This window comes from Brassica napus, chromosome C9 (genome assembly GCF_020379485.1).
Source record: "Brassica napus cultivar Da-Ae chromosome C9, Da-Ae, whole genome shotgun sequence".
Lineage (NCBI taxonomy): Eukaryota > Viridiplantae > Streptophyta > Magnoliopsida > Brassicales > Brassicaceae > Brassica > Brassica napus.
The window spans coordinates 41,604,745-41,676,833 of NC_063452.1; the positions used below are offsets into that span (position 1 = coordinate 41,604,745).

The following is a 72,089-nucleotide window of genomic DNA, read 5'->3' on the forward strand; positions in this document are numbered from 1 at the left end:
ATATGTAATCTTATATATACACCCGACCGCTCACTCTTTCTTTCCTCTCTACTTCCTCTCTACTTCCTCTCCATTTCGTAGCAATGGTAAGCCTGATTCCTCTCTAATTTGGTTAGTTTAGGATAGATTAGGTGGTTCGTATAGGGAATTTAGATAGGTTTGCGGATTTTATGTTATTTAGTGTTGATTAGGTGGATAATGTTGGAAAATATATTGTTGATGTTAATTTCAAAAATTTCATTTTTTTTTCCAGGTTCGAAAAGGAAGACTTACTGCCCATTATAGAGAGATCTTCGGTGAGCCGGGTAGTCGTTTAGACCCGGCCTCTTCTTCCGCTCCCAGTTCTTCGGGCCAGGAGACTGTCCCCGAGACTCAGTACACTCAGAGAGTCTCTGGGTCTACTTCTTCTAGTGCACCATCGGCTCCTCATGTGCCTCCTCCGATGCCTCCTCCTGTGCCTCCTCCGATGGCACCTCCGATGGTCGCTGATATTCATCCTGATCTGATGGTGCCTCCGAGTGCTCCTTACTCGCAGTACACGGTAGAGGACATTCTCAGTCTGCCAGGCAGAGAAGGTTTACCAGTCATCGACCCAGACCGACCGGACGGAACGTTGTGGTATGTTGCATTAATTTTTTTAATTCGTTTAAATATCTTTTATAACATTAAAAAATAATTTAAATTTTAAATTTGTATTTTCCAGGTGGGGGGTTGACGGATGTCTTGCATCGGACGTAACCGACACGATCAAGGGTTACTTCTCCATGCCACATCCAAACTGGAGTAAGACGCCTCACTACGTCAGAAAGACGTGGTTCAAAATTTACGCTGTAAGTTTCTATTAATTAATTATATATATTTTAATTTTTTCATGATTTATATATATACTTTCTAAAAAACTAATTGTTAATTTATTTTTTCCAACAGCAAAAATATAATTGGGCTTTGGGGATCACTGAGAGGGTGAGGAAGAAGTTTAACGCGAAAGCGAAAGTTCGCTTGTTGGACACGGTCTCCAACTGGAAGGGTGACTGGATCGTGAAGGGGTATGAGCGTGGCAAACCCGCTGAGCTCACCACGGACGTGTGGGATGGCCTCATCCGTTATTGGCGCCTTCCTGATTCGATTAGAATCGCCCAGGCTTGCTCTAACTCCCGTAACACGGTCGATGAGCACGGGAACGGGCCGATGCTTCACACTACGGGCCAAAAACCCCACGCCGGTGTCCGTTTGGAAATGGTAATTAAATATTTTATTAAATAATTTTTTAATAATTATATTAATTTATTCTAACTTTCTTAACTGTTTTTTAGGCCAAAGAGACGGGACATCTCCCGTCTCTTATGGAACTTTACGAGAGGACCCACAAGAACAAGGCGGGCGTATTTGTAGATGGCAAGTCCGAGCAAATCTACAACGACGTAGTTGCTCGGGTTGAAGACCGCCAGACTCAGCTGACCCAGCAGTCTACCGACGGATTACCCGTCACCTTATCCACACTTGAAGTGGATAAGATTTACGAGGAGGTAAATTTTCAAAAAAATTAATTTTTAATTATTCATTTAATTTAACTTTAAATATTTACTTACAATATTTATTTTTTGTTTTTAAGGTTGTCCCTAAAAAAAAGGGACGGACGTTGGGTATTGGTTCCGTCAATGATGTTCCGAGAGCGACATCGTCTTATGGTCAGCGACGGGATGATGAGGTCACGGAGCTGCGTAGAGAGTCCGCTCAGCTGCGTAACGAGTTGACCGCGACAAAATCTCGTATGGGTGGAGTCGAGGGCTTCTTGGACGTTATTGCGGCCACAAATCCGGAATGGGAGTCCATGTTGAGGAACATGCGACAACAACATCCCATTCATGGCGAGTCATCCGACGACGTACATAACGAGGCGGATGTTTCGAGGAGGAGTGATGAATTCTACCGGGCGATGAACGACCCTTAGTTTTTTTTTTGTTGTTGTATTATATAAATTCAAAACTTATTTATTTATAAAATATTTTCATATGAATTTATTTTTATTTTGAATTTTAATTTATTATTAAATTAAATAATTTTAATTATTTTTTAATTATATTTTAAAATTCTGTAAAATAATAAAAACGAAGTAAATTCGTAGCTAAAGTACGACCTCTTTACGTGGAAATCTTACGAGGAAATGTCGAGAAACTGTTTACGAGTATTTTACGAGGAATTATTTACGAGGAAATAACGAGGAAATGTTTACGACTATTTTACGAGGAACTCATTTCGTGGTTGTTACGTGTATTTTGCGAGGAAAATCTTTCAAGGTATTTACGTGTAGATTACGAGGAACTGTTTTCGAGTTATTTACGAGGAATAGTAGCGACGTCCTTACGAGGAATTGTAGCGACGTCTTTACGACGAATCGTTCTACTTCGTCTTTACGACGAAATATATTCCTCGCTAAGTTACGACGAATTAGCGAGGAAATATGTGTTACGACGGACGTGTAACGAGCAAACGCGTTTCCTCGCTAATTCGTCGTAAAGCCTCTTTTACGACGAAATAACGAGGAAAACCGCCCTCGTTAAGATTATGTTTTCTTGTAGTGGATCGCCCAGATCAATGAACACTGGTCAAGACGAGGAACCACTTCCTTCCACCGAAACCAGAGGAGGTGACGGAACTCCGCCGACGACGAAGATGAACCAGGGAAGAACCAATCTTCACAGGGGCTCGAACCGAAGAGCCAAAACTGGTGGATCTACAATTCGGAGAAAGAACATCGACGCCTACAATCGATCATACATCTTCGACTATCTTGCATGAAAGGATCCGACATCTTTAAAGATACAGATAAGCTTGAAGATGCAAAAACCAAATCAATTGGGAAGGATAATCATCGGAGGTTCAGAGTGAGAGGCAGTCGGACAACGAAGAACTGAATCGTAGATCGAGCGGTGCCGGCGAGAACGATTCCAGAAAGACATCGTCTCCCGGAGACAAAAGCCGGCGCTATGAAAGCCGTCGCTTCCCGGAGGCAGAGCCGTACAGTCATCGGAGGAACTGATCAACCGCCGGAGACAAGAACCGGACGGAAGTACCGAAACTGGCAAACAAAAAAGACTGACTCTCACTCCCACAAATCAAACTCTAAACCTTCTGAAAGATAAAGTTTTGATAAGAAAATTAGAAGATTGGAGAGAAAATTCTCTCACTAGGGAAGGAGAGAGAGCCTCTTTTTTTTGTGTGGTGGATGCCGAAGTCAAACAATTAGTTTCAACTATTTTTATTTAATTTAATTGTACACATCAATTAAAATAAATACATTTCAAATAAATCAACGTAACTGGTATGTCACATAACCTCATAAATATAAACGCATGAAAAAATGTAATAGTGATATCAAAAACAAAATAGTGTTATCCTTTGTGGTTTGTGTTTTAAAGACTGACAATATGAATTGTAGAATTTGCAAAAGGTGCCGGTTATATATAAAAACGAATATAGAAAATAACTTGACAACATTTCTATTGGGTTCGATTAGAGAGACTACCATTTAACATAAAATATATAAGAATATAAAAACTACGATTACATTTTGTGTCAAATATCATATGTATTTACTACAAAACAAACTAAACAATTTGTGTTTAAAGCAAGAGAATTCGATTCTTACTTTAAAAATAAACTAGATCTCGACCCGCCCAACCGCGCAGATTTTTTTTTTCATTTATTTTTATATAAATATTTTGTTTTCAATTCTAAATTGGTATATATTTCAATTTTTAAAACATAATCAGTTTACAATATATTTTTTCATTGAATAGATTGTTTCAAACTTTCACATGTAGTTGTATCTTCTTCTATATATATATTTTCGGATTATTATTTCATTATTAAAATCGTAAATATATATATAAAGATTAGTAAAATATTGTTTTATTGTCATATTCAAAGATATTGTATCATTTCACAAATTTAGAAAGTTTTTAAAAAATTAAAATTTTCGCTTCATAGATTTATATTATCGAGTAAATAATTAAACATTTAGTTTTTTTTTTAATTTTTAAAATAAACTATATAGTTTAAAATTTGTTTTCATTGGTTTAAGTTAGTAAAGATTAATCATTGTTAGATAATATGATTTTTGTTATTTAAAAAAAAGTCTTTATAATTTTAAAAGTTAACATCGATAAATATTTTAATATTTAACATATGGAGGTATAGTATTTCAACATTAAATTATATCTATTTAATTTATACTATCTATAAATCTAATGAATCATCTATTGTTTAAATCCAACTATTGATAGCCCAATAAAAATTTCTAGTAGACCCAAAATTTAAATGATAAGATTATAGATTAAATGTAATATGACTTTCTATGAATAGGTCCATTTTTTAAAAAAATCACACATGAAACAAGGTTGTGACTTCTGTTTTAATATATAAGATTATAATTTTTAAAATTATAACCAATCAACTTAGCAACAATAATATACATAAATTAAGTCTCCCGGTGGAACTTAAAGTCAACAATCCTGAATTTTAAAAAATCCCTTCTTCTCAAACAACCCAAAAATGATAAAATCTAATACACACAACTGACATATAGTTAAAAATCAAATATTGTTATCTTTTTATTACAGAATAATCGTTATTAAAAATATAATGCAACTATTAAAATCAAAGTTTACATTATAAATTAGTTAATATGAAATATATTTTACTGTAAACTTTTTTTCGTACGTTTTTGTGATCATTTGCATTTTGTTAAAAATATTTAATCAGAAATCACACCATTTCAATGGACATTTAATCCTTTTTGGAATAGTAAAATATAAGCAAGAATAGACATAAATCAATAATTTACAGTATAATATAAGCACAAATAAATAATATATATAGTATAGTTTTAACCTAACAAAGCATTTGACTAATTGTCACTTATATATATATCAAGTTTTATAATAGAAATTTACTCTAGCTATTCTAATTATTTTTTATTTACAGTTCCGCCCGTTGTGCGGGCCGGTCCTAGTATTATTAATAAAGTTGTTAAATTAAGTTAAAAATAGAAAGATAATTAATGTAATAACTTGTTAAAAAAAATATTAGTTCTATTTGTACTTTAGTTTTAATAATATAGTTTATGTAATTATAATTTATTAAAATATTTATATTTTTTTGTTTAGTAAACTCTTTGGAGTTTTTAATGATAATTTTGCTCTTAGGAAGAGATTCTTTGGTGTACTAAAGACAAGGACATCTTCCATTCATCCTTCGTGGGGCTTTCTTCAGTTTTGTTTGTAAAATAATGTGACATCTTTTCTATACATTGTTAGATGATGACAACCTCCAAACATTTGTCGACGTTTAATTTACTTAATGACGCGTGTCTCACATCTTTTTCAATTTCTCAGATGATGACTTTTCACTACCAACTCCTATTGGTGGAACATTTTAAATGGTGAAACAAAATAATACTCAGATTTTGGAATTGACAAGAGAGCAACATCACACTAATCACTTAAAACAATTAAAAAATGCAAAAAGTCAACTCCCGTGATCAGCTGAATTCATGTATAGAGGATACGCTTCGGCGTTTTTATTTCATGCCGAAATACCTATCTAAATCTGATTCGAAAAAACCAAAATTGGATTCCAATTGTTATACAAAAATATCTGAACGGAACTTATGAGTTTAGTACTTTGCGGTTTTGGTATAACCTGAACCGAAATCCGAACTAGGATTCGAAGATATCCAAAATTAGTTTAAATATGTTAATGTTTTTATATATGTTAAGATAATTTAGATATTTTATAGTATTCTAAAGATTTTGGTAGTGTGTTTTATTTTTTATTTTATATAATTTTTAGTTAGTTTTGATAGTTTAACTATTTTTTAATTAGTTTTGTGAATAATTTATATAATTTGAATTTTCGTCAAATTTTCAGGTTTAAAAATAAAAATTTGGATGATTACAGACATTGGTTACAATCCGATCCGAATCCGGAAGAAACTGAACCGAACTCGACCCAATAATAATTAGTAAAATCCAAATGAGACTTATGAACATAATACCGAAAATCCGAAAATCCGAATCAACCAAACAGAAACCGAAGGACCCCCGAACATCCAGGCCTAATAGAGGCTAAAAAGGTTTTAATCAAGTTATTAGGCTAGAAATGTTTTAATCAAGGGAAAATTTGGAAAAATACATGTAAATAGGATTGTATTGTGAAAACTATACCATTTATTATTCTTTTTGAAATCTATACTTAATTATCTGTGAAATGACTAAATTAACCTAATTAGCAATTTTACACTAACTTTAATATTCAAACTGAAACTAATATTTAAACTGGAATTATTGTTTATGAAAATAAAAAAGTAGATACATTTCATAAATGAATGATATTTAATAATAAATAAATTACTTATATCTATCTATCTCTTCCTCAATCGAGAGAAGTTTAGTAGTTCTTTTTCTCTTAGCATCTATCGACTCCGGTTGATTTGCAGTGGACATGTTTATCTATTTTTTTTTTTTTGAAAAATGGCTTGTTTATCTATTTTGTTATTAGGTAAAATTTCCATGGTCATCACTTTTAGTTTTCTCAGGATTCAATAGTTTGATTCCGCTTAGTGTTTTTCTTAGGTAGAAGTCACATGCTCATCTTCTCTATTCTACCTTTTTAATATATGTAAATTTCATATCTTTCTTTTCCCTTGCCACTCAGCTGTTCAAGGGAATGTTGCATACGGGTGTGGTGTATCATATCCGATCAGTTGAAAAGAAAATGTAAATTCATATCTCTACTCGCTAAAAGAAAACTCTCAAAGCAGAACGATCTTCCTATTTTTTTTTTGGTGTAAACGATCTTCCTATTTATCCGGAACATCCGCCAATACCTTGTTAGAAAGCAAGGAAAATGGAACCCTCTTCCTAGAAAAAGCAAGTGATGAACAAAAAACAAACATGCTCATCTTTACATTTTTTACCAAAAAAACAAACAAACATGTCCATCACAAGTTTAACCAAAATATTGAATAAAAGAAACAAGTCTTTGAGATCGCAAGGGAAGGTTCGCCATCAGCAGTTGCCTTGACTTTGGTCCAAAAGCATGAGGAATCTTCGAAAGAGAAAACAAAAGCAAAAATTGATCAAGTAAATAATTCAGTAGAAAGTAATTAGCCCTCCTCAGTTCGTGGTGTCACATTATTTAGGAATGGTTAAAATTCTACGTAGAAAGATGCCAACAGAAATCTTATATATAACTGATTTCGCTTGAAATCAATTTTCAAATAATTCAAAAGTTACTTAATTATAAACTTAAGTATGCTTAATCATTATTAGTTTTATCTCAAATAAATTAATATAATAAGAATCTTAATGATTTCAGATTTCATTTTTATTTATTAATTGTGGGTCAAAATTGTCTCATCACATATATTTAAGTTTAGTTTTCAAATTTATTCAAAGACAGTGGTGTATTCTCTAAATTTCAAAACCTAAATAGTGTATTTTGCAAAACAAGTTATTTGAAACGTTATATTTTAATGTTGAAAAATAATGAAAAGAAAACCCAAGAGAATAAAATAATTTTTTTTTTTTTTGAACAACAAAAAAATAAAAAAAAGAAAAGGTTTTGTGATGAGTCTGCCGTGGGTTGGAAAACAAATAGAGTACACAACACACAGAAAGTGCCTAAAAGAGAAGTCAGAAACGTAACACCAAAAGTGAGAAAGAGAACAAATTCTCTCTTTCCCTTTTTCATCTTTTAGTTTAATCTTTCCCGCTCTCTCTATTTCTTCCTCACATCACGTCTTCCTTCCCGATTCATTCTCCGCCGCGTTAACCACCAGGTCTCTTTCTCTCTTCCCGTCTCCATCCATTAATCTGTTTTGCTTCTTCTGTGCATGATCTCTGATGTTTTGACTGTTCCTCAAACTTGATTTGCTGGGTTTTATAATCCAACTGATTTCTCTGTTGCTGTCTGAATAAGTTGCGGTCTTGAATTTCCTAAAGTTATAGCCTTTTTGTATATTCGGACCAACCCTTGTCTGCAAAGTCTTCGACTTTCCAGTCTGTAAGATTCTTTAATTAACGCTAAATATATTATCTCTTCATCCTTTTAGCTCTCTTGTTTTGGCTCTGAACAAATTTGCTGAATCTAATTCAAAGCTGTTAGTTTTAAGAAGTCTTGCTTTTGTGCCCTGATGTGGATTCTCTTGTTTTCTCAAAGTTTATGGCCCTGTTTGCTTTTTGTTTGTGCAGTATACAAGAGGCTGGAGCTGGGGAAGAAGAAAAGGATTGTCTATGGAGGCAGACGGCGTAAAAGGTTTGGCATGCCAGAAGACTATGGATGGGAATGCGAGTAATGGGACTGGTGTGGAGAAGACTGTACCTTCTTGTTGCCTCAAGGCCATGTCTTGCTTACCAGAGGAAGATGCTAAGTGCCACTCCACTGTTGTCTCTGGATGGTTCTCTGAACCTCCTCACCCTCGCTCTTCTGGTCTCTTTACTTTGTTCTTTTCTTCTCCATTTTTTCACAACAACATGTCTTATTTTTGGACTTATTATTATTTTTTTTTTTGGTATTTTGGATGCAGGCAAAAGAGACAAAGCAGTGTATTTCAATAACCCTATGTGGCCAGGTAGGTCACTGACCTCTTAGTAGACTTGTTCCTTTTCAGTATCTTTTGCTACCTTAAGATTGTCTTTGTTTGAGGTTTTTGATGTGTTTATTATATGCCTAGGAATGGTTGTACATGTGACTTATGCAGTTATGCTGTTGTTTTGTATTGATTGTAGGAGAAGCACACTCACTAAAAGTTGAGAAAGTTCTATTCAAAGACAAGTCAGACTATCAGGAAGTCCTAGTGTTTGAGGTTTGAGCTAGATTTTCTCGTTCTTATCATCTTCGGAATTCGTCAGTTTCGAACTGTGCTGATTTGTTTATGCTTTAGGATAAGTTAACCTCATATTTGTTCTTGCAGTCAGCTACCTATGGGAAAGTGCTTGTTCTAGATGGTATTCTACAGCTGACTGAAAAAGATGAATTTGCATATCAGGAGATGATAGCCCATCTACCTCTATGCTCCACACCTTCACCTAAAAATGTAATTTCTCTCACCTTCAAAGTTTTTTAGCCTTTGCTTGCCTATATCTCGTGTCCTCTTGCAAGTAATTGAATTAAAAGTATGTACAGTTTGTGATGATTACTCCTTTTTTTTGATGAACCTGATGGGACACAATGTGCTTGCCTGTTTTAGTTCACGTTTGATCTCATGAGATTGATCATTTCGCCAATGCTGATCATCCCCGTACATTAAACATTTATTCAGCTCTCAATTTTTTTAAGGGTTGTATGAATATTTGCAGGTCCTGGTTGTTGGTGGAGGTGATGGTGGTGTTCTCAGGGAGATTTCTCGCCATAGTTCTGTTGAGGTTATCGACATCTGTGAGATTGACAAGATGGTTATAGATGTAAGTATATGGTCTTCCTTTGCCTATCTTAAATATGATCACTTTTAGCTTTGTGCTCTATCTCAGACAACATTTGATTGCTTTGGTCTTGTAGGTGTCTAAGAAATTCTTCCCTGAGTTAGCGGTTGGATTTGAGGATCCTCGTGTTCAACTTCACATTGGTGATGGTAACTAAGCATCCTTCTACTTACTCCCAGTTTTAAAACCTATTTGAACTTTTGTAATGAATCACATCGGTGTCTATCTGATTGCTTCTGGCAGCTGTTGAGTTCCTCCGCAACTCCCCTGAAGGGAAGTATGATGCCATTATTGTGGATTCTTCAGATCCTGTTGGTATGATTCTCTCTGGATATCTAAGTAGCAGCTGATGAGTTCTACCTCTCTCTCACGCTTTTTGGCTTCTATACAATATACATAGGTCCTGCTCAGGCGCTTGTTGAGAAGCCTTTCTTTGAAACGTTAGCTAGAGCGTTGAAGCCTGGAGGAGTTCTTTGCAACATGGCGGAAAGCATGTGGCTCCACACTCATCTCATTGAAGACATGATCTCGGTTTGCCGCCAAACATTCAAAACCGTTCAGTATGCGTGGAGCAGCGTCCCAACATATCCTAGGTAACTTGTAGTTTTCTTCTAATCACGTTTTGTGGCCTCACTAAAAAATAATGTATAATCTTTATTGCAGCGGCGTGATTGGTTTCATCTTGTGCTCTACCGATGGTCCGGCTGTTGACTTCAAGAACCCTATCAACCCCATTGAGAAACTAGACGGTGCCATGACTTATAAGCGAGAAATGAAGTTTTATAACTCTGATGTAAGTTTCTCAATGACTTCTCCATAGATTTACTTGTACAATAATCTTAATCTGTCTTTTCTTAACAAAACAGATGCACAGAGCAGCTTTCGCTTTGCCCACATTCCTTAGAAGAGAAGTGGCTTCACTTCTGTCTTCTTCTTCTTGACTTTTCTATTGCCTTGTCAGTTTTATTATATCCAATCATATATAAAACCTCTGTAACAGAGAGAATAATAACATCATATGGAGGCTTTGTATCTCTAAGCTCACTCCTTTTAATATATTATATTAAAGACTTCTATTTTTATATATCGGCACTATACGCATATAATCATCACTATTGAAATCCGGTTCAGCTGGTTTCTGAAGTAGTAGCATAGGTGGCATTCGTTCCAGCATCCTCGGTTTACGCACCGAACCGCTCCTTCGTATAGTCCGCAAGATGTTTGCAGCAAACCGTGACGCGTACATCGTAGCACCAAAGCTCGGTGAGCTTCCACAAGCTTCTTTAGCCAAAGCGTCCTGCAACCGGTTCTCTTCTTGTCTAAGAGTCTCCTCTAGTCTCTTCTTCACGCATCTTCTCCAAAAGGCTTGTATGAAGCAAGCAGCCCAAGTCCTCCATTGCTGCGAGTAGAATCTGAAAGTATGTCTCAGCTGTTTGCTGTGGAGACGTCTGAACTGAGAAGCCACGAATTTGAGGTTGTCTGCTTTGAGTGCGAAGGCTTCGACTTCCACGAGAGCTTGAACGGTTCTTGTCGAGATTGGGAGGTTTGTGGATGTGTGTGGGTCTAAAGCCCAGGTTAGAAGCTCCTCTCCGCAGAAATCACCAGCTCCGAGATGCTCGGAGTTGAAGAAACCGGTTCTTCCACCGTTTGTTGTCATTGTTAGAAGCTTCCCACGCATTATGAAGAGCATTTCATCTACAGGATCTCCTTCTCTGACGATGTAGCTTTCCTCTGTGTACAGCACAGGTTGCAGACGGTCACACAGAGCATCAAGAAGCTGCTCGTCCATTTGCTCAAACATAGGGACCTGGATAAAGACATCATGATACTTTTAAGAGTGAGTTTAAAGAGAGGAGATGAGTTTAGTTTTTTTTTTGTATTACACGCATGACAAGGGCGAGACAGAGATGGCGTTTAATGTCGCGTCTAAGATCTTTAGGGAGGTTACGAAGAAGATTCTCTTCATTAACGCCTCTGGTCTCTTGCCATTTGTACTGCTCGTATCGTCGGATTCTTTTCCTTAGATTGTCGGGGAGCAAACGGTGCGACATCCATTGTTCAGCGTCTCTTCTCTTGACTCTCATCTCCTCCAGCCTTGTGGTTGTTGATTGCAGATACGTCTAGTTTACAACAATAACCAATCATTTCGCAAACACTATATATGGGACAGTTTGATGGTGGAGAGAAGAAGCTAACCTGCATGTTCCCGATCAAGAACGAGAAGAGAACCAGTCCGGAGATAGAAATGAAGACCGCGAAACAGTTCTCCCATATGTATGTACTTGTTTTAAGGTTTTGTCCCAGCGAACTGAATCAAGAAACACACCAGAAAGAAGGAAGATGCAAGAAACAGTTAGTAGTGTTGTGTTCTTTTGTACATGATCGAAGATTTGTGGCTTTATTGAATGTAATCTCTCAATACCTGAGGTTTTGGAGACCCCACCAGAAACAGTAAAAGAACTTCAGAGGGAAATCATGAGACTCCACCACACCGGACTGAAGTGCGCCAAGGAATATCCCAAACTCGAAACGTGTTGCGTTACATTCCAGAACCGGACAAGACGCATTGAGAAAAGTGTTGTCTCCAAAAGTGGGAGGCTCCCTACAATACAACGAATCTATTTCGCAGATCCTCCTGTCTCTCTCGCAAGCTTGCTTCCAGCACACGGTTTTGCGCTCGATAGAGAACAAATACCAGAAAGCACCAAACACCTGCGCATTCACCCGTTTTGATTTAAAAGATCATAGAAAGAAAACGGTTAGGAAGGAAGTGGACTCACATGACTAGCAAGCATGTAGAGGAAGAGGTTAAAAGCAGCTCCTGCCCAAGCTGTCTCTGTAAGTATGCCTGAGGTTCTAGTCACTTGCTTATAGAGCGGATAGATTCTCATAAACCTCGGTATGTATTGGAAGAAGACTATGAACTTCAACATATTCTTCGTGTGCAAAGTCTTGGGCTCTCTCATACTCGGAATGATTATCGAAATCACCATCTGAGAACATAACAATCACTCAGCGCCTAATGGGTTGGAGATGGATACAAATAAAAAACAAATCATCAAATCTCATTTACCTGAGGAAGAGGAAGCACGGCAAGAATGTCGACGATGAAATGAGAGGACAAGTAACGTTTAGCGATCTCGCGCCTGTTCTCAACAAGAACACCTCTCCCAAAGACACGAGAAGAAGGAGCGATGAAGCCCGTACGGAACTGGAAAACCATGTGAATGGCGTAGAAGATGTCGGTGATGGAGCGCAATACGCTTGCGGTTGTCTGCATTTTCTTGTCGACATCAAGACAGTTCTTGGCCTTGTCGAGGACAGGTACGTAGAAGAACAAAGGGTCGACGGAGACAGCGACGATACAAGCTAAAACGAAGATCTTGTTCCACTTCTGAAGGAAAGATCCTTGTGGGTCAAGTATCTCGTGAGTGGAATCAATCCCTTTCGAAACCGTTTCTTTCAAAGAGTAAGACCTCCTGAACATTTTGATCCTTAAGAAGCATCCGTGTAACTTGTCTGAGATTGAGCTTATTGCCCTCCGGAATAAACCATCTGGAACCTCGGTTCTCTCGGAGTATTCCACGTCGGAAGCCTTGTCGGATTTCCAGTCGTGAAACCTGAACCAACAAGTGTGAACAAAACCAATTGAAAGAAAGTAAGATCCAGGACTTAAAGAGTTTGAGGAGACACTGACCTAACGGACTTATCTGGTCGAAAATTCATTGTTGGAGAGTTTGTTGATGCACAACTTGGTGTGAGGAAAATGCAAAACCCTGATTCCACAAGAAGAAAGAGTGAGTGAAGTGAGCCTAAACTTCATGTTTTTGTGTAATGAAGAACAAGTAGTGGAAAGTATTTTAACAGTTCAACAGACTATTTTTCTTTGAGTAGAAATCGGACCGAACTCGGACATGCGTTTTGGGTTTCGAGGAATCCAGTAGATTCGAAGAGAGTTCGAGGAATTGAAAAAAAAATAAAATCACTTTCTAAACCCGCCTGCCAAAAGAAGAAAAGACAAATCTTTGTTTTGTTTTTCCGAGAAAGAAAAGATGGAACAAGAAGAAGATACTGACTGATGATGAAACTTGAAAGCGAAGCCTTTTTATGGGAAGAAAGAGGGACTTTGTTACTAATCTCTTCTTTATACCTTTGCAACTCCTTCCGTTCTTTTTTCGTGGAAAATAGTTTCTCAGCTACACCATGCTTACTCTAATATGATGGAAACCATCCAATATATAAAAATGTGTCAACAACTACACAAAATTTATTTATGTTAATACATGCCACATATACGAAGTAAATGGTTATATAGTGACAACATCACAATTGATTTTAAGCTAAGTTAATGGGGCCAATTTGCAATATATGAAAATTGATTCTGCCCTCTCTCAAATCGATTTTCTGTTGTTATTAACCCCAGTTTCGAAAATTGGAGATCCAAACAAAACATTTAAATCCACAATTGGGTCGGATAAAGTTAATTTCACTAAGCATTGTGATTCCCAAAATGCTTCATCTTCATCCTGCAACTGAATCTCCAAAATTCACACTATCGCACACAAATTATTCCAGTGACATTTCTTTAAACCCTATTATACATTTTCCCTACTCGCCACATCTATTTTAAGGAAAGAAAACAAAATTAGGTTGCTGGGTTTGTAATCTTTCTCAATTTTTTTCACCTTGTCTGTTTCTCTCTCTATGTGTGTTAGAAATCCTTAAATCGATTTTGCTTTACAAACCCTAACAATGTCGTTGTCTGTTTTGAAATCGATTTTCTGTTGTTATGAAACCTAATTTCAAAAATTGGAGATCCAAACAAGAGACTTAAATCTACAATTGGGTCGGATAAAGGAGTTGGGTCGGGTCGGGTCAGATTTAGTAAATCAGAATTAACTTTCAGATATTACAGATTAACCCCATTAACTTAGTTTAAAATCAATTAAACCCAATTGTGATGTTGCCACCGTATAATCATTTACTTCATACATGTGACATGTATTAACATAAACTTCGTGTATTTGTTACCACATTCTTATACATTAGATGATTTCCACCATATTAGCTTAAACTTCACGTAGGTGAGAAACTTTTTTTCTTTTTTTTTTGTCACAAAGCAACTCCTTCCATTCTTTTTATAGATTTGGGACCAACTATGAGCGACTCATGAGTAACTCTGACTATTAAAATAATTGAGTAACACTGAATTTTAGTACAAAAAATCATTTTTAATTGAGGAATTTGGTAAAATAGAACAGAAAACAGGTCCACTCTCCTTATGTGGTTATGCCATAAGACCAGATATAAACTGTCCTTCTTCTTCAGGTTACTCGGCTCGACGAGATATTTTGAGGTTTGTTGTAAGACTTGTTTTGTTTTTGCATATGTTTCTCTGTTTGATTTTTATTCTTCCGATATTAACAAAGTTTCATAGGTTTCAATATTAGTTTGTGTGAAGGATTTAGGTTTCAGCTCGATTTCTGTCTAGTTTGAATGATTTAGGTTTGTAGTCCTTGTCGATTTTCCAATTTATGTTTTTGTGGTCATAGATTAAATAGTTGTTTCACTCTTATACATTTTTTTGTTTAAAAACATTGTAACATGTCTGTGTTGTAATGGTGGCTTAGAATTATATTATTATTTACGTTGTCAATAGGTATGGCGATGAATAAACTGCTGAAATAGTTATTTGAAGAGGGAACTGAAACTAAAGTTTAAGAAACCAGCAACAGTTGCCGAGTAAGCATCTTGAAGTTATTAAAGGGGGTCATTCCAAAAGAGTACAAGGATGTCATGAATGATCTGATCTTTGCTAAGATCATGGTGATTAATGAAATCAATCTTCGATTCTTGGGGAGACTGATTCACAGCTTTGTCTGCAAGCAGCTTATAACCGCAAAGACTCATGAGTTATTGTTAGTGTTTTCTAGGAGGCCTCTTTGTTTCTCGATGCAAGAATTCTATGATGTGATTGGATTGAAATATAAATAAGAAGGCGACATGGAGATTGACAAATGGGTAGACGATAAGGGGTTTTGGAATAAGTTGCTTAAGAGAAGAGGAAAATAAGCCTTAAGACAATCAAAAAGGAGCATCTTAAAACTTGTCATAACTGGTCTCATGTTAACATGCTCAGATATGTTTGTTTGTGTATCATTGCAGGCTTGATAATTGCAAAGGATGAGAATTTGTGAATTCCACACAAATACATCAAGTTATTGATGGATTTCGAGAAGATGAGGATGTATCTGCGGGGTCTTCATGCGTTTGATGAGCTTGTGATTTCCTTAATATCCTATATAGGAGTTCTATATTAATCTTCTTTCACTTCTCTTGAAAAGCTCAGGAAAATAAGTTCTAGCATCTACTAGAATGAGTTTGGAAAGCTCAGAAAACAGTTCTAGCATCTACTATAAAGAAAACATTGGTAAGCCATCTCACACTGATGGTCCTTCAAATGCTGCCAAGACAAGGGCATAGAAAAGTGTAAACAAGAAATATAACTCTTAGTCATGAACCCCAACTTTGAGCAACGCTTTTGGTTAATGTAATAAATTGTATGTGTGGTTGATCTCCCTTTTTTTGTTAATGTATTTGTGGTTTATCATTACGAAATGGATAATGTATAATGATGTGTAATTTAACACTGTTTTTGTTTTGTAATATTGATCATGATGATCTTTCAACGTAATGTATTTGCTGTTGTAATATTTATTTTAATGTGTTTATGTTATGTTTTGCGTTTTATAAGCAGGATAAAGACATGTCTGAATTGTTTGGTAGTTTACATGACGTAAACTTTGAACATAGTTGTATAGTTAGGACCAAGAGTTCTTATAGATTACCATGGGCCCAGTTACGATACACAACCAAAGTTGTATGATGGCTTAAACGAGAATGGTTAACCTCAGTCTCGTAAAGGCGAATTATATTCCTCCTTGTTCAGATCAATGTTGATATTGTTGTAACTATCTCCATGGATATGTAAAATAGTCACACACAACCTAGTTAAAACATTGTTCCGTACATAGGTAAGAAAGTTTATAATTTGTCGATCAATTTTGATGATAATAAGGGGACAATCAATTTGTATTGATCAACTCTGTAGGTAAGTAACTGAACTCAAGGTTGACAAACGTTTGATCAATTCTGAAATCTCCCAAAACCATATTCTTAGGTCTTCAATGCTACTTGTCGATTCCAAAACCAATAATTCACTTCCATTTTCTTCATCAACAGTAAATATCTATCATTTAAGGGGATCATATAGTGGACGAATTTGTTAAAAGATTAGAGCACACACCAGTATATTTATGTTCTTTTAAAGTGAAAAACTATACTTTATTATAATGAATCTAAATGTTTACCGTGTATCTCCTCCGATTGTATTTCAAAGATCAGCTTTGACATAGTCTGTACCACTGGGACTCTCATTAAGAAAGTCTGATGAGCCCTATCTCAATCCTCAAAATCACTCTCCTAATTTCATATTGTTAAAACTAGCTGAGTTTCATAATTGCATTGAAAAGTATGCATTTTAATTAGCCTCTTTGTTTTGTCTCAGAGTTGTAAATTATACATAGCGGAGGAATTTATTAAAAATTAGAGCACTCACCAATATATTTATGTTTTTTAAGTGAAAACTATATTTTATTAAAATGAATCTAAATGTTTACATAGTCTGTACCACTGGGACTCTCATTAAGAAAGTCTGATCTGAATCCACATAATCATTCTCCGAACTTCATATTGTAAACACTAGCTGTGTCTCATAATTGCATTGAAAAGTATGCATTTTAATTAGTCTTTTATCCATTCAGTGTTCGGAAGTGTTCTGGGCAATCCTCTAGGCGTTTCTTAAGCGTTATTCGTTTCAAAACTATTTGGATTTTCCTAAAATTTGCCAAATTAATCAGGTGATTACATGTTTGGAATAGATGCAAAATTTATACCGATATTGGTAAGTTAGGCAATCCAAAGAGTTCTGATACATTTTTTACCGAAAGTAAGAGTCTATGCCTAATTTCTTTGATACACTACTTGTATAACATATCAGATTGTTAATAAGGTACTACAGTTCAATACTTAACCTAATCTACCCAAGGCCACCAAATATCTTTTCTTCCTTAGTCTTGAGATCAAGCAATGTCTTTAGTCCAATGAGTTTGATCATTTCATGAATACACAAATGACACATAAGAAACATGTTTGTTAAGTGAGAGAGGTCATTTCGTCTCATTTCATCTCACTTATATAGCTACATCATAGCAATCACATCAAGACCGTAAATTTAACTAGTCAATCATGATTATCAACAGTCGCTTCCCCAACTTAACCATTCATACTCAATGAACCATCTCAAGATCCAGTCAATGCCTTATCATGCAATAAGTGAATTACTTGACTTAATCCAAGAGTACATTGAATAACGATAACTAAGCAAGCATTTTATAGTAGTTCCTATCATCCAAAGACTACGTGAATTAAAGAAAGAATGTGATTCTAAACGTATATCCACTGTCACACATTCACCTTAGTCTTTCGGAGTTGGTTTGATATGGTTTTTTATGCATGACATCTCTTTGCCTCATTTCCGTTAGATCTCTCACACAGTCCAAAATTTCTTCAGTGGAATCACCCAATGGTCGGCTGGACTTAACTCAGTCACAATCAAGTAAGCAAAAACTTGGATTTTTCTCAACAAGCGAAGATTTATCTCTTCCAAGTTCTCTCCGTTCTTTTGTAGGATTTTCATGGTATAATGAATAAACAAAACAAATAGACAATTAAATGAAGCAGTTGAGCTATTTCATTCCACAAATATGTTCAGAAACCGTTCCCACACGTTTTTAATTAAGCCAGAAAGCAAAAATAGTCACCCTACGCTATTTTTCTTTTGCTGTGCGACTTTGCCCTCTTGAGCGTATAATTGTTCGGTCCAAAATTACTTAGGTGAAAATGAGCTCATATTAACTGTCTAAGCGGAAAAGCTCAACTGCCATATTTGAATCTGACAATACTTATCTGAATCAGACCACTGTTATCTGAATCGAATCATCATTGTTGAGTTGACAAGCTCAACCTTCATGTCTAAACCCGACAACACTTGTTTGAATCCAACCATTGCTATTCGTCAATTTCAAATTGTCTTAATAACTGCCATAACTTTCCCATAATTCACAAACTAAACTAAATAGCTGATCTTAGAGTAAAACCGACAGTCTAAGCTTTTTCTGGCTCAAAAACAGAATGATCATAGTTTTACTCAAAATCATTGGTTCATTTAGTCTGATGCTTACATACATTCATCTATATCATTTTGTACTTACGCTTAGTGTATCCAACATTGGCCATCTCTTTTCAGCATCATTCAACAACGGAATTTCAAATATGATTACTTTTTTACAATTTCACTCCAGTCACTACCTGATCGACTCGTCCGAACTATCTAGGTCAAAAGACTCAAAACTGTCACTGAACCATCACAGCTCAATACACAAAACTTTATTTTCTTTTTTTGTTGATTCGAGATATCATACGGGCTGAACCCAACCGACTAATCTCCGGACAGATACCTGTCCATGAGCACCTAACAGATCCCGTTGTTCGCAAGGGGAGTTAGATACCCATGTCGCCTGACCACAGATATGGGTAATCTGAGTGTGAGGTTTCGAATCCGGATCCCTTAGGAATTTTCCGAACCGCCTTCGCCACCCAACCACACCCGCGTAGTTTATCCGCAGAACATTGAATGTTATACAATTCCTCAACAGTCTGGGCGTTTTGTCTATCTAATTTAAATTTTGTCTTTTTAACTTGATTCATATCTACCCTTTCAACTTGCCCTTTTAAAAATCATTTTCTCATGAACGGTTCGAATAAAACAGCCGCATTTAATATATATTGTGTACATTTATATCACGAAAGACTTGGATTATAGAATTAGGTAACCTTAATTGAAAAGAAACCGATATCTTCCAAACATTAGATCATACTTTTCAAACTTAGTCCTAACATCTTTAATTTCTTAGTGACATGTTTTTTTTTCCGTTAGGGAAACACATCACCCCTCCCTTTTGCTGTCATTAAACACGCAAGACTTAATTAGTATATGCAAACAAAACATAATCAGATTTGTATATTAAACTTCTGTAGTTAATGGTTGTTGTCTCACATGAATGATTATAATCCTTCATATTATAATTGATGCATTTGTAAGCTACTTTGAACGTAAATAAAAATAGATTCTAAAATGAAAAAATATCGCTGCTAGTTTGCAAAAAAAAAAAGAAAGAAATATTGCTGCTACCACTATCATTATTAAAATCAATACTCTTTTCGTATAGAACTATACATTTAAACGAAAGCCCTTTCTCAAAAAAAAAAAAACTATACATTTAAACGATTTGAACACAATAAAATGAACAAAGGTTGTGGACTTTTAGTGTAGCAACAATCTCATATTAAAATATTTAGTTGTCAGAAAATTTAAAACATTGCGACTGAAATTGGAATCGCTTATTTGTGTATTGGCCATCAGGCCATGAAGCATCGAAAGGCTGATACAGTCTCATCCATGGCTGTGTTTGGTTGGTTTGACGACTGTATAATGATATGTGTGTTGAGGTACATGATTTACATATCTCTCTCTTCTCCTTGAGGCCGCTACTTGGTTTGTTAGAGGAAGAATAATATTCTTCTGCAGCTTGTAATTATCTTACAGCTCCAATCATTGACTTACAAGCATGCATTGATCAAATTAGAGATACAGTAAAAACTCTATAACATAATAAGATAATAAATTTTAACAACTTTGAGGTGAATACATAATCCTATTAAATCATAACATAATCATTTTATGTTATGTGTAGTACTCTATACGTTTCTTAAAGATATATATTTTGGTGTTTTCACACATATTAAAAAAAACACATTAATCATACATTGTTTTTAAAAATTATCAAATTTCAATGTTTTTTAACCAATAATTTTTCAATAAATTCAATTAATTTTATTGAAATTTGCAATTTTTGTACAGGAAACACAAAAATATATATTTGTGAAAAAAAATATTTTTCTAAATTTTCTATCTTAATATATCTTAATGAAACGGAGGGAGTATATCACATTGGTTTAACTTTGGACTAGAGAAATTTATAATCTATCAAAGATTATTAGTTCATCGATTATTAATTTATAGAGCTTTTATTCTAAGTGTATCCATGAAACCTGATTTCACGATCTAATAAAAAGTCGGATAATCCTAAAATGAAAACTTACGACTTGGTTTCATTAATGAAAATTGGTTTACAACATTTCTCAGAAGCTTGGCAAGCTTTCTGGCCCCAGATAAAACTCCTTGCCTTCATGGACTTACTTTGAGTTCGAGTTCTATAATGGTTCTTTGACGGTTTTGTATAGCGAGGTGGTGAATGCTATTACCAAGGCCGTCTCAGACTCTATAGTGACTCTGTTCAAAAAAAAAACAAGATCCTTTATAATAATCCAAAATAATTTATGTTTTTCTGACAAAATATTATTGTAATATATAATAAATACACCAATCTAATTTGAGTGGAAGAAACATCTTTTGGTTTTATAATTAAAAACTTATGAAAAACACCTTTTTGGGACTATGAATTTTTCAGTTTCTTTCTTTTTTTTGATTTTTTTTTATCCACAATCATGAGTTATAATCTATAAAAAAACACTAATATAACACTAGAACCTGGATAGCGATTAGAAAAAAATTGTGGACTCTTAGTTTGATTAAACAAGAAGTTGGAGACTCCTCAGTTTTCTTTTCGGTAGAAGCTTAGACTAGTGTTTCTTCTTTGTGTTTACTATTTGTTTGTAAAAAATGCTGAAAATTTATATATTTCTCTGTTTATTTACAATCACTAATTAATAATAGTTTCCCAAATATAATCAAATTAGAATATTAACTTTCTAAATTTACATTGAATATTAAATCAAACATAGACATCTATTTTTTACTTTCCAAAATATATAATTTATATAAATGTTAATTTCTTCCTGACTTATTGCATTTTTCTTGGTTATGTAAACAAAATCAAATTTGTTATTTATATTTATTGGTTGATAAATACGAAAATTAAATTAAATATAGCTATCTGATTTTTAATAAATATATGACTTTAAATTTATAACTATTACTAAAATAAAAAAAAATTATGGTCCCTGTTCGACCGTTCCACTTGCACATGCTAAAAGACGGCCCTGCTATCACTGGATTTGCCTTGTCAAAAACATGGAGGGTAGGTGGAGTCTTGGCAATGTCTTGGGCCTTTGGAAACTGAATGCTGAAGCAATTTGTTGTTGCTGAACCCGAGATACAAGTAACGCCTTCTCACGCCAGCATAATACTCTCCCCTTGAGGGTCTTATGTTGTTATCTTATCCTATAGTACATCCTTGAAGTGTTGAGATTTTGTGACACAAACTGTTTATTTTGCAGGATCAAAAGATAGATCACGAGGTAGAGTTTCTTGTGATTGCAGCTGACGGTTTATGGGATGTGGTACCAAATGAGGATGCAGTTTCCCTACCTCAGAGCGAGGAGGAGCCTGAGGCAGTTGCCCGCAAGTTAACATTTACTGCCTCCACTCGTGGCAGTGCAGACAGCATCACGTGCATTGTTGTTAAGTTCCGTCAACCCGAACCCAAATCAAACCACAATGCTGAAACGGGAACCGAATCAAGCCCCAAAGCTGAAACGGAACTGATTCTGGATGCTACACCCGATCAGAAATAAGAAACCGGAAACAGAACCAGAGACCAAGGATGAGAAAGCGGGTGAGTAGGTAGGCAGCCAAGGGGAGAGGAAGATGCATGTTGGGCCAAAATGAGGCATGTGCAGACAAATAGATAAATGTAACAAAATTTAGTAGTGTGTTTTCTGGCTACTCTTAACTTTGTGTTATGGCTTTTGTGTTGCATATGACATGCCTGGCTTTGAGGACGAAGACTCATTGACCTGTCCCTCAATTTTTGTTTATTAATTTAGCTTTATTTTTTTTGTTGGTGCTTCTCACCCTGAAAATGGAACAAGACACCATTAGTTATGCTCCTCTCACTTGTTTTTATATTAATCATCCAATAAACAATGCTTTGTTACTCCTTCCCGTATCCTTTTGTTTTCCTAGGCCGTCTCTGCTTTTGGTGTTGGTATGTATTACATTGTTGTGGTGAAGACAAAAACAACTGGTGGTTAAAAACTTAAAACAAAGGCGTAAAAGCATTTTAGAGATTTTCCTTGTAGAATAAAGCAGATGAATTTGACAATATGGCAATATAAAAGCTCCAAGATTTGTAGCCATTGTGATGTTCGGATGAAGACAATCAAATGCTAATAAGAGAGGAAAGGTGCTTTGCTTTCTATGCCAGATGATAAGTCTCCATCATCCATATGGGTAATATTTTGAGATTATCAATGCAGTTTCTTGGAAAAATGATTTTTGTAGAAGGGTATAAACTCCATAGTAGTACTCACGCCAAAAATGTGAAAGAGATGATGAATAACTACTAACTTGTTTCTTGTTGTAGTATGATTTATAAAGTGATATCCAAATCTTTGCAGACAGGCTGAAAGAAATCCTTCCAAAGTTCAATTTGAACGGACCAATCGGCTTTTATAAATGATATGTTACTGATCAAGAATAGGTTGCTTGCAATGGATCTAGTCAAAGTCGAATAAGATAATGAAATTTTCTCTACTTTCTTCCTATCTCTTCTTATTTTATTTTTATGTAACTCATTATCACTATCTCAGTCACATGATTCAAAATGAGTTGATCGAGATGCCTGGGAATGAGATCAAACAAATGATCTTAAAGAATAATCGATAAGCAAAATATTGTTCAATTATTCTTGACACCACTCAAGATATCAGCCACAGAGAAAAAAATTTCCATGATTATCCGATGTGTGGATATTTCTGAAACTCCTCCAAAGATTAATTTTTTTTTGTTGACATTCTTGGAAGTTAAACACAAAACATGAGAAGGACTTTTTGATACCCTTCAAGATGCATTGCATAGTTTTGGACTGACTATAGATGACATCCGAGCGCAAGGTTATGATAATGGATCAAACATGAAAGGGAAAACTAAAGGAGTATAAAAGAGGTTCCTTGAAATTAATCTCAGGGGTGTCTACACACCATGTGGTTATCATAAACCAAATCTTGTTCTTTCTCGTATCGCTTAGTCATCAATGATAGTAATATCATTTCTTGGAATTATTCAGCGCATCTATTCTTTTTTTTTTTACTTTTTCTATGAAGAACCAGTTTACAGAAAGATTAATGAGAATGGTGTTACAATAAAACCATTATCATAAACTCGTTGAAAAAGCCACATCAAAAGTGCTAAACCAATACGATTTCAGGCTCCACAAATACCAAAAGGCTTTGTTTTACTTGGCTGTAAACAATGCAAATCCAGGAACACTAAGTGAAGCTCAAATTACCCTAGAGCTAGCTAGGCTTTACTCTCTCAAATAAGAGATTCAATTGTAGTAGTTAGGGATTGAATCCACAAAGAGCGTGGGCACACAATAGATCAGATAGAATGTTAGATTAAGCTAGGCAAGAACGTATTAAGCAATAAATATATTAAAACAGTAAATCAAATAGATGTGGGTGTAAACAAATAAGACAAAAGCTAGACTTTCAGGTTAATATAGGTATTCCAAATTATGATATGAATACTAAGAACATATGATAATCAATCCTAGAACTCGAATGCAAATATAAGATCTCCAGATCTACTGTGAGTCTAAATGTTTGAATATATACCATACTTTCATATGTAGTACGGAACGAGTGTCGATCGATACACCTATAGGATGTCGATTGATACACTTCCAAACATGATTTAATGATCGGATCGGTAAGTTCACTAATCGACAATAGACCAGCGTGTCACTGCGCCTAATGATAGCTAAACATGATTATATTCAGGTATGAGCCTATTTTCGCAGTTGTCAACTCCTAAGATCAAGATTCTAGTTAGCTACTCTAGAATGCAGGAAATAAGATCTAATTCTGTGAAGGATGTTAATTAATCACCTTAGCAATTCTAAATCAATAATTCATCATTACCATAGAGATGAAGACATAATCAAAGAAAGAATATAAATCATATAAATCAATAGAAAAACGAATGGAGTTCCAAGAGAACTCTGAAAGAGTTCATCTCTTCTCTCCTAAATAGGGATTATGGATATGACTTTTTGATATCCTACCGACCCAACCCGAACCCGAATTAAACCCGTCCAAAATATACACTAAACTAAAAACCCCGAAAAAACCCGGTATCATTAGGGTAATCCGTGAAAAACCCTAGAACTTTAGGATTACCCGTGGGTAACCCGCGAAAACCCAGCTCTGTTTTTTTTTAAAAAATTTATGCTTTTTTAATTAAAACTTTTTAGTTTTAAATTTATAATATAACCCGAATCTTTTTTTTGGTCTTTTTTTAACACTGTTTTATTGAAACTAATTTGGAACATACAACATCATAGAATAATATGACAAATAATGAGAAACTAATGGTTTTCCACACCAGAAAATAGAAAAGATAAACATAATTGATGATACATTAGCAATACCAAACTAGTCTTGTTTCGAAAGTAATGTGAATTAGGTCTTCCCGTTCCAGCAATAGCAGACGACCTTCAATGAAATTACGACAATAATTCTCATAGTTTAGATTCATCTTCTTCTTCAGTTGCCTTGATCAATTTTGTCCCGAGTTAGCATCAGTTAAGCTACCATTGAACAAACTTGAACTACAAAGTACAAATCAGGTAGATAGTTGGGATTGACGATTCACGTCTCCAAACCAACACGGCAAAAACACAGACCACACAAAAGGGACAATAGAACCATAATCAGATCCAAAACGAAGCAAGATCCGTTTTTGGAAGAAGTTTCCACTCCAATATCGCTCACTTCAAAAGCACCGCAGAAAGATACATAAATAATAGAAACATAGGTATCCAACCATAGCAATGGACGCTAGAGAATAAACACTGAAACAAAGTTCTCAGTATCCCTACAACCATCCGCTCTGTTGGACCTCTCACCACCAAGCAGATCAAATTATATCTGTGACGAAGACCAATACAAACAAATAATTAAAAGGTACAAGTGGGAGGCCGGTATCAGTGCTAGAAAAACCACCGACTGGCCTGAGATCTAAATTTGTCAATTGTTTAATCAATTTATCATAATCTTCTTTTTTTTGTCAACAAACTTTTTTTGGTCTAAAAATTTTTTTTTTCTAAAGTTTTAATGGTTTACTAGATTTGGACCCGCGCTTTGAAAGCGTGGGATTATTTTTGCCATAAATTTTTGTTTCTGTTCGGTTAAATTTCGTTTCTGGTTTTAGGTTTTTAGGTTAAATACATCAAAATCGTTCGATTATGTATGGATTTGACCTCAGATTCTTTGACCTGGTTAGTTTTGGATATTTGTACGTTGAGTCGTTTCTCGGTTTAGTTCCAATTAAGTTTTAATTTGTCATGTTCTACAGATATAGAAATCGATCTGATATATATGTTCATTGTTTCGTCTTTACTTTTATATTTTATGTTTGGTTATGTTTTAGTTTGGTTATCGGTTTTCGATTTATATGTCGTAGATTAAATTTTTTTTTTAGAAACTTATCTTGCATTTGACTCATAACTGATTACAGATATTTTGAATGATAAATTTTGTTAAAAAATTTATTAATTTAATTTTTTAATTTTTTAAATAAGTAAAGATATTTCTACATGTGTTTTTAATTTGGACAATAAAGTAAATGTAAATTATAAAAATTGTTTACAATTACAAAAAAAACTTCCAATTTATTACATTTAATTTTGGTCTCCATGATTCTATTTATTTTACTAAGGAAAGTAAAATTTGTTTCCAATTATAAAAGTGGTTTCAAAAAAAAAGTCCAACATTAATTCATGTTGGGCTTATAATTCATGTAAGTTGAGCTTATAAATCATCTTGAAATATTATCAATATTGGTTAAACCCAAAACACGTTAATACCAAAAGACAAAAGGTAAGCTGTCTTTTTGACATTCCACAATTATTTTCTTTTGAAAAAAACGTTCATCCCTATATCAAAATCTTTAAACGCAGATCTGATGAAACTTGCTCCATCAACACAGATCGTTAAAGGTATATCTCCAATAATCAATTTTTTGTTGATAAATATATTATAGGCTCATCGAAACAGCTACTTATGATCTAAGAATCTAGTTTTTCTTATCTACTTTGCATGTCGAATCCTGATGAATGATCTGCTTCATCCGAGGTTGACTCTGTCTGAAAAGTCATATCTCAATACAAAACAAAGATCTGGAGCTAAAGGGTCCGGAAACATCAATCTCTTCAGGTCAATAGCCTTATTAGTAAGTTTGTTCAGCCAGTCTACTTAAACAATAAAAAAAATCAAAATCTTAAGTATTTTAAATTTTCAGAATATGTTTCATGTCATCAGATGTGTTAAGACGTTGAAACCTTGTGGATCAAAGACCACGAGTAACATGCTCACACATCACCTGAAACTTCTTGTTGTAACGATAAGTCTTCAAGTTTTCTCACATCTTTTAAAGTTGTATGCTTTAATATATTTCCGTTCATATTTATATTTTGGTATCTGATCTCTTTTTGATTTTACTGACAACGGTTTGAAAATTTGTATCTATACATACTTGAGGACACAATGTTTCGTACCTTCTATGATCTATTATTTAATCAGACATGTCGATTGAATATATTAGTGTATGTATTCAAGTGTTTGATTATTGGATGTTGGAATCTTTACTAAATTGCAATATATTTATGTTTAAGATCAATAACAATTAGTTTTCATTTGTTTTGGCTACATGTGTGATTAAAAAATGATATGTGAACTTCATGATTGGTTTGTTGTGATTGCTAACACTCATTAATTGTCTCTTTGTTTGTTTATTTTAATATTCCTGTGATTGTATTGAATATTGATATCTACATTTAAGACTTCTGTCATGTACTGTTATTGTTTAGTTTATTAGATTAAGATAATTAGAAACTATAAAAGGATCTTCAGTCTTAAATCTTCTAAGTGATATATTGTTTGTTATTCAGTATATGGCTCTCACCTCTTTTCAATATAGTTTGATTATTGTTCGATGAACTTTTCTTCCCTGATTTGTTTCAGGAGTATATTTTAATTCCTTGTTTCAAGTTTCAAAATAAAATGATTATTTAATTAGAACACACATCCAATGGAATGTTTTAATAGACCAAACATGATTAACCAACATCTAAAACATTGTGTTGCGAGAACACTTATTAGAAAAAGATAAAATGATAAAAAATCTCCATAACATAATAACTCCAGACACATATTCTCCTGCTTTAGTATTCTTTTTTATGCTCAGCTCGTCATTGATCATCTTCTCAACCTTGATTCTTTTCACAGGGCGAACCTTCGAAGTTGATGTGGTGTCCGGATGGTCTACAATGTCATCACATGATCGCTTAGAAGGAGTTGTCATCTAGAGCTTTCATCACTTTGAGTTAAAAGAGACCCCTAGATAATAGATAAATACAGAAAATATTTTAATCACATATTTGAAAATCTTAAAATATGAAGAAGTAAAAAATAAGAGTACGTCATGGTCAAAACTATTAAAATACCTCAGATCCTAAGATTGCTATGGTTCCCTTTCTAGACATAGTTTCATATTGGGAATCAACCATGAGAGTGTTGTAAACTGACCAGACTTTTAGGACCTTAAACTTGGTATCACCACCTTTTAGGCTGTAATACAAAATTTAAAAGTCTTCCCATCAATCTCCTTAATACACTCATGCAACAACTCAAGATCTTCAACTTATATGAAATTTTCAATAGAATGAAAAATGTACTTGGTTAAAAAATTAAGAATCATATTTAAGAGTAAATATGTGACCGTTTAGATAAATACCTCATCGAAAGAGCCATTAAGATTTTTTCTGCTTTTACTCCTATAATGGAGTTACAACCCAATCAAGAAGAATAAATTTTGCTTCAGCTGTATCATCATTAGCCATCAAATGAAGCTTAAACCTAATATTAAGGTCACATAAAGCATAAAATAAGCATAAGCATACACACATATATTGAAACATCTCCAAAACATATAAGTATGTAAATATTACCTTGGTGAAACATTTATCACATTCTTTCTGCACTTCTCACAACCAAGTTGTTTTCCATGCCTAATCTCATCAAGGTACACCAGTTTTTTCTTAGAAGACATTATATGAGAATTGTTTTGTAATCTGCGTGTTTGAACTGAGGATAATATGCTGTATATATAGGAAATAAAGGGCTGTGGGTTTAAGATATTCCAAATCAATACTGTTAGATTATATAAGGCGTGATTTTAGTAAAATCAATAATCTTGTTTTGATTGGTTGTTATTTATATTTTGAAATTATATACAATAAAAATTCGACATGGTAGTTATGCTTTGGTATATTCTTTACTGTTGTCTAAGGAACCTCCGAAATTATCCTTTGCTTGCAGATCGGTACAAACGATTTAGTATATTGGATAATGTAGTAGGTTCTTCCGGAAATCAAGTTTTTTTGCCAAGTTTTGATTTAGCGTATTAATTTTTTGGTATTTGATTTGAGAAAGTTTGGGAAATAAATAACTTGATACCCTGTATTTGAATTCTGCAACATATAATTTTTTCTGGTGCAACCGTTTGTAAGCAAGAAATTCTGTTTGGATGTGATGAATGTTAAAAAAAGTATGATATTAACAGATATGTATTGTTTTAATTTTGAAGTTTTCAGAATCCAATAAAGTTCAAGCTTGGATTTGCTGGAACATCATTCTCAATATACAAAGAGATGGTACATCATATCTATAAGAAAAGAAAACCAGTGTTGATGCAATCGAAGTTTGTTTAAATTGTAGATTGACCACTCTCTGTTAACACCATCTTAAGTGTTACTTTGTTATTTAATGATACGTTATATTACATTAGGAAGGAATAAAGAATTACGTAGCTGTAATATAGGCGTTGCAGTTTGAATAAAAGAAACAGCAAAAATATTGATTTTAATTAAAAGCATATGTTTAAATATAGCCAGTGGCATTTTATTGTAATTACTTTGAAAAGTAGAGGGCACCTCAGAAAGGTCCTTTAGTTTTAATAGTATTGATTCAATAAAATTCAACTATATCAAATAGATAATGACGTTGTAAAATTCTGTTTGTAAATGTTTGTTTTGATATGAGTTATATGAGTAGCTGAGTACCCAGGAAACGTACTTTGATTCAATATAATATAGTAGGAGAGGTCCGCGCTACGCGCGGAATTTAATATATCGGTTTTAATGAAATATATAATTTTGTGTAAATTTTTTTTCATGTTCAGTTAGTTGTAAGTGTGATTATGTTAAGAAAATGAGATTGAGTTTTTAATTAACAGAATTCTTTTTTTTTTTAATGTCAGAGTATCTAATACTGTAGAAAATAAAATTTTAACTTTCAGGTAATCTTAATCACTAAAACTATATTTTGTAGTTGTTTAGGACAATGTCATTGCTACTATTAGTACTTGTTGTTTTTTTTTATATTTATGTTATATTTGAGAATTTATTTTTGCTTCATATTATGTCAGTAATTTGCTAGAGATAAACTAAATCAAATCTAAAACACACCAAATAAACGGAGGAATAATATGCTTTGATAATTATATATTGAGTATTTTCACTCCCTACCCACATAATTTACCATATTTAGTGATCTACCTAAATACACGGTTGACCACTGTCTTTGCCTTAAAGTTGTGCTCACTCCATCACCACTATTTCCCTCAAAGTTTGACTGTGGTAGGCAGATTCTTAATACCTAATTTCTTTTAGTATTTTGAGCAAATTTACTCTTATATATTTATACTTACATAAAATTTTAAACTGGCTATAGAATATTATGCACAAACAGAACGTATATGACAATATATTATTATGAACAAAAATATTATAAATCAGCAAAATACATATTAAACTAACAATAGCAAAATACATATTAAACTAACTATTATTTTAAAATTATTTTATTATGCTATAGTACATGTTAGTTAATAGAATAACTATATATACTTTTCGATATTTGTATTAAAATTCTTTGTAAATCTAAATATGAATATATTAACATCTCAAATTGATAGTAAAAGAAGACCTTTCTTATAAATTATTTCATCTAATCTGTAAATATTAAAATTAAGAATATATCTATAAAATAGTGATAATAATATTTCTGAAGTTCAAAACATAACTTTTAAAAAATTAAGTAAAATAATTAATGTACACAAATATAAATATTTTTATAAAACTAAAATTATCTAATTTGTGGATATGAATATAATTTCTATCTAAATATTTTTTTGAGGATAATATTGCACTCCAAACTAAACTCGGTTAATATGAATTGCACTCGCATCCAAAATGTGCAATTTTCCTATAGATTTGTTTTAGTTTCAAAATCATAATAATCCCCGTATAATACACTACATCTATTTATTATTATTATTTTTCTTTCCCTCAAACTAAAAACTAAAACATATTATAAGCACATTTTTTTCCTTTTCAGTCTAATCCACTATTACAATATGTAATAGAAATCGAGTACTATTTTGTATATGTAAACATACGTGTTTAATATATATGCCTAAACATCCTATACAATCAATACTAACAAACATATAATCTCTGAATAAGAATACTTTTCAATGATAAAAAAAACAACTTTTGGATGTTTTAAAGATACATAAGCAGAACGAACCCGATGTCAGGCGGCGTCGATAATGTTAGATGCGCTCGTGACTAAGCAAGGATGACGACGTCTTCTGTTACTCCACTATCTGCCTGCAAGTCCAGCCTTTCCTCTGTTTTATCTCTTGACCATAACTAAAAGTTGTTTTAAAAAGATCTTAGAGTATTGTTAGGATATTTAGTGGCTGCGATGGATCTCTCTATATACATATAAGCGATTATTGATGTGCATTAAAGTGTCAGTTACATACTACTTGTATGGATGGAAATGCGAAGAGATATATTCATTTAACAAAGTGATGTGTTTTGAATGCAGGGACACGTGGCGCGACGACAGCCTTCGACTTTCTGACGTGGCATCCTAAGTGGATGGTCTAGGAGTGAAGAAAACTCTTCTTTATATATACAGATAACGCAATTGCAATTGCTTTCGAAAAAAGGTAATTGCAATAAATTTTTAAAATTAATTTCAAAACTCGAATTCATACATTAATCATACTTCTCGCGCCATTTCACGGTTTAAATTGGTTTCGATTTATTCCAATTTCAATTAGCGCTCATTTTCAATTTTGGTTCGTTAATATTCAGTTTACCAGAAAAAACCCCTTTTCTTTCAATATAACATAATATAAAGTAGAAATGTGTATGTGTCATTTTCGGTGTTCATTAAAAGCATTTTGATGTCGAGTAAAGGCCTGACTGGTTCAAACACAGCGGTTGCGGTTGCGGGTGATTGCGGTTTCTAACGGTTTTAAGAGATTTGTACGACTGGTTATACAGTTAGAAATTGGTGCGTTTACAGGATATTTATGACTGGTTAACTACCAAATACATCAACGGTTAAATAACAAATTAATAATATTTACATTTTATATAATTATAAAATATAAAAAACTATTATATTATTATAAATATAAAAATTATATTTAGAAAGTTATAGTTTAAATTTTTTAAAAGTATAGAAAATATTTTTATTTTTAAAATTTATAATATTAATTAAAATATAATAGATATATTTTAGTATTTTTATAATTCCAATTAAAAAATTTTATTGAATATTTTTGTTTTTGTATTTATATTGTTTTTAAAAAAAAAGAAAAAAAATTATGAGGTTTAGAGAGGTTTGAAACGGTTTAGAGCAGTTTGAGTGATTGTTGCAAAATGCCAACAACTACTACCAACCGCAAAAAAACTGCGTCTGCGGGTGGTAGCAGAGAAACCAGTCATACCCAAACTCTCATGTTATTGCTGATAACAAGCTCGAATTATGAAATCTAGTTTCTCACTAGTGGAGTGGAGCTCTTCACAACGTCGTCGTTTTGTCATAGCAATTTTTTTTTAAAAACCTATAGCCTTTTGATTAAAATAAACTATAGGGTGTTTGACTAAAAAAAATCCATAGGACACCCGAATCCCGATAGGGTAAACCCGATCGGGTAATTTACAAACCACGACCTGCCTAAAATAAACCCGCGAATTTGAAACCTAAACATACGGGGTTTGGACTTAAAATTTAATAGGTTTAGGATACCATATGAGTTTTTACCCACTATTAACATCCCTACTCCCAAACTAAGAGAAATCAATAGAATAAAGCTTAGGTAGCATAGCTATCAACAATATCTTAGAAAACTATAAAACTAGGTATCAAATTGTCCATGGGCATTATGGTAATTTGTGGTGACGTTTAGGCCCAAATCGGTCATAAAATACACTCGGCTCATCTTCTCGCAAAAGTGTTGTTTGACACCAAGATATTTGTGGGTTGACCGACACTCCTTCATATCTTCGACAGCTTCATCTCGTGAGTCAGGCGTACAACTCTTCAGAAAAACATGCATAACTTTAGATCTAACCATCAGATGGACCTCAAACCGGTGGCATTGAAAAACTAACTAAAATATCTATCTTGTGTCAGAAGATGAGTTCCATCGCCCGGTGGGAAGGCTTCCATACACTAAACCTATGATGCGTATGTGCAGTCTTCCACCTCAAAAAGCTCCATAATCACCAAAGTTCTCTAAAACGTATCTAAACCTGAAAATAATCTAAAAGACACTCCAAACACATATAATAGACTCAATAAAAGACTTATACCATGGCCTTAAAAGTGGTAAAAACCATGGTATATCAAGCTAAGTTTCTTGCAACGAGTTAAATTTATAGGATTGGAAGCTTTGAGTTTTTTTATTGGAATGATTATTTGGTATGAACTTTTGTTTGTTGTTAACAAAGTAAGCAAGATCCTACAGTCAGAAGATATGAATATTGATATTGCTATTGCTATTGCTCAAGTATTAATTCTTATTTCTTTATCTCTTTTCTTTTGTAACTATAGAGAAACAGGTTTCCAAGCAGCAAAAGTAAAAGCTGAACAGATTGATATTGCTATGTAAATTGATCATATATTTTCTGTGAAAGAAAAACAGTTCATTGAAAAGAAAAAATATCATGATAAAGAGCCGAGAAAAGATGAAGAAGATGTGATATTTACAGAAGAAGAAATCTTCCGAATCAATTACTTCATCAAAATTGAGGATCAGAGGTTGGTCTCTTTCGAAAAAAGGTTTGACCAGCTCCAAAGTTATGAAAAGCTTTTACATTTTTGTTTAACCTGAAGAAGCTAAAGTTGACAAATGATGATGAATTGATGATTTCTTGTGTCAACCTTGAAGTTTTCCTCAAGCATGGTAATCGTTCTGATCTTGATGGTAATGAATTATTTACGGAGTTAAATCTTTTAATAGGGAGTTTACCAACAAATATTCAGAAGGTTGCTGGGATATTAGATTTTCTTAAAAAGGTGGATACTTGTTATTCAAATACATGAACTTCATATCGCATAGTGATGACAGTTCATGTTTCAGTTGCATCGGCAGAAAGAAAATTTTCGAAGTTAAAACATAAAATCTTATCATGGTCGAGTATGTCAAGAGAGATTAAATGGTTTGAAGATCATGTTGATTGAAAGGAGGATGGGTAAAGGATTGGACTACACAAATTTTATGAATGAGTTCACTAATAAGAATGCACAAAGAATTGTTTTTGAAGAATACTGCATCATATATATATATTTTTTTTTACATTGATTTTTTTAGATATATTCAAGCTTTTTTAATTGAACATACGAAAAGTAGTCCATTTTTTCTTTCCCTTCTAGTCTTCCAAAACTCTTGATAGGCACTGGGTATGTTCAGTGACGGCCCAAATCCTTGAAATGCCCTATTCAAATTTTAAAAATCTGGCTCCTTTTCTATTGTACAAAAATTAAGATTTTTTTCTAAGCTTAAAAACTCACAAAATATTTGTACCCTAAACCACTGCTTATTATGTTTGTGCCATGGGTCTGACCTGAGTATGTGCTATCAAAATTGTTATATAGAGCAACAATCTCACAATAGATTGAGTATCACCCTCGATGCAAGAATATTATTTGGACTCATTTTTAGTTTTAGGAATCTCGATTCCTCTATTTTACAGGAAGACTGAATCTAATCACTTCGGTGTTATGGAAAAATTATATTTTATGTTTGGGTGCATTTAGGCTCCTAGAAGCTTTGTATCCATGAGATCGCCAAAATGTGTCTTTTTCTTATGGTTGGGCACTGAGCTTAATTCAAGGGAAGAAAATATTGTTTGGAAAATTTTGTGTCAGTCTTTTTTGTTAATAACGAACGGCTATTCTATTATTCAAGTTTGAGATGGTCTGGATAACCAGACCAGATTAGAACAACCAATAAAACAGAGTGATGCTTTGAAATGTGTCAGTCAATAAGGAGGCTGGCTTGGGTTTCGGATCTTTAAAAGAAAAAAATGATGCATGTGAAATGAAAACTGATATGGAAAAATGTATTGCATCAGCCTGTCTCTCTATTCTATTGAAGTAAACTGTAGTGGGATTATTTGTGTGGAAAATATTGTTAAATAATAGAGAAACTACAAAAACAGACCACACGCAAAAAAACAAAAAGCTTTTCTCTCAGCGAGCGACAAACCTAGCCATTGTAGGAAAAAAACTGACTCCTCCTTCCGGCGGTTGCTGTCCGTTTGTGCGACTGCCGGACCCCCTGTGTTCCTATTTTTTTCTCAATCTTTCTTCTCTCTTTTAATGCGGTTGGAAAAACTGTGTTTTGGGCTCAGATCTGGGTTCATGGGTTACATCTGTTCATGGGCGTGTGATGATGATGGTTGTGGTTCTCATCGTTTTAGCTCTCAGTGATGACTTGGTTCTCAAGTGGTTTTGTGGAGCTGCAGACGATCTTTTGGGTGAGGGGTGTGATAACACTCAAATTATCCTATGAGCATGTTTACTCTCTCAAATAAGAGATTCAGTTGTAGTAATCAGGGATCGAATCCACATGAAGCATGGACAAACAATAAACCCAATGCAATCACGATTAAGCTAGACAAGTAAATATGAAAGTAGTAAATAAAGAAGAACAAAGCAGTTGGTTATGTTTTGTTTTGGTCTGGTTCCCCAGACCACCTCTAGGTTAAGTAATAGAACAACCGTTTGATGTAACAAAAAAAGAAAACAGTTGGTTGTTTGGTTTGTGAATATGACAACAAATAGCTAGATCTAGGGTTCAAGGCAATCTGTATTATAGTGTTATATAAGCTAAGAATGTGTGAATGACAATCCTAGAACTCGATGTTTAATGCAAAAAATAACCAGCTCTCGCTGTGAGTCTAATCTATTGACTAAGTCCAGGTTTCGGCTTTAGGTTTCAGCTGTCGCATGTCAAGACGGATCGATTGTCGATCGATACTATTGAATGAGTGTCGATAGACACTGCCTTAGGCAAGCGTTACCGATTTGATTGATTTGTTCACTAGTTTTACCATATCAGTTGTTGCATGTTTCTAGTTAGCTACTCGAGAACCTATTGTCGTAGTTGTCTACAATCCTAAGTTATCAGGGTTCTAGTTAGCTACTCTAGAACATATGCAATAATAATAATTCTGACAAAGATTGTTTTATAATTTCACCCTAGCAGTTCTATATGTTCCAATCCGATAACCCTAAATCTAACAAGAGAAACTACTCAGACATGGCAAGACGAAGCATATCAACAATCTGAATAGAATGCATAAATATAATAAGGTAAGAAAAATGGAATTCCAATACAAAGCTCTGAATGAATCTTGGATCTTCTCTCCAAATCTACTAAAAACCCTAAAACTGTATGTTGTAATGTAAAAGTTTTGTTTTCCTCCCAAACAATGACAAACACTATAAATATTAGGCAAAAGTTGGCCAGGGGTAGTCTTGTAGTTATGTGGATCATATGGGCTCAATCCGGCCTCGGACAAGTCGACCCGTCAATGCGCGTCACTGTTGAGCGACGACAAAGACAGTCTATCTAAATGTCGACTCTGGCTGTTTTCTTGAACAACTACGAGTTTCTTCTATCTCTACCTCCAAAATGCTCTATAATCTCCACATTGCTCCAAAACATACCTAGACCTGAAAAAACTCTAAAAAGACCCTAAACACACAAATAATAGACTCTAAAACAATCATATACCATGGCTGAAAACTGGTAAAATCCATTGATTAAGCGTTTAAGCACACACCAATTAACCTAATATGCCAACAATACCACAATCGAATGGTATGTCACTGTAGCATTTTAGGATCGAATCCACAAGGAACTAATGATCTATAACACCAAGAATACACAAGCTTCCTTAATCTAAGCAAACAAGAAGATGGATGATTTAGTAACAAGCTAATGTCCTAGGAATATAAACAAGGTGATCTCAAATCCAATCAAGAAATAAGTGCAAGAATTCAATCAAATGCTAAGGATGGATCCATGGGCAATGATAATTGATATAAGGTGATCAAGGTTCAATCTAGGATGTTCAAACAAAACAATCAACAAGTCTATAGGTCTAGATCTCATTCAATATAGATTAATCCACTGTCGTGGCAAAAACCCCTATGCTAATCATGAATTAAACATCAACTGTCGTTGGCTAACGCAATCAAGTATGCATGAATCACAAGTCCACTAACCACTTAAACATCTCAGACATCAACTGTCTGGCCAAATATGTAAAATACAATACTAAGTTTATTCAAACATTTTAACAAACACCTTTCGGGCGTAAAATAGCTTAAGGTCTAGATGAGAGTGATCAAGTCTAATCTAGCATTAAGAACACTTAGCAAACATAGAACATTGTTAATCAAGCAATAAACATCGTAAATATAGTCACCCTAATCTATTTAACCCATAAATCACAAGGTCACTACTCACTAATCTCCATGAGAAACCTTAAACCAATGTAAGGATCAAGGCTAATCATGTTAATGAGCAAGAGAAACACAAATATAAGATGAAGTACTTCCTTAGATTATAAAAATTCAAGCTTTTACAAGTTTAGACAAAGTCTTGAGAGAAAATGAGATAAAAATAAGGTTTTTAGGTCTAAATCTATTTATAGAGGCAAAAATCGAATTGGTTTTAACCCCACAAACTAGGATTAAACCAGACTAAACCGGAATTAACTTGAAATCGCCTTTGTATCACCCGCTGGCTCGTCTTTTTAATTGCGGCTTACATTCATCCGCGTCCGTCTTCCGCGGTCCTCCCTGGATCTCTCTGCCACGAATCCGCGGTCAAGCTCAGCCTTCGTCTGTGTGTCCGCGTCGATGCCTCTCACCGTCGTCAATGTCGAACTCTTCTTCCTCGTGTTCATCTCCGCTCTGCATCTCGAGTTTCTGAGTTTCCGTAAGTCCCCTCTCTGGGCCATGCTCTCGTCTCCGCCGTGCTCAGCCGCGAGTTCTCATCTCCACCGTGAAATCAAAGCACGAATTCACTTGTCGTCTTCAAATCATTGCGCCTCCGTTGAACCACAAATCATCCATTGATGTGCTCCGTCGTCACCGTGACCATCTCTCCCGTCGTGGTGGCTGCCGGAACCGTCAGAATCAAGTCTCACCGTCGGGATTCAGATATGGTGAAGGAAGCTTATAAGCTTCAATGGTGGTTTCTTCAATATTGCAAGACAGGTCCCTGAGCTTCTTCTTATTTTCAGATTGGCCCAAGACTCTGTAAATTGCAGAATCATCCACTTGAATCAACCCTGAATCTTTCATTTGTGCGATTTAGCCCTCCGTGTAATTGCAGGATTGGTTCTCTGGTTTTTGATATCTTTCATTATGGCCCCAAAGTCATAAAAAGTGCAAATTGACCCTTGATTTCGCCTCAAACTTCTCGGTTGTGCAATCCAAACCCTATGATATGCAAATGAACATTCTAATGCAATGTAAAGACCTAAATGCAACTTATAATGATCTTAATAAGCTATAATATGAATCTAAAACTCATTAAAATCATGAGATATCATCCATGCTATATAAACTCCCTCAGACTCACCATTTTGCTTGTCCTCAAGCAAAACATAGAATAGTCTAGTGAAAGAGGTTTTCAAAACAGGTTAGACTCACACAATTTAAATTAATATCATCACTTCTGCAGATAGGTAAGTAGGAATGAATCATTATTAACCTCAGAGATGCCTCAATGTACACTCTAGCTTATCAACCATGTCATATATCACACAATTCCACTGATAGCGCCAAACATACCCTCTACTAACCTCATTTCTAACAAGTAAATGTATAGGCTAAATCTTGGGAATATCGATCACTGAACACATGGAATCAACTCAAGCAAGTATCTGGACTAACATGTAGTTTTTTTAATTCTTTCCCTCTGTCTTCTCTCTTCTCTGAATCTTTCTCAATTTTTTTTAATCTTGCAAAGTGTAGACGAATGGTGGAGTCATCGCTGATGTACCTACCCCTCACTTCCAACGAATTGTGATCATTCCTTTGAATTATAATAGTGGGATCATCGATAATGTACATACTCTCTGCATCTTAGGAAATAATCTCAATCTTTCACTACAAGAAAAATGTGTTTTAATAGCGGACGAAAAACGTTATCTAACAATACGATAGCAGTTTATGAAGCGTTGTATCATCGTCCGTGATAGTAGGACAGACACATTAGATAGCGATTTTTTGAAGTGCTATCTTATTGTTATATATTATAGCATTTTTTAGTATGCAATTAAATATTCTTTATTAACATATTTTTTTTTGCTATTATTAACATTAAATTTGGTAGTTTTATAATTATTTTATTTTAATTATTTTAAAATAAAAAAAAAATTAAAAATTAAATTGATTTATATATTTAAGATTTCTTTATTATTTAAATTTATTTACAGTTAATTGTTTTACAAAAAAAAAAAAAATCTAATTAGATAAAAAAGTACTAAAACCAAACCAAATAAACCAAAACCCTAAACCAAGCTTAAACCTAATTCCTAATTAACTACCATATGTCGTCTTCTTCATCTTGTACGCCGCCGCACACCACCATGGCACCACCTACGTGGTCTTCTTCATCTTCCAGTCCTCACCAGCCCCACCACCACCTTCGTTGTTGTCTCTTCTATGCTCTTCACATCCGCCTTGATTCTTCTTCTTCGCTGTGGGATTTGAGAGTCAATCTTCAGAGATGAGGCGTACTCGTCGTTGCATCCAGCCACCTTCATAGTCGCTCGCCGTCTTCGTGGTCTTTTTCTCCACGGAGCTTGCTCGCCGTCTTCCTGGTATTCTTCTCCACGAAGCTTGAGAGGAAGCGTACAGAGTTTCCATGGCTATTGAACAGAGGCGTCGATCCTCCTCTCCAATATTTTTCTTCACTTCTTGGACCCAAACTCAAATAAAAATCAGATCTACTTTGTTGTTTCAGTGAATGTACAGAGACAAATTAAAAATCGTAGAAGAAGAAGAAGAAAAAAGAGAATGAGAACGTAGAAAAAAAAAAGGATAGAAGAATAGTAGATTTCAGATCTATTGGGAGTAAAGAAAGATGGATAATGATTTTAGGTCTTTTAGATCAAAAACAATCAACGGCTAAAAAGTGTGGTCCTTGTTAAAAAAAATTAACCAATAAGAAAAAAAAGTTAAAGATAGATAAAAGATTAATTTTAGCCCTTAGATTAGAATCAATCAAAGGCCATTAAAAGGTAATTAAAACTGTTTCTACATTTATTTTAGATTTCTTTTTAAAATTCCTAAATTTAAAGATTAGATTTACAATTTTTAATGTGGACAAAAAAAGATTTAGAATTTTTACAATTTTAAAAATTTAGATTTGAAAATTATATCTAGTGGATGTATGGTTTATATATGTTTGATGTTAGGAATTAGGGTATAAATTTTAATTGAGGAATTAAAGTTTGTATGTTTGGAAGTTACATATAATAAATTTCTTTTGGTTTTAACGTGTATGTTTTAGTATTGAAATTTTAGAACTATCAAATATGAAGTTTAGGATTTTAGATTTAGAGATTATGTATGATATTGGATTTAATGTATATAGGTTTGGTGTTTAATTTTAAAATATTTAAGTTGATAATTTTATATTTAAGATTTGGAATTTAAGTTCTAAAATATTATAAAGACTATTAGTGTATTAGTGTTTAACTTTTGCTTTTTAGAGTATAGGGTTCATAAGTTTGTTTAGGGTTTAGGGATTCAAAAAGTACGCTATTGTAGCGTTTATTATTTTATGTGCTATTAAACGTATGCTATCATAGCGTTTCGATTGATGCCGCTCAATCATAGCATTTCCAAAAATACAAACGCTATCTAAAACTAACGGATATATCAACCATAGCAGAAAGCGAAAAAACGCTATCCTGGTCTGCTATTAAAACATATTTTTCTTGTAGTGTTTTCTTTTTTCTTTCTTTCTAGATGCCGAAGAGAGGAGAAATGGGAACCATAAAGATTCATACTCTTTACCTTCCACACTTGCAGGAGAAGTCGGATCCAATGTATACCAAGCCCCAAAACAAGCAAGTTAAACTGATTAAGGTTGGAAGTCAACTTTAGTTTCTCCATACATTCTCAGCAGGTGTGGATGTTACTGACATGTGATATACTGTCAATTTTTTTTAATTTTGCAAAGTGTAGGCGAATGGTGGGGTCATCACTGATGTACATACCCCTCACTTCCAACGAAGTGTGATCATTCTTTTGAATTATAATAGTGGAATCATCGATAATGTACATACTCTCTGCATTTTAGGAAATCATCTCAATATTTTATTTTTCTTTCTTTCTAGATGCCGAAGAGAGGAGAAAGGTGAACCAAAAAGATTCATACTCTTTACCTTCCACACTTGCAGGAGAAGTCGGATCCAATGTATACCAAGCCCCAAAACAAGCAAGTTAAACTGATTAAGGTTGAAAGTCAACTTTAGTTTCTCCATACATTCTCAGCAGGTATGGATGTTAGTGACATGTGATATATTGTGGTGTTTCCATCTAATACATCATGTAGTCAATAAATCTAAGATGGTGCTAGAGATTGGTTATGTTGGACCTGATTTTGGTCGATCAATAATTAAGCCACGTGGGCTCTGTTATAATCAGAAGCACGGGACCAATATTAAAAACAAGGCTAAGTCGATGCAAAGAATTCGAGGTCCCAAAGATCTCGAGAGCCTTTCGGGACCTGGCCGCTATAAAAAGAGAGAGGATTGAGGCTGATAAACATATGAAACTCTAGCGACTTACCTCAAATATAACGACCTCGATCTCAAGCTCTCTCATTCTGTTTTTCATACTTTGTATTTGATCTTTGTTCTTCTTAAGTTATATTTTCGATCTCATTTCAAGGTAGTACCCACGAGACGGAAGCATTCACGCGAAAAATTTCTTTAGAATTTTTTATGTTTGTTAGAGATAACAGAAGCTGGATACTTATGCAACCTAACCACTTCATATTTTTCATCTACCATTGTTGATTTGTTGCTGTGAAAGGATTATTAAGCCCCATAAAATGTGCATATTTACTCAAAACGAGCTACTACCGCCAATATATAATTGAACTCTCTTGCTTTAGAGTTATTTCGATGAAGTCCACGGTGATTTTAAACCAAATATAGAATGGAAGTAGGATTGGTTGTAATAACTCAGCATGGCTGTCAGTAGAATATTTGCGTGCTTGACATGTGGTGCATTCATACACATTTTTGTACATCTTTCTTAAACTTATGCAAATGAAATAGACACTGAATTATTTTGATTGTTTTTAAGACCCATGAATAATAACCGAGTCTATTGTCATGACATTCCTTCAATATGAGAGAAATATGTGGTGAGGTGTAAGATACCACCAAATTATCCTTGTAGAATAATCTTCCTGACACAACTGCGTATCCGTTCCCATAATTTTGGCCTATCACAACTAGAGTTATTTGTTTCTGAATGATATGATCGTTATTGACTTCCTCAAAAATGACATGCATCTATAAACCAGTAGTCATCGTTACTGCACACAAGAGACCCCCGGTGTAAAATTCTCTGAAATGATTTGGAAAATACCATTTGTTGCTTTGTTTTCAATACTACTTTGTACATGATTCTTAATTCATGACCAGAAAGTTTCGTAGGTTATTACTCTATTCCTTAAAGATGTCCCTTTTATATAACCAGAATTTTGTATTTCTTTGGTTAGTATGTACCACAAAGTGACGACCAAGAAAGTAAGGTTTCCATTTATGAACTGCATTATTATTGCCTTTAACTCGCGTTCGTAGACTAGTTTGAGTTGCTCACTATCAGTTAAGCCTCTGCCAAAATAAAATATGCTATGAATCAACAAAGCCTTCAATGCTGATGGATGTGGTCTGAAAGAGGTGATGGTAATTACAGAAGAAGTGATTGTTGTATGGAGGAAAAGGGGGTGATCGAAGAGACGGTAGAGGAGCCTTTGGCAGTGATAGTAACCTTAGTTGCAGTGCTTACCGAAGTGGCACTGGTGGTTAGAAGGAAACAGTGGTCGTGATTTTGAAAAAAACTGTAATCGTGCATATATAAAGACAATTTTCTTTCATAGCATAGATTACTATGACTATGTTAGTGACTATGGTAATGATGTTATGTTGAAGACTGACATGATAGTTGTGAATAGGGAAGAAGTGATAATGGTTTGGAGAAGAAATTTATTATTTACCATAAAAATAAAAAGACATTATAATATATATTGTAGTAATGTTAAAGGTTTTTCATCGTTTTGGTTAGATTTTTAATTATAATTTGTTTGAACACTGTTGAATCCAGTTTCCTTTACTAGATATGTGAACTCCGCCGTTTGCAGGGGAAACGATACTTATTTTAAATGCAGTTTAAAAATATTAATTATATATATAAATATTTGGGTTGGTAATCAGAATGAGTGTTAATTATAAACTTGGATAATGACTCAATCACAAGATCACTTTCATTAAACAAATATTTTGACCCTTTCGATCATTGGGTTACACGCATCCCTTTGTATGATAAGAAAATCGAATTCTCATTGTTGATATAGGCTAAGATACAAGAACAAAAAAATCGAGCTTTAGTGTTTATATGTGTTTCTTTAAAAATATTTGATGATACTTGAATAATGAATCACTCCCTTTTCCTAACAATTAGATTTGATTTTTTGTTGTTATTCAAGTTGTGATTTGCCAAGATCCACAACTATGTATATAGAGTACTAAAGATTGTAATGGCTACAGAGTCGGTCTGTCAGAAACGGGGTGATCATTATTGGTTAACAATTACAATGGTTAACCAAGAATTACAACTATTAAGACTAAGAGTTACAATTGTTAACACCAACAGTTTCTTGCAACGGTTAGCCAAAAGTTACGATGACTAATCATCAATGGCTTTAATCATCAATGTTGCAATGGTTTATCATCAAACGTTGCAAAAGTTTATCACTAATAGTTACAATCACAAACATTTGCAATTGTTCATCTAAAAAATTGTAATACTTAACTTAAACGGTTGAAAGAATTCACTTAAATTTCCAATAATTCTCTCCCATTTAAGTGTAATCGCATATTCAATAAATAATTTAACATGCACATATATCAAACTAATGCATAAATGAAAATATTTTAAAACTTAAATTTTCATCTAGTGTATTACACAAAATTAGAATGACCTATGAATTGAATCCCTCGACCCATTTTGGACAAATGAAAAATAATACACACATGTGTTTCTACACTATTCTAAGTGATTACTCGACACTATTATAAGTCATGTGTGCTATCCATTCATGAATGTATACAAAGTTAAGTCTCTACTTTTGAAACGCCATAACTTCACACTTATATAGGTAAATACTTTCAAATATGCACTTGCAAATTCACTTTTTCAAATATATATTAAGAATAACATTTTAACATGTACGTTTCTTGCATGTCCAATCACATACTTTGGGATGATATAAACATGTGTTTCATTCTTTAAGTATAGGATTTCCTCGTTGAATTCAGCCTTTAACGTTGTATTAGAGGGGAATTGGGTTTCCACAATTAAAAATTTCAAATGGACTTTAAACTTATCCATTCAACAAACTTAGTTTACTACAAGAAAACACAAGCTTAACGAGGAAAATTAACGAGGAAAAACATTCCTCGTAAATTTACGTCGACTTTGCGAGGAAATTACGTGGAAAAATAAAATCAGCATTATTTCCTCGTAAAGTAACGACGAAACAGTTTCGTCGTAAAGTCGATGTAAAGTAACGTGGATTTTACGAGGAAAGCGTATTTCCTCATACATTCCACGTAAACTTAGCGTGTTCTTTACGACGAAATAATTTACGTCTACTTAGCGAGGAAATTTTGAATCCACCAACTTTGTTTGTCACACGTTTTTTTTCCGGCCACCTAACCAATTTTCGTCGTAAATTCGTATGAAAATTAAACCTACCAGATTCAAAAAATTTCCTATAAATACGGACGTTTGAACATCATTTTAAACACACCAAAAAAAAAAACGTGAAAGAAAAAAAATGGCTGGCTCCGGGAATATTTTCGAGTTGCGGAAGTGGATGTATATGCATAGAGATGCTAACGGGAGAGTGACGAAAGAATACCTTGCGGGGCCAGAGACATTTATGCATCAAGCAGATTCAACACCACTCGTCCAAGAAAATGGTAAGATGTTCTGTCCTTGTCAGAAATGCAACAATTCGAAATTGGCAAACCGTGAAAATGTTTGGAAGCATTTAATAAATAGAGGTTTCACGCCAAATTATTATATCTGGTTTAAACATGGAGAAGGTTATAATGTGTCTGCTGATTCTTATTATGAGATTCAGAAATTGGTTTATAGTCTTGGGTTGCCTTCGGAGATGATAGATGTTTGCATCGACAACTGCATGATCTACTGGGGAGATGATGAGAAGTTAGAAGAATGTCGATTCTGCAAGAAGCCATGATTCAAGCCGCAAGGATGGGGACGTAATAGGGTACCGTACCAAAGGATGTGGTACCTACCAATTACAAACAGATTGAAAAGATTGTACCAATCAGAGCAGACTGCTGGAAAGATGAGATGGCATGCCGAGCATACTCAGACGGATGGTGAGATGACTCATCCATCAGATGCAAGAGCCTGAAAACATTTTAACAAAGTACATCTGGATTTCGCTAGCAATAGCTGAAATGTGTATCTCGGATTATGCACAGATGTATTTAGTCCGTTCGGAATGTCAGGGAGACAATATTCATTGTGGCCAGTCTTTCTTACGCAATACAACCTGCCACCGGAGTTGTGCATGCAACGGGAGTTGCTATTCTTGACCATATAAATATTCTTGAACCATCCATAAAGGTCCCTGGATGTTTTCCTACAACCACTGATAAAAGAGTTGAAGGATTTGTGGTTAACAGGAGTGAGGACGTATGACTGTTCAACGAAGACGAATTTTACGATGCGAGCGATGCTTTTGTGGACCATAAGTGACTTTCCTGCCTATGGGATGTTGTCTGGATGGACTACACATGGGTGATTAGCTTGTCCATATTGTAATGGAACGACAGATGCGTTTCAACTGAAGAATGGTAGGAACATAAGTTGGTTTAACTGTCACCATCGATTTCTTTCCATTGGCAATCCGTACCGAAGAAACAAGAATTTGTTTAGGCACAAAAGGGTTGTGAGAGACACTCCTCCTCCATATCTAACTGGAGAACAAATTGAAGCGCAAATTGACTACTACGGAGCTAACGAAACAGTTCGTTGGTGTGGCAATTGGCATGTCCCTGGTAATATGCCTGATTCTTACGGTGTTCATCACAACTGGCACAAGAAGAGTATATTTTGGGAGTTGCCATATTGGAAGGATCTTCTTCTGCGCCAAAACCTCGATGTGATGCATATAGAGAAGAATTTCTTTGAGAACATCATGAATACAATATTGAATGTCCCAGGGAAGACAAAAGACAACATAAAATCAAGGTTGGACTTGCCGGATATTTGCTTAAGAAGCGAGTTACATATAAAATGCAATGGACAAGTTCCAGTTCCGATATTCAGATTATCTTCGGAAAAAAAGTTGGTGTTGTTCAACTGGATAGCATCAGAAGTGAAGTTCCACGATGGGTATGTTTCAAATCTCTCTAGATGTGTTGAAAAAGGTCAAAAGTTCTCTGGGATGAAGAGTCATGATTGTCATGTCTTTATGCAACGACTACTGCCATTTGCATTTGCGGAGCTACTTCCAACAAACGTACATGAAGCACTTGCAGGTAGTGTTTTATAGCGCAATAATTTTATAACAGTTTAGTTTGCAAAATAATATATGACTAACAATGTGTTTAATTGTTTTTGGAATATAAAATGCATTGAAGCATTTTTCAGGGATCTGAGCACACACACTCTTAAAAAAGAAGTTGTGGAACGGCTTCAGGAGAACATTCTCATCTTATTGTGCAACTTGGAGAAGATATTTCCTCCCGGATTTTTTGACGTCATGGAGCATCTAGCTGTCCACCTCCCATATGAGGCATTGCTTCGTGGACCTATACATTACAGATGGATGTATCAGTATGAGCGAGCCATGAAATATTTGAAGGGAAAAGCAAAGAACCTCGCCAAAGTTGAAGGTTCTATAATTGCTGGAAGTTTGACGGAAGAAGTTACTCACTTCACATCGTACTACTTTGCGTCAAAAGTACGTACCCGGAGAAGAGATCCAAGAAGATATGATGATGGTGGTGTTGCGCCAACATATGCAGTTGCTGGTGTTCCAGACATCTTTAGCCAGATTGGGCGACTCGGTGGGAAGTCAAAAGAGGTTTGGTGGTCGGGTGAACAAGACGCTCATAGTGCACACACCTATATTCTACTCAATTGCGAGGATCCATTGATGCGTTATTTTGAAAGGTAACATATATGGACACTTCTAAACACATATAAGTATAAATTATATAATTACGAGAGATTCATTCATATAAAATGTGATTTTACAGCCTATTTGTTTCTCAAGTCAAAAAAACATTTTCTGGTATATCCACAAGAGACGTAGACAAAAGGAAAGATCAACACTTTATTAAGTGGTTGAGGAATCATGTATTAACTCAAACTCTTTTTTCATACATGATATGTATTTCAACGTTCTCTTTATTTTTGCAGGTTGATTATGACGACGATGCAGATTATCCTAAGTGGTTACACGAAGTAATTCAATCTCCACTTGTAAAGGTCACCACATCACAGATGTATTTCACACGAGGCTATACTTTTCACACATATGAGTATGGTAGACAGCAGACGACCAATAACTATGGAATATGTGTGAAAGGGGAAACAAATTTTTACGGGATCTTGACGAAGATTATTGAAGTCGAATTCCCAGGGATATTGAAGCTGAAATGCGTCCTCTTCAAATGTGAATGGTTCGACCCCGTCGTCAACAGAGGTGTTCGGTTTAACAAATTCGGTGTAGTTGCTGTCAACGGTGGACGAATGTACAACAAATTTGAGCCTTTCATCTTAGCTTCACAAGCAGACCAAATTAGCTTCCTTCCATACCCTCGGATGAAAGATTCGGGTATAAATTGGTTAGCCCTGATCAAAGTTACACCTCGAGGACGAATCATCAGTGGATAAGAACCACCATTGCAAGAAGAACAGATAAATGAAGTCGAGGAACCTGAACAAGAAATTGATGACATCCTTCTCATTGATCCGCATAATCACGAGTACGAAAATCTTACCGACAATGCCATAGAGGAAGCTGTTGAAGACGAGTTTAATGAAAATGATGATGTTTCTAGTGATGACGAGAATGTCGATGTATCGGATTGATGTATTTGATTTTGTGTAAGGTAATGTGGGAGTTTGTTTTATAAATAAGATATTGAGATAATAAGTTAAGGAATTGGGGTTTTGAATGGAAAGAATAGATTGAGGTGAACGAATATATTGAGGTTAAATGGTAGATGGGTTTGGGGTTTGGAATATATGAAGTAGAAGATAAGGAAAATGGGGTTTGGGGTTTGGGGTTTCAGATTTTAGGGATTTAAACATAATACTCGTTAATTTCTCGTAAAGAAACGTGGAAATTACGATGAAATATAAAAATAAAGAACGCGGGCCTTGTTAATTCCACGTAAGCAGAAATCATCGTAAAGCACTCGTAAGCCGACGAGGAAATAACGACGAAAAAAAAGCGGGGCTCGTTAATTCCACGTAAGCCGTAAATACCTCATAAACAAAAAAAAAGCGGGCCTTGCTAATTCCTCGTAGAATAAAAACTAGAAAAAAAGAAGAGAAAAAAGATACAAGAATCACATGTGGCGAGACTTACGTAAGTGTAGCCCACATGTGTTCCAATATCTTCTTCTCCTCTTTTTTTTTTTCAAATATTTCTAATTTGAAAAGTATTTTGCTGAGGTGTGTGATTTGAGATAGAGTGTGATTTGTGAGTTTGTGTGTGGTTTGAGAAAGAAAGTTGCGGGTATTTATAGAAAAGCGGGGCTCGATAATTCCTCGTAAAAGTTTGACTCGTAAATTCCACGTAAGCTTAATCGTCGTAAAAAACTCGTAAACCTAAACGCGGGCCTTTGTAATTCCTCACTACTTCCTCGTACAATAAAACGCGGGCCTTTGTAATTCTTCGTAACTTTACGAGGAAATAACAAGGATAAGTAATCTTATATATACTCCCGAACCTCACTCTTTCTTTCCTCTCCACTTCCTCTCCACTTCCTCTTTATTTTGTAGAAATGGTAAGTCTCTCTAATTCATCTCTAATTTGATTAGTTTAGGATAGATTATGTGGTTAGTATAGGGAATTTAGATAGGTTTACGAGTTTTATGTTAATTAGTGTTGATTAGGTGGATAATGTAGGGAATTATATTGTTGATGTTAATTTAAAAAATTAAATTTTTTTTCCAGGTTCGAAAGAACAGACTTACTGTCCATTACAGAGAGATGTTCGGTGAGCCGGGTAGTCGTTTAGACCCGTCTTCTTCAGCTCCCGGTTCTTCGGGTCAGGAGACTGTCCCCGAGACTCAGTCTTCTCAGAGAGTCTCTCGGTGTCCTTCTTCTAGTGCACCATCGGTTCCTCATGTGCCTCCTCCGATGGCTCCTCCGACGATGCCTCCTCCTGTGCCTCCTCCGATGGCTCCTCCGATGCCCGCCGATATTCATCCCGATTTGATGGTGCCTCCGAGTGCTCCTTACTCGCAGTACACTATCGAGGACATTCTCCGTCTGCCAGGCAGAGAAGGTTTACCAGTCATCGACCCCGACCGACCGGACGGAACTTTGTGGTATGTTTCATTTTTTTTTTAATTTGTTTAAAATTCTTTTATAACATTAAAAAATAATTTATATTTTAAATTTGTTTTTTTCCAGGTTTGGGGTTGACGGATGTATTGCATCGGACGTAACCGACACGATCAAAGGTTACTTCTCCATGCCACATCCGAACTGGAGTAAGACGTCTCACTACGTCAGAAAGACGTGGTTCAAAATTTACGCTGTAAGTTTCTATTAATTAATTATATATACTTTAATTTTTTCATGATTTACATATATTTCTTTTAAAAAAAATAATTATTAATTTAATTTTTGCCACAACAAAAATATCATTGGGCCTTGGGGGTCATTGAGAGGGTGAGGAAAGCGTTTTACGCGAAGGCGAAAGTTCGCTTGTTGGCTGGAAGGGTGACTAGATCGTGAAGGGGTATGAGCGTGGCAAACCCGCTGAACTCACCACAGATGTGTGGGATGGCCTCATCCGTTATTGGCGTCTTCGCTATTCAATTAGAATCGCCCAGTCTTGCTCTAACTCCCGTAACACGGTCGATGAGCACGGGAACGGGCCGATGATTCACACTATGGGCCAAAAACTCCACGCCGGTGTCCGTTTGGAAATGATAATTAAATATTTTATTAAATAAAATTTTTAATATATATGTATATATATTTTTTTTTTATTCTAACTTTCTTAAATGTTTTTTAGGCCAAAGAGACGAGACATCTCCCGTCTCTTATGGAACATTTCGGGCGTATTTGTAGATGGCAAGTCCGAGCAAATCCGAGCAAATCCGAGCAAATCTACGAGGACCCACAAGAACAAGGCGGGCGTATTTGTAGATGGCAAGTCCGAGCAAATCTACAACGACGTGGTTGCTCAGGTTGAAGACCGCCAGATCAAGCTGACCTAGCAGTCTACCGACGGATTACCCATCACCTTATCCACACTTGAAGTGGATAAGATTTACGAGGAGGTAAATTTTCTAAAATTTTAATTTTTTTTATTATTCATTTAATTTAACTTTAAATTTTTACTAACAATAATTATTTTTTTGTTTTTAAGGTTGTCCCTAAAAAAAGGGACGGACGTTGGGGATTGGTTCCGTCAACGATGTTCCGAGAACGACATCGTCTTATGGTCAGCGACGGGATGATGAAGTCACTCAACTGCGTAACGAGTTGGCCTCGACGCAATCTGCGTTCACAACTCGTGTGGGTGGACTCGAGGGCTTCTTGGACTTTATAGCGGCCACAAATCCGGAATGGGAGACCATGTTTAGGAACATGCGACGACAAAATCCCATTCCAGACGAGGGACCATCCGACGACACACATGCCGAGGAGGATGTAGACAGGAGGAGTGATGAATTCCTCCGGGAGATGCACGACTCATAGTTCTTTTTTTTTCTGTGGTTGTATTATAAATTCAAAACTTATTTATATATAAAATATTTGCGTATTTATTTATTTTTAAATTTTAATTTTATTAATAAATTAAATATTTTTTAATATTTTTTAATTATATTTTTTAATTTGTTAAATAATAAAACGAAGTAGATTCGTAGCTAATCTACGACTTATTTACGTTGAACATTTACGAGGAAATCACGAGAAATGCTGAACGAGTATTTTACGAGGAAATACTTTCAAGGTATTTATGTGAAAATTACGAGGAAAGAATTTCAAGGTAATTACGTGAATTTTACAAGGAATTACTTTAATGATATGTACGTGTCGTTTACGAGGAAATGCTTTCGTGGTATTTACGAGGAACGCTAGCGACATTCTTACGTGGACTATCTACGTGGTCTTTACGACAATTTGTTTTCTTCGTCTTTACGACGAAATGGTTTCCTCGCTATTTTACGACGAATTAGCGAGGAATTATGCGTTACGACGAACGTATAACGACGAAACCCGGTTTCCTCGCTAATTCCTCGTAAACCCTCTTTTACGACGAACTCACGAGGAAAACCGCCGTTGTTAAACTTATGTCTTCTTGTAGTGGTTACCAAATCTCTAGCTAATCATTTCGTCAAATAATCTGCTACATTTCATTCAGACCGAACAAACTTTATGGTGATCAGTTCACATGATGCACTATATTTAACACCAAGGTGGCGCAACTGTACTTTTATTTGCATGTATGATTTAAATTACAAGAATCACAACAACCTCTTCATGTCTTTCATTGTAAAAATTGATGAAAATAGTGTGCTTTTGTCAGCTCTACTTGTCTAAGGCTGGTGCCAAAGATCAATATGTCATCAACGTACGAGCAAGTGATATTCCATTACTGGACTTGTCAATTTGGTATATAATACATATCATACTAGTTTAACTTGAAACCACTTGATAAGATAACCTCATCAAATCTTTGATTCCACTGCTTAGATTCTTGCTTTAGCCCATATAGTGAATTTATCAACTTATAACCTTTCAATGACATTACGTTTGCACCCTTTTTGTAACATTACGTTTACACCCTTTTGGTAATTTTACATTTAAAAACTTTCAGTAATGTTACATCTGCACCCTTTCGGTGAAGTTATGTTCGCACCTCTTCGGTGGTGATGTATTTTCACACCTTTAGTGAATTAGTTTGTACCTCTTCGGTGACGACACGTTTATACCCCTTCGGTGATAATATGTTTGCACCTATTTGTTACATTTTCACCTCTTTGGTGATAATATGTTTGCACCTATTCGTTCACGACACATTGGCACATCTTTGGACACAACACATCCACAACCCTTCGGACACAGCACGTTCGCACCTCTTCGGACAGGAAATGTTCGCACCTTTTGTCACGACATGTTCACACCATTTGGGTGACGACTCATTTCCACATCTTCAGTGACAACCCGTTTGCACCTTTTAGTGATTACCTTTTTGCACCTCTTTGGTGATAACCTTTTTGCACCTCTTTGGTGATAATCTGTTCTCATCCCTTTGGTGATAATCTGTTCTCACCCCTTTGGTGACGATCCTTTTGCACTTATTTGGTCACGACATGGTTGCACCTTTTGGTAATTATACATTTACACACTTTCAGTAATGTTACATCTGCACTCTTTCGGTGAAGTTATGTTCGCACCTCTTCGGTGGTGATGTATTCTCACACTTTTAGTGACAATAGTTTGCACCTCTTCGGTGACGACATGCTTGCACCCCTTCGGCGATAATATGTTTGCACCTATTCGTTACATTTTCACCTCTTTGGTGATAATATGTTTTCACATATTCTTTCATGACACGTTGGCACCTCTTTGGACACAACACATCCACATCCCTTCGGACACGGAAAGTTCGATCCTCTTCGTTCATGAAATGTTCGCACCTTTGGTCACGACATGTTCACACCATTTGGGTGACGACTCGTTTGCACCTCTTCGGTGACAACCCGTTTGCACCCTTTAGTGATTACATGTTCGCACCTCTTCGTTGATGATCTGTTCGCACCCCTTTGGTGACGATCCTTTTACACTTATTTGGTCACGATATGGTTGCACCTCTTCGGTTACAATACATATGCACCTCTTCGGTGACGATACATTTGCATCTCTGTAGTCACGACACGTTCGCACCTCTTCGGGAGATCATAAGGTTATTAATATTTTCTAAAGCAATCAACAATTTTATAGAAGTGATCTTAGCAACTCTTTGGTATTTTGTTCGATTATGGTATTTAAGTATGTGTCATACTCTAAACACTTAGGAAGTTATATCTTCTGGTGAAAACTGCGGAAGTGGCGAAGAATATATATATGTGTGTGTCTGTGTGTGTGAGAAAAAATACAATTTCCAAAAGAGTGTGTATATAGAGAAGTGTTGGTTCAACAAAAAAAACAAAAAGACATTTTTTGCATTAGAAATTTGTTGAAATCATACTTTTATCGATCTAATAAATTATATCAGTTACTGCCTAAGCAAATAAAAATTAACCATATGATTTTAGTTAGAAACTTCAATTTATTAATCAATTAAAAGAGTGTATCGTTCAGAAATTAAAAAAAAAAGTATATGAAAAGGTGTGTTGTTCAGAATTAAAGTGTTATATGAAAGGGTGTTTCATTCAAAATTTAAAGAGGTGTGTGAAAATGTGCATATTTAAAAAATTGAAAGATGTTTGTGTATCTATCTATGTATATAAAGTTAAAATTTTCTCTGACATGTGGCAGGAGGATTTGCTACCACGTGTCCTTTTTTATTTTCTCTAAATATTTGCATGTTTGTTAAATTAAAAAAATACCGATGGAACTTAAATAATGGAAAAACTCATAAATTTAGGATAACTAAACAAATAACAAAAAGACAAAAGAAGGCGACATATCTGAATCTAATAGAATTTCTGAGAATTTTAATTATCTAATCCTTCTCGCACTAATCATCATTATGTGAAATTTGATAATCTATTTTATTGATCACTAAAATTTAAGATGAATAAAGAAATAAGTAAAATAATATAAATATATTTTAAATATTTAAATTATTCACAACTGAAAATAACATAAATTTTCACTATTTTATTATTTTTTACTATTTTTATTATTTTATTTATAAATTATATATTTATTTACCTATTAAAAATTATAAAATAATCTAACAATACTAAAAGCAGGATATCAAGCCCTCTAAAGCTGTCCACGTCAGTTGAAAAAATCATCCAATCAGAATGTTTCAAATTGCCACGTCATTTCATCCTTCATTCGATACATCTTACAATCGGGCTATTCATGTGGGTTTTGAATTCGACCATTTTCACGCCCATCTATCATCGCAAATCGTTTCCGACTCTTCGCCTTCGCTTTCACCGTTTTGTCTTTTCAACGTTATGCAATTCGCCGTTATCAATCCACTCTTAAAACATTCAATTATGTTTTCTATTCATTTCTTCGTGATTTCGTTTCACCTTCTTTGTTTCTCTTCCTATATAAGTTTCTTCATCTAATCTTACATCCAACTAAAATCTACAACCCCACAAAAGAATATAAAAGCTTTGGCCATGGGATCTTTTAAAGCCACCGGAAAATTTCCCTTTATTCTATATTTTGCGATTTTTGATTGGATCAAGATGCTGATGGGTTTTGAAATCGTTCACAAACTCAATCTCTGTTTGTTGGTAGTTCTAGAACATTTGGAGCTGTTGAAGTTCTTGCTGTGGTGATATGAAGGCTCCTCCTCCAACACTTCTTCATCCCACCATATCCGCCCTCTACCAAACGAAATTTCTTGAAATGTAAAGGTATAGATTATTTTAGAATTTAGAGATAACCTTCTGGGTTTTTGTTTCCATAATTTGGTTCTAGATCAATTCTTCAAAGATGCACCTTTGGGATATATAGTTTACAAATCATGGTTCCTCTTTTAATTGTTTTCAGCATCTTCGAACATAATATGATGTCTTGGAATTGGTTTCGTCCCAAAAGGTTCGAGATTTTTTTATTACCAATTATTTTAAATAGCTGTAACTATGAACCAGTAAGAATCATATTACATAACAAAATCTTGCTTTAGTTAGGAGTCTATGAACAAGTTTTGTCTTTTTCCATCTATATTGGAGTTCCCATGATACAAAGATATTTTTATGCTTAGTTAATTCTTTTTTTTTTAATCTGAATGTTTTCATGCATTAGCTGCAAGTTGTAGCATAGGTTTCTTTTCACCAAATGGTGCTTAGAGGAGTATGTCAGCAAAAAAAACTGGTAGTGAGCTTTACACCAGTTCCTAAGCGTAACCTAAATCAATATCTTCTTTGCATAATTCATTGAGTCTCTTAAAGTGGCAGAAATATAAAGAAAAGTTGATGATGTGGATCCCAAGTTCAACTTGCATTCTCCTGCCGTGTAGGATGTATTGATGAAGGGCAGTTCAAGAGGCCTTAGAGAAAATCACAATACAGCATATGCAGCTAAGCAGGGCTAAGGGAGGTTGCAAAAAAAATTTGGGTATAATGCTGAGCAATTGGGCGTTGCATTGTCCCTAAAAATCTGGTCAGTGTGCTTTTATACTTTTGGTCTGTATTTTGTATGGATGAAAATTCTAATGCTACTTGAGTTGAAGGTTGATGAGCTTGAAGATGCAAAGGAGGCACCAGAGGAGAAGGCATTGAACTTCGTGTATGCAATGTTGGAAAATCCTTAAGATGTTCTTCAGGGTTCACGACATATGGTATGACTCTGCAAACAAATTCATATTATAGACTGTTAAGCTGGATTTAGTACTACAAGAACTGTCCTCGCATCAAGGTTGAGATACTTTTATTTTTCTTTGTCAGGCTGCAGTTGAGATAAATTGCGAGCAATCAGTCAAAAAATAGGTATGTTGCATTTATATGGAGAATGCAGTAGTTTCAACAAGTTCAACATGGTGATGGAGTAATAGACTTTTTCCATCAGTTTTTGGAGTTAAGTGGTAACGTGAAAAGCCATTTAGAAAGTTTGAGTGTGTGAAATGGCTTCTCATTCAGAAGCCAGAAGAGAAGAAACGTCTTCAAGTCACCTTCAATCTGCCTGAAAATTGCATGAATAGGCTAATTAGTGAACGCAGTGAACACTTTCCAAGTGTTGGTACAGTAAGTATGCTCAACTCTGGAATGAGCAATACAGGATGATGCACTTCATAATTTTATTTTGCCATCAATGGAAAAAGAAGCAAGATCCTTGCTAACTAGCAGAGCGAAGAGTCGGCTGCTTTCAGAGTTGGACAGGTTTTGTAGAACAAGGTGTCTGCAGGTCCATATCAAAAGAAAAGAATGTACATTAGCTCATTAACTCAGATCAGGAAGCTGCACTACTTCATGTGGATTCAGTTTCAGTCAGAATATTAGTGATCATTGACGAGCTCGACACTACTATTTTACCGGTGACCCATCAGGTATATTAATTTAATATCATTAATACTTGGATTTATTGATTCTTTAAATATGAACACAGTCAACTGTTAATTTGTTGGCAGTGTCGTATGGTATGTATTTAATCTGTGTAACTTATTTTGACTTAGAATTGTTAAAGTTTTATAATGATAACTCCTAGGCTTTACCTACGATCTTTTCTTTTCTTTCCATTTTCAAATATTATTTTTCCTACTCTCACAAAAAAAACTCACTAAATTTATTATAAAACTTGATTTTGTAATTCTAAAAATTCCCAAAAATTCAATCCTTAGAAATAAAAAATAGATCAGGTCATCTGATTAGAATACTAAAAACAATTGAGTACAAAACAAAACAAAAAGTGAAATAATAAAGATTAGCATAGCAAAATATATCTAAATTAAAAAATAAGACATATATATTTATACATAAATTCTATAAAATGAAATAATTAAGTGGACAATTTCAATCAATTAAAATAATACATATATTTATTTTAATAATAAACTGTTATTCATTTTTATAAAAAGACTATTCAAATTAAAAGATTAAAACTACATGAAATAAGCAAGGAAATAATAATAAAAGTATCAAAGTAATATTGTTAAAAATAAATAAAATAATAAAACCAATGGGTAGTGAAGATAAAATCTTATATATACTAGGGGTTGATTTAGTTTCTCTGGTATATGCCACATAGTCAAAAACTCACCAATAAAATCATAAAAATAATATGTTATGTATATTAATAAAAGATTAAAGCAATTATGTCAAATTAATATGTTAGATTTCTTTTCTAAATCTAAATATCAATCAATACAAACAAATAAAATTATCTTATATCTAGATAAATATGTTTTTAGTAAAAAACAATTTTAATAAGTAACATACAAATAACAAAACATTTTTTCAACAATGTGTACGCATAAAAAAAGGCACAAAATGATGGAGATCAAATAATCTAGAAATCTATGAAAATATATTGAAAATGATTTTAGTAATCTATAAAAATATTTGAATATATCACATTTTATATTAACTGAGAGATACAATACACAAAACAATAAACAATGATTTATCAACCGAAACGCCAGAGTTTAATGTATGTATTGTACTCCATCCGTTTCATAAACAATGTCATTGACATTTTTCATATAAATTAAGAAAATAATTGAAAAGCATTTAAGTTCTTATTAGTTACACCTATTCAACCAATAGTATTCTAGACAAATAGAATTATTTATAAAACCAATGCATTTGTAATTAATATTAAACTGAAAGTTGTATTAAAATTCTAAAATGAGACTGTTTTTGTAATAAAAAAATGTTAAAATGACACTTAATATAAAACATAGAGAATATTAACTTTTTTTTTTTTTGCTTAAAATATCGTATTAACTTTCTAAGGTAATATGTAGTTCTACACTTACCAATTTAATGTTATAACCAAAATCTACATATTTGTGATCTAATTTCTCACATTAATTATATAGTTACATTTGATTTATCATAAATTAACAACTATGCTATTGTTTGTTTTTTTTGACAACGTCAACTAAAAACTAACTAGAAACTCCAACCGGTCTAGGAAGCTAAACCGGTGGGACTGAATCGACATAAAGCAAAGCTGAAGGAGAACTCTTCGCACCGCGTGCAAGCTTATCCACCAAAATATTTTATGCTCTAAGGATATGTCTGATCCGGAACAAATATATTGAACAACAAGGAACAATCCTTAAATATATAAATGTCAGAAAAATATTTTCAATTAACAATGTACGATATTGTTTTTTGATAAATAACGTAAATAACATATGCAAATTTATACTCGGTTCAACATTATTAACAAATTCATTTTCAAGAACTTCATAAATATTATTCAAAACGTTTAAGATTTTTTTTTAAAGTAGAATACAAAAAAAAACATTGGTAGTACATTAACGATGCGACACATAAGAAGAAAAGAACATACAAATTACATTATCAACTTTGTGGTGTTAGTCGTGTCACTCATTTTTGGTTTCATATATTGTAAAAATAATTTATAAAAACAAAAGCTTTTTACTGAAAGAATCAAAAACTATAAAGTCATATTCTTAGTTTACAGAAGAAAAACGTAAACAATTATATAAATATTCAGTAAAACTGGTATAAGTATAATTATCAATATGTTTACAAAATAAATGCAAATTCAAACACAAAATTTCACCTACTAATTTTAAATTAACAAATTAAAAGTACATGAGTGTTCGCCATCCAGTGATGTCACAAATGCCCCTCCATTCAGTTACTAAAAGGTTTTTGTTTTAAACATACGTCTTTGAGTTCTCTCTGTAGATACTATATGATGTGCACAACGAAAGCCAAAAAAGTGAATCTATTGGGGAAAAACCATACAAAAATAAATGTTGTAGAACATTATTATGATCTTGATTTTTTTATCTGGAATTCGTTTCGCCCCATGAAACATGATTATCATGATAGTTCTATATTTCATACATACAACTGATTTTCTTTCCACAATTAATATATTTGTCGGATGTTGAGCATTACATGTTGAGCATTACATCCATATAGATTTTCTAAAATCATACTCCATCTGTTAAATGACGTTTAAGATTATCTCACACATATTAAAAATAACTAAATTTTCTGTTATATCCCTAATTAATATACTATTTTGTTTGTATTTGGTAATTAATAAAGTAAGAGAACATGAATAAACTATCAATAATAAACATCTACATAGAAAATATAAAACGATACATATAATGACACAAACTTTTAACTTCAAAAGGAAAATTAATATAAAACAGAGAGAGAGTATAATGAAAAGTCAGACAGATAAAAAAATACAATTTATAAAACCACAAATAAAAATGGAAACTCAGTACTGATCCTAAAACCAGAAACAATTTAAATAATTTATGAATCAAACAGTTTTATATAATGCCAACTCAAATAGGTAAAGATGAGAAATCGGATTACAATTAAGACTTAATTTTTTTTTTTGGTTATTTCTATTTGACATATATTTTAGATATTAAAAACAATGGTTTAGTTTTAAATAGTTTGAAAAATCATAAATTATTTTATTTTGCAATGCAGTAATATTATACATGTATACATACTCACATAAAATAATATATTAATTTATATTTACTTAAAAATTATGGAATAACCCGGGCGTAGCCCGGGAAAGGTTCTTGTAAAACTAAAAAGAAGAAACTAGAGCACAACACATGATTTAAATCTAAAGCATCTACATTCATAGAATAAAAAAAAAAGGCAAAATACAATAATAACAATAACTCAATAAAGGTCTGAAGCTAAAAAGAGATCAAGAAACGAAGACTAATTAGCATCACCTTACCATAGAGTGTCTTGACCAGAATAAACAGAGGTCAGAAAAATGAAGAAATATATAATCTGAGACAAAGCGATTCTCCGAACACAAATGTGTGCGATCAAGCACCAACACAAAGAACTAAGAAAGTGATCTCGAGGAAGAATAATCACCGGAAGGCCAATGGAAGAATAATCATCACAAAACTATGGATATAAGGGACCAAAGCTCCAAGAGACTAACTCCATACACCTATACAGCGGAAGAAAAGAAATAACCCGAAGGAGAAAGAATGGAAGCCAACCACCGAAAAATCAGAGCCCAAGCTTGAGATCAAAAACAACCTTCCAAACCACATAGCATACATGGAGAAAAACGTTATCCAAACATAGAGTGGCAAACATGGCATAAGGGAGAGCCACCAGAGATCCGAGCAGCAATGAAAACTGCAACAAGATAGAGAGCCGCTCTCAAACTATGAAAGAGAACATAGAAGTTAGATCACCAAAAACTAAATCTTGAAAAAGAAGACGAGCATGGATTATCGACCGCAAGAAAACGACGAGGAAGACAACATCAAGGACGCCTAAACCCCAACCCAAATAGATTCAGTATCTAACATTAGTAGAAACTAAGGAAGAAGATGAACATTCAATATTGATTAGAACAACATACAACGCCGTGAGAAACAACCGGACAACTTGAAACTCATAATATTGATCTACAATAAATAGCATATAGCAGGAGAAGAAGACAAAAAAAAATTATTCCAAAACATAACAATCATTCAAGGGAGAAGCATCGCACACTGGAAAGATAAACGAAATACATAGATGGTGACAGATCAACAAAAGTCTAATGCAAATTATTGAATATTAATATTCTTTATATTAGATATTCTCTTCACCACTAACAAATACCATTATTCACACAACAATATATTATTGTAAAAATAAACACAAAACATATTAACATTTTACTTACTACTACATAATATAATAAAAATATCAAATAATACTCTTAACAAATAAAAACAACCAAATAATGTTTTTAACAACAATAAAACAATATTTCATGCGAAATGCGGACACGGCCCTAGTATTGCTACTATATAAAAGGAACTATTTTTGAGGTCTCTGAGATAGGACACGTCAGCTAAAATATTCCTAACCTATTAAATTGACAGCTCAGCATCACATATACCCGTTACTCTTCTTGTCTTTTACGACATGTAAAATAAATCGGACCTAGCCTTTATAAAATGTTTTAGGTTTCGTTTTGCAGTGGCCCATCACCAAGCCTTAAAAAAAAAAGCCCTAAATACATGTAAAGTCAATCATAGCTTTACGGGCTACTTATGGACTTCATCTTCTTCGCTCCTATCTAAGTGTCCCTGCCTTTACACCTTCTCCAATTCCCTTCATAACGTTACTTCCCACTCCTCCGACTCATAAAGACCCCTCCATTACTACAACAATCCAAGAAATTGTTTCCGTTACCTCCGCTACACACATATATATTACTAACCAATAGTATTATTTTTTCATTTGTTACCATCAGTCATGGTGTCTAATCCAGACTGATCAATTCGAAGCTCCAAAGCTCTCTTCTCTGAAATTGAGAACACGATGGGCGGGATTGGATGTCGTCAGTGGAGAAAACTACGGCAGATTGGTGCCGAATTGGGAATGGGCATATGAGGGATCGAAAAATGAGACCTTCAGAGTTTTGGAGCCGGAGCTCAATGGCGACGACGTAGATTACGTTGGAATAACGGAAAAATGGGATAGTGGTAATGAAGACGGAGGAGACGGTAGCGATGAGAAGATGATGGAGATTCTTTATTTGTTTGTGTATCAGTCAAACTTAAGACATGAACAAGTCTCTTGAAACACTTTCGAAGAAGAAGACTACTCTTAAAGGTAGCAGCTTCCACTGAATAGTTATTCTGAAAAACCATAATTTTTCTGTTATATACACAAAACTTCTCGATATGTGTGAAGAGACTGTTTATCCAGTTCGCTTACTTTCTTCTCGAACAGGTTGATCGAGATTCAGTGGGCAGGAATCATCCACATACACATACACATCAGTTTATGTGATTGTTTTGGCGCTGTTTGTAGGTTATGGTTCTTTTAAGTGGTTTCGCCGGACTATACACAAAGGTTAGATTATTAGGAACTTTCACTCTAAACACTCAAATCCAGCCCTGCTTTTCTTCCCTTTTGTGAAGCACTGATTTAATTTGTTTTTTGAAACAGTAGAATATGACCAGTCTATTCAATGACTTGAATTCCTGATTAAGGGGATTGCTTTCCATTTTGGCAGACTATTATGAAAAGAAGCTGTGTAGGAATATAAATGCACAAAACTCCTGGTTATACGTCTCTGGAATGGCTTTCAATGTTGTTGCTATAGTGATCCAAGATTTTGATGCCGTCGCAAGTAAGTAAATCCAAAACTCATCTTCTATTTGTGTCCATATTCAGTAACCATTTCTCTCACTCCTCATGTACGATGTAAGAAAATACCACTTATTAATAGTGGTGGTATCAAAAAGCTCATTAACATCGATGACGTGATGTCTCATCAACTCTGGTATTAAAGTTCTCAATTTTTCATTTTCAGGGGATCCTTCCATGGTACTCATTCATCACAATAATCATGAATCTTGACCATGCTCTCAGCTAACCCATATCCTTCTCTTAACTCTTTATCTCAGTTTTGGTATATATATATATCACATTAAAACATTATTTCCATGTTTGTTTGTTTCGTAGTGGTATTGTGTCGATGGTGCTGAAATTTGCAGACAATATTGTAAAAAGTTAATAAACTGGCAAGTATATTCAATTCACCAACAGATTCCTCTAATTAGTACACGGGGTTGTCTTTCTATTCTCAACGCGGTTGTCTTTGTATTTCTATTTAGTTTTCATTTTTCCCTCCCTATCCTTTGTCGGAGGCTCAGTGTAAGTTCAACAACATTTGCCTCTGCCAATACAATCCATCTCAGCTTTTTACATAATAGTTGATGTTTACTGCGTTTGTACTTTACAGAAGATTCAAATGGTCAATTGATATCTTTTAAGGTGAATATATATATATATATCAGAAGCATTTGTTTCAGTCATCATGAAAAATTGAACTAACTTTACAAGTTTACATACCTATTTATAATATTTGATTGTTTCTTTTAGTAAACAAAATAAAGATATTTGGAGCGTCTCTCTCTTGAATCTCCGTTAAGTTAAGAGAGCCTATGGAGTTATGGATTCCACTTAGTTAACACTAATTAGCAGTTTTACAGTTTTGGGGATGTAGTCAAAGGTTATTATTTAGGCCAATCGGTCATAGTACATATATCAAAGCTTTTTCTTCCAAATAACAACTAATACACCTATTATGCAGTTTTTGTTCGGATCCTCTCTAACAAACAATTTGTCGTTTATATACCAAAATTTCAAATATTTCTTCTCAAGTTAGCTTGGTATAAGTATCCGACACAGAATCTTCAGCTTCACCAACCATGTATTCAGCCAACAAAAAAAGTTGATTTCAAAGCAATGTAGTTAAATAATGAAATAAGGAGCTAGGCTATAACGTTCATGCCGATAGACGGACTTCCATTTTTGCATTTGCTCAAGAAAATATCCAATCATTTTTTATTTTTTGATACAAAAGATGTCCAATCATAAACATAAGAAACCACCATTTTGTATGACTCTCCACATGTTCGGCTATATCTTCTTATTAGTGTATAACATTCACTTGGGACTAAGAATAAAACACAGTAATTAGAGAATTATGCTGAACTTCGTACACACTCACTTATGTTTTGTAAATTTTCTTTTACTGCAAGTATAAACTACAACCGAAGATTATATCAGTTCTTTTGCCAAACTTATGGTTTGTTCCCTTCCTACACAACTATTATCAATCATTTCATATGTTTATGCTAAATTTTAAAAGAAAGTTACGGAACCGTATAATCCGCGCATAGCGCAGACACGAAACTAGTATTATTAAACAACAGAAAATCTTGTTTGTTAAATTATAAAACTAGGATAAACTAAACTGTTGGATGTAACTTTTTCCTACAAAAATGATGACTCATCGGTTAAAGAAAAAGAAGTTTGCTATTATATATAGATTATTTATTTAACTATGATTAACTTAACTATGGTTAAAATAACCATGATTATGTTAATCATGGTTAAAGTAACCATGGTTGCTTAAATGGATAGTGACATAATAAATTTTGGAGACCCATACATTGTTTGAGGTGTTCATATCAGAGTAGGGTTTGTAAACAAAAAAAAAAAAATCTGACAAATCAGACTCTTGTAGTAAAAGGTGGATTTGATTCAAATTCATATTCTTTATCCTCCCAACAGCGATTGGTATGTTTCCTCCTACTTTCATGGATTATTATTTCTCCTCCTCCTCTGTATTAGCATCCCGATTCTTAGACAAAACAGAGATTCTACTTCTTTCGATTTCCCTGTAATGGATTATTAGGGTTTTCGGTTTCTATCATTACCGAATCTCTCGATTAGCGTACTTGGGCTGTTTGATTTTGTACCGATTTGTGTGCAGATCTGTTTCAATTTTTAGTTTTTCTTCAAGTGTCTCGATTGGTTGCAGTGATGTAGATGTAGATTAGGGTTTTCTTGTCCCCGTAGTGACGAAGAGATTCGAAAGAATTTCGATTGTGCAGTTTGGTTGGTAGGTGAATGTGTGGTTTAGGTTTGTTTCTCTACTTGTTAAAGTTTGTAGCTTTTAGTTGTCTTCTCAAAATACAAGCTTCATTTAAATCTTCTTCTTCTTCTTCAGATGCTTGATTGCACTAGATTCACCAGATTTGCCTTCCTTAGGCTGTTTATATTCAGCTCTGCTTTTGTATTTAATTTGTGGAAAATCTTACAACTTCTTGAAAAGAATTGCTTCTTTCTCTTTTCTTTCACATTGTTACTGATAATATTGATTCTCTTATCTTAGTGATGTGCATTTTGTAGTTTTACTTAGTTGGATCAGATCCTGCGTCTATATCATTTCATGGGTCAACTTGTAGCCAGTTAAACCTTCATTTGGAAGTAATTCTAACGTTTTAAGGGATGTTGAGATACTAGGGGCATGGTGTAATGATGTAAAAATCATTAGATGTACTTCTGTATAGACATGAATATATTCTTACTTTTGCTCCATTGAGACAGGTGCCAAAAGCTTTGAGGGAATTTGGATTCTTAGGGGGAGGAAATGGAATGCAACAAGGATGAAGCGAAGAGGGCAATGGATATTGCCGAGAGAAAGGTCACAGAAAAGGACTACAGTGGGGCGAAGAAGTTCGCTAACAAGGCTCAAGCCTTGTATCCCCACCTGGATGGTCTGAAACAGTTGTTGATGGCGGTTGATGTTTATATCTCCGGAGAGAAACTAATCACCGGAGAACCTGACTGGTACGGTATACTTGGTGTGGACCCCGTGGCTGATGACGAAGCAGTGAGGAAACAGTACAGGAAATTAGCTCTCATGCTCCATCCGGATAAAAACAAATGCAAAGGTGCAGAAGGTGCGTTTAAGCTGGTTTCGGAAGCTTGGGGTCTACTATCTGACAAGGTTAAGAGATACTCTTATAACTTAAAGAGGCAGGTTAAAGGAGGTCAGCAAAGATTCCCAACAACACAGAGCGCGCAGCCCGCGAGTTCTAACGGGTTCCAGAACGTAAGAGAGCATGTGGTTTCGGGTGCTAAGGCTAGAACTAAGCCGCCAGCTCCACGCAAGGATCCGCCTGCTTATGCTCCTCCGTTTCAGGAGAGTAGTACCTTCTGGACAATGTGCAGCAGGTGCAAGACGCAGTATGAGTTCCAGAGGGTTTATCTTAACCAGACTTTGCTTTGTCCACACTGTCGTCAGGGCTTCTTTGCAGCGGAGAAAAACCCGCCTCCTAGTGTTCCGAAGCCAACCAACAACAACCACTCATATAACCAACAGAAACGGAGTTCTAAAGTTCCAGCGACAAACAAGAACTCATCATATGGTACTTCTTCTGCCAGAGGGCCTGCATCATCTGTTAACAATGGTTTCAGTTGGGAGCCTTTATCAAGAAAGGGTGGATCATCCGACAGCCTAAATGTCGTAAACCAAGCTGCTAATGTGGTCCAGCAAGCACAAGAAAAACTGAAGAGAGCGTATGAGGAGTCACAAGAGAGGGATGCTGCTAGAGGATTCACAAACTCTGATCTGGAAAATTATAAGAGGATGAAGACAGATGGTTCCCATGGGTTTGGTTCATTCTCATGCAAGTGGTCGAATCAAAATGGTCCAAGTAGGTTCACTACTCCTCCTTGTAATCCTGAAACGCTAGGCTCTCGTCATCCCCAGGTGGAAGGAATCTTGTTACCTAGCGATATGAAGAAAGCGCTCGTGAAGAAGGCACAGTCAGATATTTCCAAGAGACTTATGGCAGAAGCAGCAGAGGAGATGAAAGCAATGGAAATAGAGAAGAAGAAGAGTATGAAAGCGACAAGCAAGGCAGATGAGGTAGTAAAAAGTACTAGTACTGAACCAGTCAAGGAAGTTTCCAACGATGAAGGGAATGGAATCGTTGTTCCGGATTCAGACTTTCACAACTTTGATCTCGACCGCACTGAAACTGCTTTTCAAGACGACGAGATTTGGGCAGCGTATGATGAAGACGATGGAATGCCTCGGTACTACGCCCGCATCCAGAAGGTGGTTTCCTTGGATCCCTTTAAGATGAGAATCAGCTGGCTCAACACCAAAACCTGCAAAGAGTTTGCTCCTGTAGACTGGGTTGGCTTTGGTTTCGCTAAATCATGTGGAGATTTCAGGACTTCGAAATACGAGTTGACAGATGCACTAAACGCATTCTCCCACAAAGTCGATTTCACCAAAGGTGCAAAAGGACTACTTCACATTTTCCCCAAGAAGGGACAAGTTTGGGCACTGTATCGTCACTGGTCCCCTGACTGGGACGGTGATACCCCTGATGATGTCAAACACAAGTACGACATGGTTGAAGTTCTTGATTACTACACCGAAGACAAGCAAAGTTTAACTGTCGCTCCTTTACTCAAAGCTGAAGGATTCAAGTTGGTTTTCCGCAGAAGCACAGATCAAAACAGTGTGAGAAAGATTCCGAAGGAAGAAATGTTTAGATTCTCTCACCAAGTGCCTCACTACATTCTTACCGGGAAAGAAGCTGATAACGCACCAGAGGGTTGTGTGGAGCTAGACCCAGCTGCAACTCCTTGCGAGTTACTTGAGGTGAAAGAGTCATCCAAAATGGACACTGAGAGAAGCAAACCTGTCAAAGATAAAAGCACAGCTCCAGAGGAAGAAGAAATGGGTATGAACATAGATTAGGGTGGTGTGAAAGCTAGTAGCATTCAGTACAGTGTACAATGGAGGAAGTAAGCATATCAATCTCATATGGCATCAGTACGGAACAGGACTAGTCAGGTCTGATCTTCTTTTTTGCTTTGATCTCTTATTTTGTTTCTCTAAAGGCTGACCCCAAATAGAACTGGCCTTTTTTGGCACAAGAAACAATGTTTTTTTTTTTTGATATTTGGTATTTACTCAGATAATCGTGTAAGAACTCTCAATTCAAGATATCTAATGTATGGTGGTTATGGGTTTAAGCAACATTTTGACATGTCGTAACGAGAAGATGTATGGTTTTTATGATGGGCTAGGGTGAACCGATTTGGTTCCTGGTTTTAGAATGTGAGCACGGGCTCGTGGTTACCGTGAAAGAGAAGTTTTATCTTTTTCTCCCTAAGAGCATGTGCATTGCTAGCAACCTTAATTGTTGTTTAAGTGGGGTATCATTAACTTTTAACTATTATAATTAACACAAGCAATTTTGTTAAAAAACACTTAATTATAGAAATTTATTGGTAGTTGCTTAATTAAGGTTCTTACCAATAAAAAAATATTAAATTTATTTTTAAATATAAAATTGTTAAAAAAAATTAAAATTATTTATTAAATAAAACAAAGTCAAATATAACATTTTAAACATAGATTTTAACATAAAAACATTAAAATAAAGATTACTAAAATAAACGATAATAATTTGAAAAGAGACATCGAAACTCAGTTGTTGTCTTGATCGCGTCCAAATTTATGTCATATATGCTCAACTAAATCACCTTTCAGTTGTTGATGCGCTTGTCTATCACGAATTCTTGTTCGAACACCCATCTGATTCGCGATATTTGTAGGGATATCTGTAGAATAGGTGAGATCGACATATGAAGAAACACTTCCTTCTCCTTGTTGAAAATCTGAAACATCGTATTGAGTGTAGTCATCTCGTTCGTTTTCTACTATCATATTATGGAGTATGATACATGCTCTCATAATCTTCCCAATCTTGACTTTATCCCAAGAAAGTGCCGGATTTTTAACAATGACAAATCGAGCTTGCAAGACGCCGAAAGCACATTCGACATCTTTTCGGGCAGCTTCTTGTCGTTGAGCAAATAAAACAGTTTTCGGTCCTTGTGGAACTAGAATAGATTGGATAAAAGTTGCCCATCTCGGATAAATACTATTGGTGAGATAGTAAGCCAAATGATACTCTCTTCCGTTGACCAAGAAATTCACTTGCGAAGCTTGACCATTTATTATGTCATCAAAACAGGTGAGCGATCAAGAACATTGATATCATTTAAAGTACCTGGCGGTCCAAAAAACGCATGCCATATCCAGAGATCATATGAAGCAACCGCCTCTAAAACGATTGTGGATTTTCCAGAACCACGAGAATATTGCCCTTTCCAAGCGGTGGGACAATTCTTCCACTCTCAATGCATACAATCGATGCTTCCTATCATCCCGGGAAATCAACGAAGCTCTCCAATATGAAGTAGACGTTGAAGATCATCCGGTGTTGGTCTTCTAAGGTATTGATCGCCGAATAAATCCATTATTGCTTCCACAAAATTTTCCACACATAACCGAGTAGTGGTTGCACCGAGCCTGAGGTATTCGCGACCGCATCAAGCGCATAACCATATGCCAACACATGAATAGCTGCTGTACACTTTTGAAGTGTAGAGAGACCAAGTCTTCCGAGGCCGTCTTTTTTTGTCGGAAAATTGGAACTTCATTGGAGAGTCGATCAACAATATGCATGAACAATGGCTTGTTCATTCTAAATCGTCGTCGGAAAAGATTTTCAGGATATGTTGGAATATCACTGAAATAATCATTCCATAGACGCATATGGCCTTCCTCTCGATTTCTTTCGATAAACACTCTTCTTTTCCTTGTTTTTTGTTGCTCACCATAAAGATTGCACAAATTCTCAAATGTTTCATCGAAAGTTTGATCAAAACATTCATCGAAAGTTTGATCAAATGACTCATCCAAGTTGTGATTAGAAGAAGAACCCATGAAAGGTTTGTTTTAGTGATGAGAGAATGAGAGAAGTATGATTGGAAGAATTGTTTCTGGATTATGATTGGAAGAATTAGTGATGAGCGAATGAGAGAGGAAGAAAGTTAGATGTTTGTGACTTATTCTCTCTGAATTATATAACAACAACAACACTCTCTCGAGTACAAACCCGTGACTCGTGACACAACAACAACAACACTCGTGACCTCTGTCATTTACAAAAAAACAACACTCTCTAACTCTCGTGACCCGACAAGAACAACACTCTCTCACTCACATTCTCTCATTCTCTCTAGTACAAACCCGTGAACTATTATCTCCTCTGTCCAAAGATATAAGATAAACCCGTGACCTCGTTGCCTCGCAGCCTGCAAGATGATGAAGAAGAACATTTTAGGAACATTAAACAAGCAAACCAACATTTCATTTTATAGAACATTAAACAAGCAAACCAACTCGGAGCACAAGCAAACAAACATGAAACATAACTAGAGACTTAAACTTGAAACAGAACCAGATACATGAAACATAACAAGAGGCTTAACATGAAACAGAACCAGATACAAAACAATACTTAATTTGAGAACAACTCAGTTATGAGCTTCTTTTTGAGTTCGTCTTCATAGTCAGCAAGGGGTTCTGTTTTCATAGTAGACGGTCAGGCAGATTCAGCTTAGACAACCTCTCTTTCGAGTCCAAATCCGCCTGTTTTATCGTCCACATAGTCTCAAACTTGTTCAGATTATCCTCGTCTACCACCTTCTTCTTACCACTTGCCTTTGCGTCCTTCACACCCGGGGGACGCTTGTTGGCGGTTGCTTCAGAGGTCTCTGACTCTGCACCCTCCCCGCATTTCCTCTTCTTCGAGCTCCCTTCTTTTTTAGCCGTAAAGAGATCGCACCACTTCTGATCGTTGCGTAGTTCCTTCCATGCGTGTTCTAGATTGAATTTTTTCTTGTGGTTGTTGTAGAAAATTTAATGAGCAAGTTTGACAACGTCATTCTCATTATGGCCGCTAGCTTTCTCTCTTGTGGCAGCTTCATACGCACCACATAATATGGACAGGATGTCATTGATCCGGTGCCAGCGATGCTTGCAATGGGCTCCTTCTCTTTCTTCGCAGGCAGCAACTAGAGGACTTGCCGCAAAATATGCAGCAACTCTGTTCCAAAAAGTTCCAGATTTTTGCTCGTTGCCAACTACAGGATCTTTGCTCGTGTTTAACCACGAGCTGATCAAGACAATATCATCAGTTGGTGTCCATTTACGCCGTTCTCCACGCTCTGCCCCCGTGACTCCATCAAAGTTTGAATCTTGGGTTCCTATACTGCCTAGAAAGGGAACTTGAGAGGAAGATAGTTCAATACTTTCTTCAAAGTTTCCAAAGGAAACAGTTTGTTGACTATTAAGTAAGTCAACAAACTTTGAAGTTTCAGAAGATGGATAAGAATCCATATTAAAAGGACGATCAAGATAGAGAGAAATGAAAGAAGAAAAGTTTTGAAGTGGGAAGAGAAGTGTATTGAAGATAGAGGAGAAGACAGTTTCCGTAATAGCTTCAAGAATCCTATCAAAGCATTGATCACAACCACACACCAAGCTGTCTGAGAAGACATATATCTAACTCATTCAACACACCACGCCATTTACTTCTATCTAACAATAACTCAATCAACACACCACACCATTTACTTCTATCTAACAATAACCAAACCTATTAACTACCTAACACAACCACACAACCTTTATCTAACAAGAGAAAGAGGTATTTATTACTTAACCTAACATTAACCGATGATTGAATTCATTTCAAACAATGCTTTATCACACGTAGACAGAGTAAAGACATAGGCTTTACCTGTATGAACAATCGTACGCTCTTTGTCTCATGAACCTGTGTGATGCCTTTTCATCAAACCATCTAAACACAAAAAATTTCCAAAACATATCAAAACAAATTCGAGTAAAATATGGATGAACAAGGAGCTTAATTTACAGGAACATACCTCATTACACACATACACAATCTAACTCGGACAGCCTCTTCATCAATCCACCTAAGAGAAAACAGAGAGAAACAAATAAAAAAAAACAGAGGATATGTATTATAAATTGACGATGAAGAAGGAACAAATCAACCTGGATCATGCCTCATGCCTCTTGATCGATCCACCTAAAGACAAAAAAAATTCAGAGGATTTAATTTCAAAGATTCACGATGAAGAATCTGATACATGCAAACTTGAAAGATTGAAACATAAACATATATAACCGCAGATTTACCTTTCGATTCGCCTCAGCCGCAGCAATCGTGTTCTTCATCGTCTCAGAGAGCCACCGATAGAGAGAGAGTTCACCGGACGCTCTTCGAGGAGAACCACCGATAGAAAGATAGAAAGGTCTATGTTTTCCTTCTTCGCCGAGACTCACCGATAGAGCTGTCACCATTT

The 72,089-nt window shown here is 34.8% G+C and overlaps 3 protein-coding genes and 1 long non-coding RNA gene across 4 annotated transcripts; 3 read left to right on the forward strand and 1 right to left on the reverse strand.

The window, feature by feature from the left end:
- Positions 1-7,636: 7,636 nt before the first annotated feature.
- Positions 7,637-10,569, forward strand: LOC106414322 (spermine synthase-like). Its single transcript, XM_013855025.3, has 11 exons — positions 7,637-7,843; positions 8,256-8,493; positions 8,591-8,635; positions 8,793-8,869; positions 8,978-9,100; positions 9,363-9,467; positions 9,562-9,634; positions 9,729-9,800; positions 9,886-10,078; positions 10,149-10,278; positions 10,352-10,569. Exons 2-11 carry the CDS (start codon positions 8,298-8,300, stop codon positions 10,424-10,426), a joined length of 1,089 nt encoding a protein of 362 aa, XP_013710479.1. The 5' UTR covers positions 7,637-7,843; positions 8,256-8,297; the 3' UTR covers positions 10,427-10,569.
- LOC106414224 (cyclic nucleotide-gated ion channel 1-like) lies at positions 10,549-15,354 on the reverse strand. The gene is made up of 8 exons (XM_048768003.1): positions 13,389-15,354; positions 13,183-13,261; positions 12,559-13,105; positions 12,266-12,478; positions 11,908-12,197; positions 11,682-11,793; positions 11,369-11,605; positions 10,549-11,292 (listed from the first exon to the last, which is right to left on the reverse strand). Exons 1-8 carry the CDS (start codon positions 13,399-13,401, stop codon positions 10,549-10,551), a joined length of 2,235 nt encoding a protein of 744 aa, XP_048623960.1. The 5' UTR covers positions 13,402-15,354.
- An 11,203-nt stretch (positions 15,355-26,557) lies between these two features.
- On the forward strand, positions 26,558-28,352 carry LOC106417585. Its single transcript, XR_001283356.3, has 3 exons — positions 26,558-26,689; positions 26,771-26,922; positions 27,012-28,352. It is a non-coding gene; the product is annotated as an uncharacterized LOC106417585 (long non-coding RNA).
- A 36,106-nt stretch (positions 28,353-64,458) lies between these two features.
- On the forward strand, positions 64,459-67,880 carry LOC111212622. The gene is made up of 2 exons (XM_022714192.2): positions 64,459-64,610; positions 65,424-67,880. Exon 2 carries the CDS (start codon positions 65,467-65,469, stop codon positions 67,594-67,596), a length of 2,130 nt encoding a protein of 709 aa, XP_022569913.1. The 5' UTR covers positions 64,459-64,610; positions 65,424-65,466; the 3' UTR covers positions 67,597-67,880.
- Positions 67,881-72,089: the final 4,209 nt, after the last annotated feature.

Bases quoted from the DNA above. Each gene is read 5' to 3' on its own strand.
- LOC106414322 (XM_013855025.3), top strand. From the start codon at position 8,298: ATGGAGGCAGACGGCGTAAAAGGTTTGGCATGCCAGAAGACTATGGAT. The intron at 8,494-8,590 runs GTCTCTTTACTT...TTTTGGATGCAG, and splicing joins TCCTCACCCTCGCTCTTCTG to GCAAAAGAGACAAAGCAGTG. The intron at 10,079-10,148 runs GTAACTTGTAGT...TCTTTATTGCAG, and splicing joins AGCGTCCCAACATATCCTAG to CGGCGTGATTGGTTTCATCT.
- LOC106414224 (XM_048768003.1), bottom strand. The intron at 11,794-11,907 runs GTATTGAGAGAT...TTCTTGATTCAG, and splicing joins TGGGGTCTCCAAAACCTCAG to TTCGCTGGGACAAAACCTTA. The intron at 11,293-11,368 runs GTAATACAAAAA...GTCTTTATCCAG, and splicing joins GTCTCGCCCTTGTCATGCGT to GTCCCTATGTTTGAGCAAAT.
- LOC111212622 (XM_022714192.2), top strand. From the start codon at position 65,467: ATGGAATGCAACAAGGATGAAGCGAAGAGGGCAATGGATATTGCCGAG.